General features: G+C 64.2%; 7 protein-coding genes across 10 annotated transcripts in view; 5 read left to right on the top strand and 2 right to left on the bottom strand.

Annotated features, from left to right (window-relative positions):
• TBC1D20 (TBC1 domain family member 20) overlaps window positions 1–1,842 on the top strand; it is an 8,143-nt gene extending 6,301 nt beyond the window's left edge. For both annotated transcript variants that reach the window (XM_062623870.1, XM_062623871.1), the window contains exons 7-8: window positions 767–951; window positions 1,584–1,842. In XM_062623870.1, the coding sequence (XP_062479854.1) occupies window positions 767–951; window positions 1,584–1,839 (441 nt within the window). In that variant the 3' untranslated portion in view covers window positions 1,840–1,842. The remainder of the gene's footprint in view (window positions 1–766; window positions 952–1,583) is intronic.
• A 6,600-nt stretch (window positions 1,843–8,442) lies between these two features.
• Window positions 8,443–10,738, bottom strand: SOX12 (SRY-box transcription factor 12). Its single transcript, XM_062623868.1, has 2 exons — window positions 8,951–10,738; window positions 8,443–8,865 (listed from the first exon to the last, which is right to left on the bottom strand). The coding sequence occupies exon 1, from the start codon at window positions 9,819–9,821 to the stop codon at window positions 8,967–8,969; it is 855 nt and encodes a 284-aa protein (XP_062479852.1). The 5' UTR covers window positions 9,822–10,738; the 3' UTR covers window positions 8,443–8,865; window positions 8,951–8,966.
• A 6,475-nt stretch (window positions 10,739–17,213) lies between these two features.
• Window positions 17,214–19,831, top strand: REM1 (RRAD and GEM like GTPase 1). The gene is made up of 4 exons (XM_062623867.1): window positions 17,214–17,618; window positions 17,741–17,823; window positions 18,653–18,857; window positions 18,975–19,831. Exons 1-4 carry the CDS (start codon window positions 17,327–17,329, stop codon window positions 19,250–19,252), a joined length of 858 nt encoding a protein of 285 aa, XP_062479851.1. The 5' UTR covers window positions 17,214–17,326; the 3' UTR covers window positions 19,253–19,831.
• Window positions 19,832–21,928: 2,097 nt separating this feature from the next.
• Window positions 21,929–33,460, top strand: HM13 (histocompatibility minor 13). 3 transcript variants are annotated; one of them, XM_062623864.1, is made up of 13 exons: window positions 21,929–22,127; window positions 22,938–23,036; window positions 24,285–24,367; window positions 25,163–25,251; window positions 25,907–25,992; window positions 26,098–26,223; window positions 27,935–27,992; window positions 28,520–28,603; window positions 28,906–28,942; window positions 29,863–29,965; window positions 30,471–30,556; window positions 32,409–32,598; window positions 33,084–33,460. In XM_062623864.1, exons 1-12 carry the CDS (start codon window positions 21,966–21,968, stop codon window positions 32,557–32,559), a joined length of 1,164 nt encoding a protein of 387 aa, XP_062479848.1. In that variant the 5' UTR covers window positions 21,929–21,965; the 3' UTR covers window positions 32,560–32,598; window positions 33,084–33,460. The 3 variants fall into 3 exon arrangements, with proteins under 3 accessions (XP_062479848.1, XP_062479849.1, XP_062479850.1); XM_062623865.1 differs by lacking the exon at window positions 32,409–32,598; XM_062623866.1 differs by lacking the exons at window positions 30,471–30,556; window positions 32,409–32,598; window positions 33,084–33,460 and adding an exon at window positions 30,072–30,190.
• Window positions 33,461–38,141: 4,681 nt separating this feature from the next.
• Window positions 38,142–39,083, top strand: ID1 (inhibitor of DNA binding 1). The gene is made up of 2 exons (XM_062623887.1): window positions 38,142–38,675; window positions 38,822–39,083. The coding sequence occupies exons 1-2, from the start codon at window positions 38,352–38,354 to the stop codon at window positions 38,861–38,863; spliced, it is 366 nt and encodes a 121-aa protein (XP_062479871.1). The 5' UTR covers window positions 38,142–38,351; the 3' UTR covers window positions 38,864–39,083.
• Window positions 39,084–41,813: 2,730 nt separating this feature from the next.
• LOC134166308 (bactericidal permeability-increasing protein-like) lies at window positions 41,814–47,343 on the top strand. The gene is made up of 15 exons (XM_062623858.1): window positions 41,814–42,320; window positions 42,463–42,577; window positions 42,662–42,790; window positions 42,865–43,020; window positions 43,135–43,198; window positions 43,321–43,381; window positions 43,497–43,588; window positions 44,505–44,705; window positions 44,791–44,850; window positions 45,724–45,891; window positions 46,480–46,547; window positions 46,764–46,806; window positions 46,937–47,000; window positions 47,082–47,158; window positions 47,240–47,343. The coding sequence occupies exons 1-15, from the start codon at window positions 42,074–42,076 to the stop codon at window positions 47,279–47,281; spliced, it is 1,587 nt and encodes a 528-aa protein (XP_062479842.1). The 5' UTR covers window positions 41,814–42,073; the 3' UTR covers window positions 47,282–47,343.
• Window positions 47,344–49,012: 1,669 nt separating this feature from the next.
• BCL2L1 (BCL2 like 1) lies at window positions 49,013–64,858 on the bottom strand. Its single transcript, XM_062623861.1, has 3 exons — window positions 64,727–64,858; window positions 63,429–64,094; window positions 49,013–49,436 (listed from the first exon to the last, which is right to left on the bottom strand). The coding sequence occupies exons 2-3, from the start codon at window positions 63,981–63,983 to the stop codon at window positions 49,299–49,301; spliced, it is 693 nt and encodes a 230-aa protein (XP_062479845.1). The 5' UTR covers window positions 63,984–64,094; window positions 64,727–64,858; the 3' UTR covers window positions 49,013–49,298.
• Window positions 64,859–65,174: the final 316 nt, after the last annotated feature.

The raw sequence follows: 65,174 nt of genomic DNA, 5'->3' as shown, positions 1-65,174 counted from the left end.
CAGCAGGTTGAAGGAGGTGATCCTGCCCCTCTGCTCTGCTCTCGTGAGACCTCACCTGGAGCATTGTGTGCAGTTCTGGTGTCCTCAACATAAAAAGGACATGGAACTGTTGGAACAAGTCCAGAGGAGGCCACGAGGATGATCAGGGACTGGAGCACCTCCTGTATGGAGACAGGCTGAGGAAGTTGGGGCTGTTCAGCCTGGAGAAGAGAAGCTGCGTGGAGACCTCAGAGCAGCTTCCAGTATCTGAAGGGGGCTATAGGGATGCTGGGGAGGGACTCTTCATTAGGGACTGCAGTGACAGGACAAGGGGTAACGGGTTCAAACTGAAACAGGGGAAGTTTAGATTGGATCTAAGGAGGAAATTCTTTCCTGTGAGGGTGCTGAGGCACTGGAATGGGTTGCCCAGGGAGGTTGTGAATGCTCCATCCCTGGCAATGTTCAAGACCAGGCTGGACGAGGCCTTGGGTGCCATGGTTTAGTGTGAGGTGTCCCTGCCCATGGCAGGGGGTTGGAACTGGATGATCTTCAGGTCCTTTCCAACCCGAACTGTTCTATGATTCTACGATCACGGCCTCAGCCTTGAGAAGGGTTTGGCATTGCTCTTCCCAGCCAGGGAACACTTCACTGCCACATGGCCCCGTGAGGAAGGGCAGCTCTTCCAGCTGGAAGTGAAGTGTTTTGTGGCTCAGAAGTGAGTGCCAGCGGGTGACAGGGCCTCGTCCCCACTGCCCGCTGCCCTCAGAGCTCTCTCTGCTCCCTGCAGATCGTGCTGTACCGCGAGCAGGAAGTGCTGGACTGCGAGTGTGACATGGCCTCTGTGCACCACCTCCTGTCCCAGATCCCACAGGACCTTCCCTACGAGACCCTCATCAGCAGAGCCGGGGACCTCTTTGTCCAGTTCCCCCCCTCCGAACTGGCCCGGGAGGCAGCCCAGCAGCAGGCGGAGCGGTGAGTGCTGCCCCTGGCTTCGCTCCATCCCCTCCCTGGGTCTTGCTTCCTCATGAAGATCGGCCCCTCTTGGAGCACTGGGTGCAGCTCTGGTGTCCTCAGCGTAAGGAGGACATGGAGCTGTTGGAGCAAGTCCAGAGGAGGCCACAAGGATGCTCAGGGGCTGAAGCACCTCTCGTAAGGAGACGGGCTGAGAACATTGGGGCTGTTCAGCCTGGAGAAGAGAAGCTGTGTGGAGACCTCAGAGCAGCTTCCAGTATCTGAAGGGGGCTACAGGGATGCTGGGGAGGGACTCTTCATCTGGGATATGGGGTGATGGGTTTAAACTGAAACAGGGGAAGTTCAGGTTGGAGATAAGGCAGAAGCTCTTCCCTGTGAGGGTGCTGAGGCGCTGGCACAGGGTGCCCAGAGAAGCTGTGGCTGCCCCGTCCGTGGCAGTGTTCAAGGCCAGGTTGGACGCAGGGGCTTGGAGCAAGCTGCTCCAGTGGAAGGGGTCCCTGGATGGAACTGTGTGTGCTTTAAGGTCCCTTCCACCCCAACCCGTTCCATGGTTCTGTGATCTCCCCGTGGCAGGAGGCGGGTCCCGAGGACGGGCTGGGGCCACTCCTTGACCCCGGTTTCTTCTCTTGCAGAACCGCGGCTTCCACGTTTAAGGACTTTGAGTTGGCCTCGGTGCAGCAGAGACCCGACACGGTGCTGCGGCAGCGCTTCCGGGAGCGCCTGCGCGCGGAGGACAGGACAGAATCCATCCTGGCAAAGCCCAGGACCAACCGCTTGGTGAAGCTGGCTGTGATGGGGCTGACGGTGGCGCTGGGAGCCGCTGCCCTGGCCGTGGTGAAGAGCGCCCTGGAGTGGGCCCCCAAGTTTGAGCTGCAGATCTTCCCCTGACGCCCTGGCCCCGCGCCGCTGCCGCACGCACCGGGTGCTGCTTGGCGTGAGGACGTGGCTGGAAATGACCTGTGCAGCCATGGGGTTTTATCATTGCTGCCTCCGGGGACGCTTTTGGCCTTTGCAACGGAGACCGAGGGGAGCCAGTCCAGCAGGATTGGACCCCACTTGGATGCTCACCTTGTTCTCTGCTCCCCGGGCAGGGCTGAGCACACAGGCACTGCCAGCACCTCGTGAGGAAGCGGAGTTTGGAGGAGTCTGGCTCTTCAGGCTGCACCCAGGTGACTGTTGAGCAGAGAGCTGGGTGGGGGCTAGCCCCATATGATCCCTGTGGGGTAATTAGGTGGGAGCAAGGGCAGATCCGTGCCTGGAGCAGAATCTCACTTGGCTGGGGAGGGGGGGGGGGTTGTTACACTCCTGAGGAGCCAGGCAGCCCTGAGCTCTGCATCACTCCTGTCTGCAGGCTGCCGGTGGCCCCACGGTCCAGCCCTTTCCTATGGGCAACCTCTGAGCAGAGCCAGCCCTTTCCCAGTGCCCGGCCGTGAGGTTCTCTCCAGTGTGAACGTTCCCTGTTCTGTTTCCTCATCTCTGCAGCCTGTTGGCAGGAGAGAAGGGCCAGGGCCAGGTGCACACTGGGGTGGCCCCGGGGAGCCCGGCTGCCCCTCACTGGGGCTCCATCGCTGGCCACAGTGGGGGTGAGCAAGGGGAGACCCGAGCGTCGCACACGCTGCCAGAGGTGTGTGCTGTCATGTGCCTGATCACCTCACCACGAGTCTTAGCAGCACCACAAGCACCCGTTGCAGGCTTCTCTTACAGCTCCGGGAGCGGGTTTGAGCGCAGAGAAAGGCTTTTTCCACCCTGTGAGCCCCTTTGCACGCATCAGAGTCATGGCCACGGGAAACCTGGGACAAACCTCCCCAGGAGCTGCTCACGCTTCAGAGCAACACAAGGGAGGGAGTTTCCCAGTCAGGCCCCCTCCCCACCAGGCACAGCTCCTGCCTCCCCTCCAGCCCCATTCACAGCCCCAGCACTCCCTCCCCTCCCAGCTAAGCAGCACCCCCCCCACCCAGCTCAGTGTCCCACTGAGCCAAAGCCAGGCCCTGCTCCATGCCTCTACCTCTCCCTGAGCTGCTCAACCTCCCACAAGTGCCCTTACCTGTCCCTCTGCTCCCCCCCTGCTCCCCTGCCATTGCTGCGTGGTGCCCAGTGCCCTGCCCAGGGGCTGCACCCCTGCAAACAGGCGTTGGTTGAAGAGTTTGGGATAGGAAGCTCATTCCCTGCATGTCCCAGCCCTGTGCTGGGGTTCTGGGAGCGCCTCGGGGCAGGTCTGGTTTGCCCTGTGGGCTTTCACCCTCGGCGGGGCTGTGCCTTTATGACCATCAGGGTGGCCGCAGGGCGCACGGGCTCTCCTCATGTGGTTCCATTGAGCTCTGAGCAGAGGAGTTTCCTTTGCAGGCTGCATCTGGAGCAGGTGGATGTGCTCTGGCCCAGGCAGGATGGGCCCCGAGGCCCATTCCTGCTGCTGCTCCCTCACTCCAGGGCTCGGTGTGCCCACGGTGGGAGCCGGGGGCTGCTCTCAGGGCTCCCTCCCCACCAGCACCCCCAGGGCAGCAGCGTGTGGGGCAGAGCATGGGGCTTTAGCACTTTAGCAACTCGTGGGGCAGGAGAGACTGTGGTGCCCTGGGGGTGCTGCTGGGGTCCCAGGGCCCCTCTGTGCACTCCCCAGCACCCCAAAGGAGGGGACGCTGGAGCCCCCCCCCGGCTCTCTGCCCACCATGCACTTTAGTTGTTGCGTTGTCCCCGGGGAGGAAGGGGCTGGAGGAGACGCTTCGGGTGTTTCAGTTCCTCTGTACCAAGACTTCACATCCCCCTGTCCATGCGGGTTTGTACAAAGCCCACCCTGTACAATAAACTGTTACTGACACCGTTCCTGCCCCCCCGTGCTCCTGGCACCCTGGTGCATCCCTGTGGCCCCGCAGTGCAGCCGGATGGGGCTGAGCTGCCTGCAGGTCCCTGGAGCTGCTCCAGGCTCTTCCCGAGCACCCGTGGCTGAATTGGGACTCAGTGCATTGAAGAGCCCATGGAAGCATCACCTTTATTGACCCCAAAAGAGTGGGAACAGGGGCTGTGTGCTCTTGTCCCCCTGCTGCTGTTGTGTGGATGGACCACGGCTGTGTTTGGCATCTCTTCCTCCCCATCCTCCTTGAGGAGCCGCTCCCAACGCTGGGAAGCATCACTTGGCCTTGGCAGAGCGGAGCGGCTGTGGGACGTGATGGGACAGGATAGGACGCGATGGGACACCACCTCTCCCACAAGGACTGTACCAGAGCCGGTGCTAATGATGGGGACGGGTCCTTGCCCCCCACATCTGGAAGGTAAGAGACCCCCCACCCCAACCCCTTCCCCTGCCCCACGCTGGGCTCACGGCTGCACTCTGGCTCACAGCTGGGTGTTGGGTTTAGGTGTCATGGGGAGGGCAAAGGGACCCCAGTACCCACCAACCCCTCCTGCAGCCATAGCACCCTAGGGTGCAGGGGCGGGGACAGGGCACCCTGCTGTGTGCACCCCCACGCAGGGGGCATTGCCTGTTTTGGGGACCACCAAGAGGGACTCCAAGAGCTGCCCCCTCAGACCCCCACCAGGGCTCTGTCTTGGCCACCAGGACCCAGCCAGAGCCACATCCTGGGGGTGGCAGACCAAGGGCATCACTGCCCTCATCCCGGTGGGGCTCCCACACGTGATGGAGGAAGGAAACCCCCCGGCACCACCGGGATGTGCCCGTCCTGAGGCGCGTCCAGACCCGCCGCCAGGATCGGGCCCCACATCAGGCCACCCGCAGCCACCCAATCGGCGGCCATGGGGAAGGAGGAGCAGGGTTGGGGGGGGAGCCGAGGGGCCGCTGCCGTTCAGGGATGCGGGGACACGGCCACCACGTCCCCTCCTGCTCCTGCCCCGCGTGGGGAAGTGCCAGCCCGGAGGAGGGCGACTGGGGACCGGGACCCTTTCGGTGCCGCCGCGGTGCTGAACAAAGCCCTGCACTGGGGAGGCCTTGCAGGGGGATGCGCTGCTCGTGCCCTGGCTGTGCCTAGACCTGGGGACGTTTGTCACCGCCTCCATGGACCATCAAGGTGGTTCTTGGATGCGGGGATCCAGGGGGGGCCCAGCCTGGTGCTGACACCGTTTGGTGGGGAGGGGCCGCCCACCCCAGTGCATCCCTGGTGCTGGTGCCTCCTGCCCCGGGCTGCCCTCACCCTGCATCCCCCCAGGTGTCCCCACATGGGCTCGCCCTGCCCGCACCCCTACCTGCTCCCCTGCTTACCTCTGGGAGGGCAGAGGCCTTAGAGCATCCTTCTCTTTTCCAGGTCTCTCTACTATCCTTGTGTCCAGAGGGATCCATGGCATCATCCCCGGCTTCAGCACAGCCCTGGCACTGTCCTTGTCCTTGGGACGGGGGGGCTGTGCTGGGCAGATGCTGCCGGTGGGATGCTGTGTGCACCCACCGCGTGGCTCAGAGCCAGGCTGGTGCTGATGTGGGCATGGGCCTGTGTGAGCCACACCGCGCACCAGCCTGTGCCGAGGGCAGGAGGCAGCAGCGATGGATCGTGGTCAGAGCGGACCCACCAACCCCCTGCTCTGGGTGGTGACCCTGGGCAGGAGCCCGGTGCCACGGCCAGGGGCTGCTGTGAGCCGGTGCTGGGGCATCGCTGTCCCCGTGGCTTTGGGACTGGTGCTGGGTGCTGGGCCCCGCGTGGCTGTGCAGCCATCCCCCACCCTGGTCCCCAGCATCACCCGGGTGCAGGGCGGTGGTACCCAGGGATGCTCGAGGCTCCCCTGTTGCCATGGTAACAACCATGGGCGGGGCGGGGGGATGCAGTGATGCAAGCAGCGTGTGCCCCCGTGGCCCCCCCCCTCCCTCCTGGGCCCTCCTGCAGGGCTGGATTAACACCCGACCCCCCATAGGCTGAGCTATAGGGCTGTGTGTGCACAGAGCAGGCACAGCACATGCGTGTGCAGCCGTGCACAGAGCACATACATGTGCACGCATCCCCGTGTGCTGTGCAACCACACACATGCACGGGTGCACACACGCGTTGCACACCAAGCGGGTGCTTACACACATGTAGGGAGATGCACACGCGTGCATACACGTGTGTGCACACACACCCTGCGGGTTGATGAGGGTGAACCTGCCCCAGGGGATGATCCCTGGGGAGCCCACGGGACCTGGGGCTCAGGGTGGGAGCTGGATGGTGGCCACTGGGAGCGCCTCATCCCTCTGGGAACCCGCATCCCCCCATCTCCCCTCCCGGGGGTGCCTCAGGAGGAGCCGCAGCCGCGGGGCTCAGACCAACACACTTTATTCCATAGTCACAACAGCCAGGATAACCGGGAGCCGAGCTGGGCAGAGCCGGGGCTGCCCTCGGCTGAAATCCCGTTTCTCCAAGACAACAGCTACAGGTTCCTTCACTACCACGAACACGACAAAGGTGACCCCGAGCGCTGGCGCCCGTGCGGAGGCTGCGCCGGGGCCCCACCGGCTCCGGGAGCCCCCCGGCCCGCTCGGCCGCCGCCGGGGCGGCTCGTTCCTGAGAGAGGTTTGGTTTCTTCTTATTATTAATGCTTATCACTGTTCATTATCACCGTGATTCGCTTTGTCTCTGGTGGCGGCGGCTGTCGCAGGCGCGAGTGCCGGGCAGCACCGGGCAGCGGGGAGGAGGGCGCAGCGGGAGGGGGCCGCACGCTGGGGGGGTCTCTAAGCACTACAACCACACGGCACAGACAATCCACCACTGTCCACGACGGTTCTCCCCTGACAAAGACACCCAGCGAGGCTCGAGGAGGGGGCAAGGACCGGGAGGGGATGGGATGGGATGGGGACGAAGCGGATGCTGTTGTGCTTGTGGCCGGGGCTGGGGTGGGGGGGGGGGTCGAGCCCCGGCTCTTGGCTCTGGTTCTGGTGCTGACCCAGAACCTGCTCCTGAGGAAACGTTTCGCCTGATAGTCCGTGGAGGGAGCGCCCGGCCCATGGGTGATGCTCGGCACGGAGGGAGCCCAACAGGACCAGGAGATGCAGCCCCGGCAAAGCAAGCGAGTGATGAGAGACCCTCACCGCGGCCTCAGGCCCTGCCGGTACTTGGGGGCTTTGGCTTCCCCATGGATGGGGATGGAGGGCGGGATGCTCCGACGCGGGGCGGCCGCGTGCCCTGAGAAGGCACCGAGGTGCTGGTCGAGATCTGTGCACATTGGGGAGCCCCCATGGGGCCCCCAAACCCGGCTCATGCAGGGATGGGGCTCGGGGTGCTCCTGGTATGGGGCTGCCCAGGGGGTGGGAAGGCAGAGCCCCCCCCCACCCCCGGCTGCGGCATCACGGCTGGCCCGGCACTGATTTGGCTTTTCCATGTGGGGGGATCTGGGTCCGATGGGGAACGGCCCGGGATGGGGGAGCAGGGATGGGGACACGCTCTATACGGGGAACACGTGTGTGATGCGTGACACCCGCCTGGCACCCCAGGCTGGCACCGCACCGGGGCTACGGGAACACGGCGCGAACGCAATGCCGACACTCACAGAGCTACCGCTACACACCGACACATCTACCATGCTGGGGGGACTGCGGGGACCCCAAGGCCGCCCGGGAGGGGGGACATGGAGCATCCCTGTGAAGGGACCTGTGCCAGGGCATCAGGGCAGGTCCCTGCTCTGAGCTGCACTGTGGGGCACCAGGACCCTGAAGGGGCGGGTGATGCCCTTCCCATGGTCATGGCAGCCCCATAGCAATGGGCAGCCTGTGACTGGAGGAGCTGCAGCCTCTAAACAGGGATGCAGAGACCCTGGTACCCTGGGAAGGGTCAAAGGGGCGCTGGCATCCCCAGAGATTCAAGGCAATGGGGGACTTGAGAGGCTGCTTCTAAGCAGAGGTCCCCACTGAGCCCTGTGCAGCTCCTCCGGGCACTGCTGGCCATGGCCATGTCCCCAGGGCTGGCACTTGGGGTGCCCGGGGTCCTCCCCAGCCCCACACACAGAGCACAGCCCTAACCCACAGCTGCAGCAGCCGAGCTGGTGCTGCAGCCACAGCCACAGCCACGTGCTCCCGGCAGCGGGAGGAGGCGGCTCAGTGCAGGAAGGAGCCATTAGGAAAAGCAAAGACAAACCTGGCCGGAGGAGCCGTTCCTGCCGGGATGCCTTTGCTCTCGTGGTGCCATGTGGAGGAAGCCCCATGCTGGAGCATCACCCACGGCACTGGCATCGGCTGCTGCTGCTCTGGGCCCTGTTTGGGTGGTGGCTTAAGGCAGAATTCCAGCAGCATTCCCTCTGCCACGTTGGCACCATCGCTCACAGCAGCCGAGCACAGTGGGACTCGCTCCACCGGCCAAAGCGAGCCAGAGCGGAGCGTGTCCTGCATGGGCATCGGCTCCGAGGCCGGAATGGGGGCTGGCTGCCTTAGGAAGGGCTGGTTCCAGCTGGAATTCGGGGTGGCTCCGGGCACAGCCTCCTCCGCACAACCGCCCGGCGAGAGGAACAACACAACCTCCCGCACCACGTGCGCATCACGTGCGCCCAACTTCGCTCTTCCCAAAGCGAGCGGCCGGGAGCGTGCGATCCCGTGGGATACGGAACCCCCACAGCCAGGGACGCCCAGGGAATGGGGTGCCGGGCAGGGAGGGTTCGGTGGGGCTCTGCCTCCATCCATCCATCCCCGGGGGCTGCGTCAGGGAGGAGGAAATTGAAGCCGAGCTTGAAACGTGGTCAAAAAGCAGACGGAATCGGCCATTCCCCAAGGGATGGGGAGGATGGGATGGGCGCCGAGGGCCGGTGTGGGCGCTCTGGCTGCTGGAGAGTGGGAGGGAATGGCTCCTGGGGATGGGAGCAGCCATGGGAAGGGGCCGGGCCCTGGCAATGGAACCCCGATGAGAGGTGAGCAGCCACACGCCCGGGCTGGACGGGCAGATGAGGAGCGGGTGTGTGCTGGGGGTGGGTGAGCGGGAGCTCTGCCTTCCAGCGCCTTCAAGGCAAAATCCCTGATTCCTGCATGTAAACAGCTGGTTTCGGTTCTTATTTTATCGATATGACCTGATCGTGGGGGGAGCAAAACAAGAAACGGGGGTGTTACCTGCAGAGCGCGGGACTCAGTAGGTAAAGACCAAGTCCGAGATGCTGGACATGAGCCAGTCCCCCGCTATCATCTCCGTCACCTCGGGCGTGCAATAGTCCGGGAACTCGAAGTGCGAGGAGCCTCCCCGCGGGAAGAGGTCGTGGTCCTTGTCCAGGACGGACCAGTCCAGGGCAGCGCCGGTGGCACCGGGAGGAGCCCGCCCCGGCACGACCCCCAGCGCCTCCTCCTCCTCCTCCTCCTCCTCCGGCTCCTCATCGGAGGAGCTGAAGGAGGAGGGAGGGGACGCGGCCGACATAGGAGAGGGGGACCCGCTCTGCGGGGAGCTCCCCGGCGCGGGGCTGGGGGGCGCGGGGGGCTCCTGGGCGCCGGGTGCCGCGGGGCTGTCCTCGGGGGGCAGCTCCGGTGCGGGCTCCGGTGGCTCCACCGCGGGCTTGCTGGGCTGCCTGCGGCCGGCGGAGACGCGGCCCAGCACCGAGGGCTTGATCTTCACCGGGAGCCGCGGGCGGGACGCGCCGGTGCCCACTTTGCCCTTTTTCCGCGGGCGGTACTTGTAGTCGGGGTAATCGGCCATGTGCTTGAGGCGCAGGCGCTCGGCCTCCTTCACAAAGGGGATCTTCTCGGAGTCGTGCAGGAGCTGCCAGCGCCGGCCGAGGCGCTTGGAGATCTCGGCGTTGTGCATGTCGGGCCACTGGTCCATGATCTTGCGGCGCTCGTGCTGGGACCACACCATGAAGGCGTTCATCGGCCGCTTGATGTGCCCGCTCGGGGTCTTGCACCACGCGGGTTCGGCATCGCGGGAGGGCAGCGGGGCGCAGGGCTCCCGCCGAGCCTCCGCGCCCCGGCCCCGCGCCCCGCGCTGCTGCACCATGCCGGGGCCCGGGACCCCCCCGCCGCCGCCTTCTCCTCCTCCTCCTCCTCCTCTTCCTCCCCTCCCGCCGCCGCCGCCGCCTCCCCGCCCGCCGCTACGCGCCGCGCCGCGCCGCCCCCATTGTGCGGAGCGGGCGGCGGCGGCAGGGCGGGGCGCCGGGGGCCGCACCGGGGCCCGGGGGCTCACGGCGGAGGCGGCTCCGCCGGGGCGGCGGCTGCTGAGATGCTCCGGGAGGGCCCCGAGCCGGGCCGGCGGTTTTCGGCTTAGGGATGCTCGGCAGCGGTGCGGTCCCGGGATGCTCCGGGATGCTTTGTACCGGTCCGGGGATGCTCAGGGAGGCTCTATACCAGCCCAAGGATGTTCTACCGGTCAAAGGATGCTCCTCGCAGCCCCAGGGATGCTCTGCACCGGTTCGAGGATGCTCCGGGATGTTCCGCCCCGCCCTGGTGATGGTTCCCCGGTGAAGTCTGTGGATGCTCCCATCGGGGACGCTGCGGCGGGTCCGAGCCAGGGGGTGCTCGGGGGCGGTGCGGGCAGCCCGGGAGCCACACGCCCCCTGGTGCCGCTCTTATAGCCGGCGCCGCTCCGCCCCCGGTAAACACCGCCGCGCCGGTTCTGTCAATGGGAGGCACCGCCTCCCCCCGGCCCATTGGCCGCGGGGCGGGGGGGAAATCCAGCCCCGCCAATGGGCGCCCTCCGGAGCGGGGTTGCTGGAGAGAATGGCAGGGCGGCACGCCCCGGTGCCCCCCGGTGCCCCCCGGTACTGCCGGTAACGCAGCCCGGCAACGCCCGGTGCCCCTCCTGGAGCAGCACCCCCGCTACCATCACATGAGCATCCAGCTACCCCCGCCTGGGCACCCCGTGCCCTCCGGTACCCTCCTGGGTTTGCTCCAGCTACTGCCAATACCCGCTGCTCCCCCGGTGCCTCCCACACCCGTGTGTGTGTATCCCCGGTGGCCCCACACCTCCCGGGCGCTGCATCCCTGCCCGGACACTCTCAGCATCCCCCCGGGTCGCCGCTTTAGACCCCATCAATGCCGGTCCACGGGGCTCAACCCCGGTACCCCTGGCCGGGGTCATTCCCATAGGGGCTCATGGCGTGGGAAGGCCGCTGCCTTCACGGGCACCTCCCCGGGGCGGCGGCACCGGCACTGGCACCGGGAGGATGAGGATGAGGATGAGGATGAGGATGAGGATGAGGATGCGGATGAGGATGCAGATGATGATGAGGATGAGGATGAGGATGAGGATGAGGATGAGGATGAAGATGAGGATGCGGATGAGGATGAGGATGAGGATGCAGATGAGGATGAGGATGAGGATGCGGATGAGGATGCGGATGAGGATGAGGATGAGGATGAGGATGCTCTGCCCGCTGCCACGACCGGGACCTCGTCCCCCGCGGCGCGGCCCCGCCAGGCCCCGCCCCTCCCTGCCAGGCCCCGCCCCCCCCTCGGGTGCACCAATGGCGCGGCGGCGGCGGCCCCTGTTGCCCCGGAGACCGCGGGCTGCCCTCCAGGGGCCGCGCCCATTGGCTGCAGCCGCGGCGCGTGAGCCCGCAGCAGGGCGTGCGCCCATTGGCTGCGCCCCGCCGGCAGTTGCTGTGGTAACAGGGCCCCGGGACCTCGGCCTGCACCGGGTACCGGGACCTGCACCGGGACCTGCACCGGGCACCGGGACCTGCACCGGGACCTGCACCGGGTACCGGGACCTGCACCGGGCACCGGGACCTGCACCGGGCACCGGGGTCTGCACCGGGCACCAGGGTCTGCACGGGGTCTGCACCGGGCACCGGGGTCTGCACCGGGCACCAGGGTCTGCACCGGGGTCTGCACCGGGCACCGGGGTCTGCACCGGGCACCAGGGTCTGCACCGGGCACCGGGGCCTGCACCGGGGTCTGCACCGGGCACCGGGGTCTGCACCGGGCACCGGGGTCTGCACCGGGTACCGGGACCTGCACCGGGACCTGCACCGGGACCTGCACCGGGCACCGGGGTCTACACCGGGTACCGGGACCTGCACTGGGCACCGGGATCTACACCGGGTACCGGGACCTGCACCGGGGTCTGCACCGGGCACCGGGACCTGCACCGGGCACCGGGGTCTACACCGGGTACCGGGACCTGCACTGGGCACCGGGACCTGCACCGGGGTCTGCACCGGGTACCGGGGTCTGCACCGGGACCTGCACTGGGGTCTGCACCGGGCGCTGCGGCCTGCACCGGGCATCGGGACCTGCACCGGGCACCGGGACCTGCACCGGGCACCGGGGTCTACACCGGGCACCGGGACCTGCACCGGGCGCCGCGGCCTGCACCAGGGCCTGCCGTCTCTGCGGGCCCGGCTCTGCGTCCCCCTGGTACCCCGGGAACACCACACGGCCCTTCCCCGCATCCTCCCCACCGCGCGGGGCCTGCGGGCGGTGCCTCCCTTGAGCCGTTCCCTCCCGGCGCTCCCGGAGGCCATGGCCGGCCCTGGGCACGTGGCTCCGGTGGCACCGGGCCCCCGCTCTGCCGCTCCTCGTGGGCCACGGGGCGGGGCCGGCAGGGGGCGCCCCTTCCCGGGAGCGCGCGCCCCGCCCGGTGTCCGCACCCCGCCGCTGTCGCCATGGAGATCGGGACCGGGACGCGGGTGCGCGGGGTACGGGGCAGCCCCGGCCCGAAGGGGGTTCCCCGGCGGTTACGGGGGTCCCAATGGGACAAAGGAGCGGAGCGGGGGGCTCAGTTCATCCTCCCCTATAGGGCACAGGCAGGAGGACGCGCCATGGGGGCAGTGCAGATGGGGCTCACTAAAGGTGCCCGAGCGCCTGGGTGCTGCTGCCTCTCTGCCCTATGCACACCGCGAGGCCTCTCCATGGGGACAGGCAGAGCTGCGGGGCTCGGCCTCCTCAGGGCGTGGTGCTTTTCCCTTGCGGAGCCTGCATGGAGGTGGATGCGCAGAGCCCAGCCCCGAGCATCATGGAAGAGGTGAGGAGAAGAGGGAGTCCCTTGCTCCCTGGGGTCCCTGACACCTCCTCGGTTGACACCATTCCCCACACGCGTGCAGCACTGTGCCTGTGAGCGCTGCACCTCAAACAGGCCTGGGGTTTGCTGCTCCAGGCTGGTAAAGGGGCACCTGGAAGCCCCAAAGGAGCAGTGGGTGTCGTTGTGGATCAGCTCCGAGAGGTCTCTGCTCACAAACCTCCTCTCTTTGTGCTGTTGGGCTTTTAGGATTACAGCAAAGAGCAGAAGGCAGCAGCAGACCTCCAAGGGTTGACTTGGCCACCGTTCACTGCTAAGAACAAGAAGAAGGGCAAGAAGAGCAAGCCAGGTTGAGAGACATTCCCTTGATTGTCTGCCCTGCTCCCCCTGCACGGAGCCACATCTGCATTTGCCCAGTGCTTTCTGCTGAAAGATGCTCAGCAAAAGCCACAGAGAGAAAATTACCCAAAGGGAAATGCTGAGAGCAAAGAGGGAGGAGTGGCAAAGGCCAGGGAGAGCTTTGCAGGCTCAGCTCCTGGGCTGTCACTGCCAGCAGCTTTTCCTGGGGCTACAGAAGGTTTGAGTTCAGCTCTTTACATTTCCCTCAGCCACCCACATGAGAGAGTAGCTGCAAGGCTGAAAGCGGGCATATCCTGGGCTGCATCCAAAGAGCGTGACCAGCAGGGCAAAGGAGGTGATCCTGCCCGTTGGTGGGTGAATTTGTAGGCACAGGTGATGAGTTACCCAAGCAATATGGGACACTGAGCTGGATCTCTTGAGTTCCTCAGCCCCGTTCCGTGATCAGCACAAGGTGATCTCAATGACACTGTTTGTAGGGCTGGAACCCACACCTCGCTTTCTCAAGGAGCGGCACATCTGGCACAGCATTGCGAGCCCAGCGGGGTTTGATACTGGTGCTTACTGGGGAGTTTCTTCAGCTGCTTTGCTTCTCTTCACCCACCCAGGAGATGATGCTGAACCAGCATGGCCTGGGGCTCATGATGATAAGCGACAACGTTCTGCAGCGTGAAATAGAGAGGCAAAGGGAGGTGTGAGCTGGTGCAGCAGAGCTGACACCCCCAGGGTTTGCCCTTCATGAGGCTTTCCTCGGCCCCACTGGGGTCTGTTGTCCTCCATGTACCCGGGAGCCAGTGGCCCATTAGGACATCCCAAGGACAAGTGGGCATTTCAGGCAGCTGTTGGAGGGTTATTGCATGAGGGATGTTTTCCAGCTCTGCTGTTTGCACAATCGCCATGACAATTCCTGCTCCTATTGCAAGGTAAAGAGCTCTTAGAAACGTCCTTCCTTCAGAGTACTCAGGACCTAGAGATTGAGGAGCTGAAGAGAAGCATGCAGACCCTCTGCCAGAACACATGAGACCCAAGAGAGCTGATCTTTGCTGACGTTCTTCTCCACAGACCCACGTAAGGCTGGTTATGGGTGTCAGAGCCCTCTCCTGTGGCTTGGGCTGCAGAGTCTCTGGCCCTGGGTGTTGATGACCCAGCCCCACCATTCCCACAGGCACCATTCCCACAGGGCACATCACATCTCTCTTCCGGGCTTCCCTTTGTGCAGCCTGCAAGGGCAGATACCAGGGGCTGCAGGCGGGGCGAATGAGGAGCAATGGAGCTTCTCCAGGCCCCCGTGCCCACACTGACTCCCACTCTGTTGGTTCCTCTCACTGAGGGAAGGCAGGCTCACAAGGAGCTTCCCTGCCCAGGCAGATCTGCCCCACTTCTCTGGTGCTAATTCCTGCGTGGATGCTGGCAGTAATCCCCACTGCCAGCGTGTGCTCGTCCTGGGTGTAAGAATTCCAACGCACAAGGAGAATCCTCATGCAGTGTTGATGGGAGCCATCAGCAGCCCTGCCAGCTCGGTCACGGGAACACCGGGCTCTCCTCCCTGGGGACAGAGCCAGGCAGGCCAGCAGCCTGCTGTGACACGTTGCTTTCCACCCCATCCTTGTCAGGCTGAGGGACAGCACTGCCCCTCGTCCCCAGGAAATCCCAAGTGATGTGGACCCGCCGAGGGGCCGTGGCTCTCTCTGTCGCTGTTTGCTGACCAGGGGGCAAACGTGTTTAAATCTGGAGGGTGCTGCAGCCCCCGAGCAGAAGCTGGGAGCAGGACAATGTGCACGTGTGGGTTATTTACAGCAGCTGCCATACAAACTGTTCCTGGCACAGAGGCGCCTGTTAACAGTCATTCCTGTCCAGCCTCTGCTGCTGCTGCAGGTACCGGCCCCTCGGCTCCCTGCGCACACATGGGGCTTGTTTTGGGGTGGAAAAATCCAGCCCTTGGGATGAGCAGTGAAGAGAGAGCGATGCAGGAGGGGCTGATCTCCCTCCCCACGGCCTGGGTTTTAGCTGGAGGCCAGGTACGGCTGTGGGGACACAGGTCACAGGAGGGAAGGCTGGAACGTGTCAGGATCACATCATGCAGGGGAGGCAATGGAGCAGCACAACTTGGGAGCTCTCTGATTTCAACCAAAAATGACATTAAAAAAAAGGAATTACTTCTCCTGCACAGCTGAGGGGGAAGGGGGGGGGGCTGGGACAAGAGTTAAAAATAGGTTAAAAATAGCAGGAAGGCCCAAGTGGAAAGTTTCTGTAACATCACAAGTCAGGCATTTGGTGCTTACCCACCCTGACAGCCGGAGCCCGTGCCAGCGCCCTCTGCGGCCCTCAGCCCTTTCCCACTGACCTCCCGGCAGCTTCTCACACGGCTCCACCAGCTCCCATTAACCCTTTGGCTCCAGACACAGGATTTGCTTCCCTAAAGAGGAAAATCAGATGGAAGCTGCCCTTGGTCTGGGAGCGTTTGGATGTGCAGCAGCACGGGGCCCTATCTGCCCTCCCTGTGTCTCCATCCCCAGCTGCATCTCAGCGTCCCCTCGTTGCAATCCTCTTGCCCCAAAGGGCCATGGGTGCATTTCAGCAGCAGCCTCTGGCCCTGCACTGGGACCCTCTGGATGCACCGTTTGTCCTGGATGGGACAGAGATGGATGAGCAGAGCTCGGAGCCAGCCCAGCTCCCTGCACATGGCCTGTCTCTGCGAGAAAACAGATGTACCTGCTGCTCCCAACGGCTCTCTGCTGCTGTTTGTCCATTGGGATTGACACTGAGGGAGGCTCGCTTCATTCCTTCTCCCTCTCGGAGCCCTGGGGTTAAGCCTGCCTCTGCTGCTCTGGGAAGCAGCAAGTTCACAGCCTGCTTTGCAAAGGGCTTGGTTGCAAGTATGGCTGCAACGCCAGTATGTAGAGCAGGGCTTGGGCTTGGCGCTGGTTTCCTTCCCAGGCAGAGGAGTCAGTACCTGGGGTAGACCATGATGAGTGCACTGGAAAGCAAAGTGGTGCTGGGGAGTGGAGGTCGGGCTGGGCACAGCAACCGTTGTCTGGTTTTAAAGAGGTTTTCTCCCTGCTCCTCCCTGCTTCCTTTGTTCTGTGTCCCAGAGCAAGCACCTGGGCCATCGCCATTGAAAACCAGTCCTGGACACTGGAAACACTGGAAAGGCAGAACAGCAAATGCGAGGCAGGCTTCCCTTCGCCTGGGACAGGATGTCTCTGAGCCCAGATCCGTCACCCCCTCCTGCCTGGGCCACGCAGGAGCTTCTCCTCCTCCTCCTCACACCGATCATGGCTCATTCCCACTCTTTACTTTGTCCTCCCCGTCCCCCAGGTGCGTGCTGGACACTGAGGTGGTCCTCAGCATCCCCACCGAGAAGACTCCACTCCTCTGCTATCACCAGGCTCCGCTTGCAGGTCCCTCACCCAGCGCTCAGTGCACCCAGGCTCCACCACAGCACCTCCCTTGCCACCAGTGCTGCACCCCAGCCCCGCTCAGCCGCCTCGGGCTCTCTCTACTGTGGGTTTAGGGCGCAGTAAAGGTGTTGCCATCATTCCTGCGCTGTGCTCATGGCTGCGGTCCCTCGGAAGGTGCATGGGGTGAGCCCTGGGAGCAGAGCTACTGGGGAGGGGTCAAAGCCAAAGGTGCCTCCCTATTGCTATGCTCTGCCCTTGAAGGGTGTCCTGGGACTGCCCCTGGTCCTGGCCAGCCACTGGGCTCAGATCAAACCAACTCTGGCTCTTGCCCTTGCCAAGCCAGCCTCCGGCTCTGCCTTCCCTCACTGGCTCTACAGACCCAAGGCTGGTTTCGGTCCGAAGGCTGCTCCCCGGGATCGAGGGGACGCGCCCCGGGGGATCCAACCCTTCTGCGGCATCGGGAGCCCCGCGGGGACCTCCGGGACCGGGCAGGGGACCGGGGCCGCTGCGGGCCAGGCTGTGACCGGCGGGGGAGGGACCGGCCGCGGGGAGCGGCTCCACCTCCCTGGTTTAAAGCCCGGGGCCGGGCGGCGGCGGCTCTGTCCCGAGGAAAGTTGTGTCCGTGCTGCCGGCGGCTCAGGCGGGCACCGGCGCCGGGAGCGGGACTGGCACCGGGAGTGACCCCAGCATCTGCAGTGACGCTGGGACCAGCACCGACACCGGCATCGACACCGGCACTGACAGAGGCCCCGCGCCCCGGTGCTCGGGCGGCCCTGGTCGCCGCCGATGACCCTGAACACGCAGCGCGGGAGCCACAGCCCGCTCCGCCGCAGGGCCAGCACCCCTGTGCCGCGGCCGGGGGTCTCCTGCCACCCGCAGCTGGAGCACCGCTCCTCCGAGCCGGGCGCCAGGGCCGCGGCCCCCCGCGGCAGTTGGTCCTCCGAGTCCTCGGGTTCCTCCGGCGCCTGGGAGCCGCTGTACCGCGTGGTGCTGCTGGGGGACCCCGGCGTGGGCAAGAGCAGCCTGGCCAGCCTCTTCGCCGGCGTCCAGGAGCGGGATCTGCTGGAGCAGCACGGAGGTGGGTGCCTGCAGGAGGTAACGGGCTGGTGGCGCGTGTCCAGCCCCACAACGGGCAAACCCCATCAGCGTGGAGCCGGCGGTGGCCATTGGCACCGATTGGGCTCTCCCGGTGTCTTGCAGAGGCCGCCTATGAGCGCACGCTGTGTGTAGACGGTGAGGAGACCACGCTGCTCGTGATGGACACGTGGGAGCCGGAGCAGCGGGTATGGCCGGGGATGGGCACCGCTGCGCCCCTGGGACGTGCCCAGGGGATGCCATACAGGCCGAGCCACTGCTTTGGAGCCTCTCTGGGGCCTCCCTGCCGTGTCCTTGGCTCTCGCTGCTTGCTGCCCTTGCAGCAGAGCTGGGGAACACGCTGGGCAAGACAGGGGCTGGGGTTGCATCTGGGCAAGACAGGGGCTGGGGTCGCATCTCTGAGCTGCTCTTTGCCCACCTTTCCCATCATGTGCACTGTGGGGTGGGCACAAGGAGCCCCTCGCGCGAGGGTTGGGCCGGGAGGGAGAAGGGATTGCAGGGAAGGAACGTGGTGCCAGCCCGTTTGAAACGAATGGAAATGGTTTGGGACTGAGGCTGAAGGAGCCAACTGAGCAAATCCACGTGAGCCGGTGCTGCCAGCCAGGGCACGTGCTTTAACCGGCAGAGCGGTGGCCCCGGGAGCCTGGCACGGGGCATCCCTCCCGCCCAGCGCACGGAGGCACCTCCCGGGCAGAAATGCCACCACCACTGTCTTTGCCTCCCTCAAAACACCCCTTTGCCCCGCTCCGTGCTGCATTCCTGCGGGTGTCACCGGTCCCTGCGACTGGGGCTGGAGCCAAACTGAGCCCACGGCCCCGGTTTGTTGTTGGGAGAGGAGGAAACGCTCAAACACCCCCCAAAATCAGAAGATTTTAATCTGTGCTTTATTAATGGGGTCGCAGGTCCGCTCTCCATGGTGTAGGGGCTGGTGGGGTGCGCTGGCAGGTCCCATGGGTACTGGGGCGCTGCCAGCAGCCCCCGCAGAGCTGTGACATGTCACTCCCCATATGGTGGCAGGGCAAGGGGAGCCAGTGCCGCAGCCAGTGCCTGCAGGTCGGGAACGCCTATGTCATCGTCTACTCCATCACGGACCGAGGCAGCTTCGAGAGCGCCTCGGAGCTGCGCATCCAACTGCGCCGCGCTCGGCAGCCCGAGGACATCCCCATCATCCTGGTGGGCAACAAAAGCGACCTGGTGCGGAGCCGCGAAGTCTCCATTGAAGGTGAGCGGGGCTGGGGGGTCCCTCTGCATCCCCCTGTGGCTGCCCCCTCGTCCCAGCCGTGCGGCAGCGCTCGGGGTGCCAGCGGGGCCACGTCCCCTCCTTGCCCTTCCCTTGCAGAGGGCCGTGCGTGCGCTGCCGTGTTCGACTGCAAGTTCATCGAGACATCGGCGGCTCTGCAGCACAACGTGGCCGAGCTCTTCGAGGGGGTGGTGCGGCAGCTCCGCCTGCGCCGAGGGGGCAAGGAGCCCCACACGCGCCCTGCGCAGCGGCACAGGCGCAAGGAGAGCCTCACCAAGAGAGCCCGGCGCTTCCTCGACAGGCTGGTGGCCAGGAACAGCAGCAAGGTGGCCCTCAAGTTCCGCTCCAAGTCCTGCCACGACCTGTCTGTGCTCTGAGAGCCGCCGGTGCCTGCCCAGCGCTCCGCACACCCAGGCTGGGACTGCCCTCTCCACCAGCAGCGTGGCCGGTGGCTCCGTGGAGAGCCCAGATAGGACCAGAGCGATGCTGGGGATGTGGAGCTGGTTTAACCGGTGCTGAGGGATGCTCTGGATCCAGCCACGTCCCCTCCAGGAACAGAGACAAGTGGGGCCGGATCCCCTGGGCTGCGCTCATGGAGCAGAGGGTGGGATCCTGGGTTACAGCTGCTCCTGGGCAGCGGAGGTGAGGGGTGGCCATGCCCTGGGAGCGTGGCAGGTCCTGCTCGCGGTGCCCATCCTTCACAGGACAGCAGGGAGGACACAGGACACGGTGAGGGCACCATGGTGGTGGCAACATCGAGGACATCCTGGAGCCTGGCTGGGGAGAGGGACCAGGGGAGCCCCGGCAGCATCGCCCGGGGCTCTGTCCCGCATCCTCCTGGCACTGGTGGTTCTCAGAGCGAGGTTTTTCTGCTGTGTCTGTACTGGTGCAACGGGGAAAAACCTCGATCTGCAGAATAAACCACTCCGGCGGGGGGGGGTGGGGGGGGCTGGTCCCTGCTGCGGGGAGCTGCATCCTTGAGCCGTGTGGATGGATTCAAGCCCAGCTCCTTGCCAGTGGCTTGGGACCCGCCAGGCACCCGGTAGCTCCAGCAGCGGCGGGCAGGGGCCGGGAGGGCTGCAGGGGCCGCGGCGCTGCCGCTCTGGGCCGGGACGTGCCGGGCTACAGCGAGCAGCGGTGACCCCAGGGGCCCCGGGGGCTGCTCCTGGGACGCCGCGGGGTAACCGGTGACCTCCGCAGCCCCGGCCCGGAGCCAGAAGGGAGCAGGGAGCGGGGGTCGGGTCAGGAGTTTCCGTTCGCTCTGCGGCTCGAGCGTAGGGAGCCGCTGGTTGGGGCTGGTCAAAGCGGGGACAGCGGGGCAGGGGGCCCCCGAGCCATCGGTGATGGTGGCTTTGTTCCAGGGCATCCCTGCCCCGCGCACCGCCCCGGGTCCCGGTGCCGCCGGTCACACGGCGTTGCCGCGCCGGGGCTGAGGGGTCCCGATGCCGCTGCGGCTCCCGCAGCTGCAGCCGGCGATTCCCTGCGGCAGGAGGCGCGGGGGGGCCGCGGGATGGAAACTTGGCAGCGGGAGGAGAGGGGAGTGGAAAGAATGAGCTCAAACCCAGAAAAATGCGGCCGCGCCGGAGGGTGGGAGGAGAGGCCGAGGGGGGCCGTGGAGAGGCGCTGGGAAAGGATGGGAGGAAGGAAGGAGGAGGCGCTGCGGGGGCCAGGGCTGCCCGTGACCCCCGATGTGGCCCATATCTGGGGCAGGCAGTGCCGGGCTTGGGGGCTGCAGCCCCTCCAGCGGGAGCTCAGGGGCTGCCCCAGTGCCACCACCCCAATGCCACCACCCCTGTGTGACCCATCCGTTGACCTCAGTGTGATCTCCCCCAGACCCATCTGCTCCCCGGTGCCATTCCCAGTGGTGCCATTGGTCCCAGTGCCACCGGTCCTGCTGCTCAGCACCTTCCTGGGACACGGTACCCCATAGGCTCTGGACACACAACTGTCTGATGTCCTCAGTCCATCCCATCCCAGGGCAAAACCCATTCCCTGCTGGCAGAGCCCTGAGCACCGGTGCTGAGCCAGCTGCCAGCCCCGCACTGGTGGGTGCCATGGTTGGACCCCAGCACACACGGAGATGGGCGATGGTCCCATTATGGCCCCATCCTCCTCCAGCCCCCTCACCCCATTCTCCCCCCCCTGCCCTGGAGCACCCATCCCGTTATGCAGCGCTCCCATGGGGAGCAGCGGTGACAGCAGCAGGAGGAGATCCCGTCCCGGAGCCCTGCCCGGAGCCCATGGCGGGCAGTGGGGCGGGAGCACGGGGTGAGCCCGGCCGCGCTGCCTGCCCCTGCCCGGCCACCTCCTCTGTGGGGAACGGGCAGCGCCGCTGGCAGGGATCCAGGGGGGCTCTGCCCTCGCATGGGGCTGGGGGCTGTGAATCATCTGCTCCACGGACAGAAGAGTTGGGAGGAAAAAGGGGAAATGAATTGAACCAATAAATGAAGCCTTGTTCTGTACCGCGTGCTGCTCTGTGCCCCTCGCACCCAGCGAGGGCAATGGGGCTGCACGGCACAGGGGAGCAGGAGGAGGAGGAGGGGGGGGGCTCAGGATGCAGCCGGGCTGAGGGTGGCGTGGGGGGGAGGGAATTTTTGTGAGGAAAACACCCATTCCAGCCAATTTTCCATCAGATCCTGGCCCCAGCCCAGCAGCAGCAGAGGGGATCCCTGCTGTTTGGGAAGCATCCTTATGGAGGGGCTCTTCACCGAGGGAGGCCATGGGGATGCTGGTAGTGCCCGCAGGACACAAGGCAGAAGCTCTTCCCGGTGAGGGTACTGAGGCGCTGGCACAGGGTGCCCAGAGAAGCTGTGGCTGCCCCATCCCTGGCAGTGCTCAAGGCCAGGTTGGACACAGGGGCTTGCAGCAAGCTGCTCCAGTGGGAGGGGTCCCTGGATGGAGCTGGATGCGCTTTAAGCTCCCTTCATCCCAAACCGCACCGGGATGCTGCGATCCATGGATGGTACCCGGGGTACCCCCGGGGCCGGGGCGGTCTCCTAGCAACGCGGAGCGGGATGCTGGGGGCGTGGTCTCGGCGGTGACGCAACTTCCGGCCGCTGAGAGGACGTGTCCCTCCGGAAGCGCGGCGCCATGGAGGAGGCCGCGGCGCACAACGGCAGCGCCGGGCCCGGGCCCGCCCGCCCGCCCGCCACCCCCGAGGGCATGGCGCTGGCCTACGGCAGCCTGGTGCTCATGGCGCTGCTGCCCATCTTCTTCGGGGCGCTGCGCTCCGTCAGCTGCGCCAAGAGCAAGGTACCGCGGGGCCGCCCCGCCACCCCCCGCTGCCCGTAGGCCTCGTCCCGCCGCCGCTCCCGGTCCCCGTCTTCCCCCCCCCCACAACCGGCAAAGACCCGCGCCCCGCTGGGTCTCTTGGGGGGGATGCCCCGGGGCTTCTCCAGCCCCGTCCTCGCTGCCCCGGTGAATCCAAGCGCTGCCAAGCTCCCAGCCTGCCCCTGGAGATGCTGCGGTGGGGATTGGGTTGGGGGGCGGGGAGCTGTGGGTCTGCTCCCCCGCCCCGCAGCACCGGGGCTGGTCCCGGCGGTGCTGCCGCCGCTCCTGCCCGCAGCCCCCGTCCCTGCCTCCCGCTGCGCTGCTCTCGCCTGGCTCCCGTAGCACCTGGGACCTGAAGTGCACCGGAGATGCTCAGGAGAGGGGCTGCTTTGCCCGGTCTGGTTTAGTGCTCGTCCTTAAAGGCTCCTGGGCACAAGGAGCATCCCTGGAGCGAGGTGAGGGGTAAGAGGGTGGCTGGAGAGGAGCATTGCTCAGAGGTGATGGGTAGGTGGGAGCCCAGCAGCCCTCTGGGCAGGGGGAAGGAGCGACACCAGCACAGGGGTTGTATTTTCCCTTCTCCAAGAGGACGTAAGCAGTAAATGGTGGCAGCCCCTGGAAGGCTGCGGGTGGGCTTTGCTTTTCCACCTCACGCTCTGCCTGTGTCACGGCCCCACCTCCGGGAAGGATCCCGAAGCCACCCCAGTCCCTGCTCATTGCGTGCATTCACCTCCTGCTTGGGTATGAAGGCAGAACAGGGTCTGAGCCTCTCCTGTCCTCCCCTTCCCTCCCCAGAACTCCTCGGAGATGCCAGAGACCATTACCAGCCGTGATGCTGCTCGCTTCCCCATCGTTGCCAGTTGCACCCTTCTGGGGCTCTACCTCTTCTTTAAAGTAAGTGAGAACATCGGCAGGGCCTGGCATGTCCCAGGGCTGGGGCAGGAGCGCCCGGAGTGGGGCTGACTCCAGTTTTGGCCCTCAGTGTTGGGACAGAGAACGTGTGAGGCTGCCCAGCTTGAGCTGCTCAGGGTCCCCGTGTGGGAGGCCATCGGGTCTCACCTGAATCATCCCAGCTCGGGGGAGCTGGAGCCTGCTTGTGCACACATTGGCTCTGGAGAGCAGCCGAGGGGTGAGGGCACCCCTGAGCTCCGCCTGTCCCTGGGGCCTGACTGAAACCGGAGGGTGCTGGGGACCACCGAGTGTCAAACTGAGGGTGCTGAGGCGCTGGCACAGGGTGCCCAGAGAAGCTGTGGCTGCCCCATCCCTGGCAGTGTTCAAGGCCAGGTTGGACACAGGGGCTTGGAGCAAGCTGCTCCAGTGGGAGGGGTCCCTGCCCGTGGCAGGGGTTGGAGCTGGAGGAGCTTTAAGGTCCCTTCCACCCCAGCCCATTCCATGGCTCTATGAAGTGCTGCTTTTTCCATGTTATGCTTCCAGAGCTGTCTTGTTGGCGCTCCAGCTTCCAGCCCTGCTGTCCTGGGCTGCCTGCGGGGTGCTGGGATGCTCCTGCCTGGCCATTAGGAGAGGTTTAGGCTGCAAGGTTGGGAATGCTGCAGTTACCACACAGCAGCCAACTGCTGCTTGCTCCTGGATGGGATGAGACAGCAGGAAGAGGAGTGCTGGATGTGCAGCAGGGCCCTGCTGAATGATGAGCAGCTCTGCCCGTTTAATACCTGCAGCCATGAGCCCCCCTGTTCCACCCCCTCTGCCAGGAGAGCTGGGGTCCCCTGTGCTGGGCTGTCGGGGTGGGATTCAGTGTGTGTTGGGGGCAGGACTTCTATTGACCCCGGGGGTACTGCTGCTCCCCTCTGCTGGGGCAGCCCCCCAGGAGCAGTGCTGTGCCTCGCTCCCTGCCCCAGCTCTGCAAGGGGACACATGCAGGAAGGCTCTGTCCTCCTTTCTGCCACACAGGAGTTATTTTTTGACCCAAGCAGCATGCCAGCTCACAGGCCCAGTGCTTGTTCTGTGAGCACACGGCTATTTCCAACTCATCTCCCATCAGCGGTGCAGGAATTTGGGTTATTCCAGCTATTCTTCTCCTCTCCCTGGAGCACTGGCACAGCAGCTGCCAGGAGGAAACAGTGCAGTGCTGTAGGTGGGGAGGACACTGCGGTTATGAACCCCCTCTCTGGATTTGCCTTGCAGATATTCTCTCAAGAGTACATCAACCTTCTGCTTTCCATGTATTTCTTCGTGCTGGGGATCCTCGCCCTGTCCCACACCATCAGGTACAGCAGAGGGGAGGCTGTGAATGAGATGGGTGTTTGAGGCCGCCCCATTGCCCTGCAGCTCTTGGGGTGTTGTCCCTTGGTGGTGTGACCCCTTCCTCGTGGGGGAACCAAAGTCTCAGGGGTCCCAGTAACCCAGTACCCTGCACAGCATCACCTGGGGAGCTGCTGGAGGTGTAGGTGGCCACATCATGGGGCAAGGCCAGCTCATCCTGAGTTGCTGCTGTGGCTTGGCACAGTCCTCGCTGCCCTGTGCAGGGTGAGCTCCCTGGTACCAGTGCTACTGGGATGGCTGAAGCAGCAGCTGGAGGTCGCAGTGACATCCCCTGCCTCTCACCCTGATGCTTGGCATTAGGTGTTGAAAGCTCCAGCTGTAACAGTAACTGAAACAGTCAAACTGGCTTCCTGTTTCCTGAGCTCCAGGGTGTTGGGGACCCACTGCTTTCCCTTGGCTGGTGCTGGGCAATGGCTTTACCCCTGTTCCTGGTTCCACACAAGAGCCATGTGGTGGTGGCCCAGCCAGTTCTGAGTGTCCGGGGGTCCTTGTGGTGGGTCTTCCCTTCTGTATCTCTTACCCTTTTGAGGGACTGTCGCATAAGGACAGATCAGACCTCTGGGGAGGTCAAGGTCCCATGTTTGCAGCTTGGTGCCTGAAGCTGGGGCTGCTGCTGGTCCCTGACGTGGCAAATCCCAGCGTTCCCTGTCTTGGGAAGGGTGTGGGCTGACATCCGTGCTGGGCAGCACCTCCTCCAGGGTGTCCTGTCCAACTGCCCTTCTCTACCCCTCTCATTTCAGCCCCATGATGAACAGATTCTTCCCTGCAAATTTCCCCAACAAACAGTACCAGCTCCTCTTCACCGAGGGCTCCGGGGAGAGCAAGGAGGGTACGTTGGCTCGCCGGCCTCGCTGCGGGCCTGCATGTTTTCTGCCTTTACTCTTATGGTGTTTTGACCTCCAGCCCCTTCAGACAACCTTCTTAAAGGCTTCCCTCCTGCTCCCCACTGTGCTTCTGTAGCCAGAGTGAGCTTGTGTGCCCCTGCAGAGCTGGGGCTGCCCTGTGCGTCTCCTTGCACCGGTGCTCTCCCTCTGTGCTGCCTCTCGCTGGCAGCAGGACCCCATAAGCAGATCCCAGAGCGCTGCAGGGATGGAGCTATGGCTGCTGTAAATGCACTGCCTTTATTTAAGCTCCTTAGCACAATTGTGACTGCCTTACCTGAGGATCAGATCTGATCTGATGATTCAGATCTTTGCACTTTGAAAAGCATCCTACCCAGTAGCTCTACTGGCAAGGGAACTCTTCTAGTGCTGCCATCAGGAGTTAACTGGTGCAGGAGGATGGAGATTTGCCTCTCCCTGCCTCAGGCAGTGCCTGAGTCCAATTTCCCTGTTGACAGAAGGGTCACAGATGCTGTCCATGTGGCAGAGTCTGCCTGAAGGAGAAGGTCTGGGCTTGCTCGTGGGCACAGCCGTGGCCATGGTTTGTGTCAGTGCAGCTCTGAGGGGAGCTGCCCAACATCCACCTTCTCTGTTCTGTTGCAGAAATAGTGAATTACGAGTTTGACACCAAGGATCTGGTGTGCTTGGCCCTGAGCAGTGTTGTGGGGGTCTGGTACCTGCTGAGAAAGGTAAGTGAGCTGCAGGCAGGGTCCAGGCTGGATCAGACCCGGGCCCTTTCCATGCAAGTCAGTGCGTGCAGCGGGACCCAAGTCTCCTTTTCCTGTCGTTCCCAGCACTGGATTGCCAACAACCTCTTTGGGCTGGCCTTCTCCCTCAACGGGGTGGAGCTGCTGCACTTGAACAACGTCAGCACAGGCTGCATCTTGCTCGGGGGCCTCTTCATCTACGACGTCTTCTGGGTAAACAGGAGCAGTCCCTGGGGTGGGCGCTGGTGCAGCCGGTGGGGGGGAGCATGTGCCTGGTGTTGAGCCCCTCTGGAGGCTGCACACTGCCTGGCCACACGTTTGTAGTCAGGATTTCCACTTTCTGAGCCCAAAGAGGTGTGATGATGGAGTCAAACAGGGGTGGAATGTGGCTCGGTGAATGCATTTCCTTTTCATCTCTGCCTTAAAGAGCGCAGGGCTGGCAGGGATCCTCCCAGCGCTGCTGTGGAGTACCTGGCTGTGTGGCATACCCAGTTCTGGTGACCCCACTGAGGTCTTCCCAATGCCTGACAGAGCTGTGGGGTGGGCTGGAGGACAAGGCTGCTCTGGGGTTCACTGATCCTGCTTGTATGGCTGTGCTCCATCACCTGCCAGCTTCATCAGCATCCCTCTGCTCTCATGCACAGAGGATCAGACACTGGAATGTCTCCAGTCTGTTCCCCTCAGCCAGTGCCCTGCCCTGACAGCTTCATTTGGGGGATTTCCTTCTCTCTCTGCAATGGGCCTGAGTGCACATTGCTCCTTGTAATGTCCGTATTCCCCAGTCTTTCCTGCTGCCTCCATCTCCTGAATTACTGCATTGCCAAATGTATACCTTGAGGTCCGTCCAGCAGCCCTGCAGCTGCCTGCATAATGCTTCCCTATTTGAGCCTGGCTGCTGCGTGTTGCTGTGTACTTGGCTGGAGCTGCCCCTGTGTCACAGGCTCCTTAACAGAGCGAGCTCTGTGGTTCCTTGGCCTCTGCCACTTCCTGCGCTGCTCTCAGCTGGGGAGGGTTCAGCTCTTCTGGCTCAGTGCACCCGGTGCCTCGTGCCCTGCTCGGGGTGCCAGAGTCTTCCTGGTGCTTCAGAGACAGCCACACTGTGCCCCTCACTGCTCACTGTTGCCAGAGCCTCACAGAAGAGGCTGGCCTGAGGTGGAGCCCCTCTTATTGTGCCCCTGTGCAGGGACTGGTTGCTTGGTCTAAGCATGGGTGTAATCACAGTGAGATCCAAGGAGGGTTTCAGGGAGGAAGGAAAACTCCTCAGTGCATCGAGGATGTTGCTGCTCCCTTCATAGTCTTGGGGTGGATTCACATGTGATGATTTTCCCTGGTCCCAGAGTGCAGTCCTGTCACCTCTTGGCAATGCCCAGAGCTTGCGGCATTAATCTGGGGTCCAGTACTTGGCTTTAAGGTTTCTGTTCAATCACTGTCTCTAGGACCTTGCTCACCCAGTGCTCACCAGCACCTGGTTTGTGCCCTGCTTTTGGTATGGCCGAGCCTGGAGGCTTGGGGATGAAAAGGAACAGGAATAAGGGTGGTTGACCTGGGTGCTGGCATCCACCCCCAAACGATGCCAGTGTTTAAAGCTGATAGTGCAGAGCAAATAAATGACCTCAGAGAAAATGCAGCTGAGCTGGCAACTGCTCTGCTCCCTGATGGGGCTCACGGGCAGCCGCCTGCTGCTGGCTGGGATCTGCAGGGAGCTGCTTGCCCATGCTCACCTCCGCAAGCACAGTCCTGAGCCCTCTGCCCCGGGCTGCGGGCTCACTTCAGGGCTCCCCTGCCTGCACCTTGCTTGGGTTTGCCCCTCCTTGGCTATTCTCTGCCACTGAGGCTGCTCCAGGCCCTGGGGTGAGGCTGTAGCTGAGCATGTGCCTGTTCCTGTGCCACTGCGGTCACCGCGGCCTCCTCTGCTTGTCCCTAGGTCTTTGGTACCAACGTGATGGTGACGGTTGCCAAATCGTTCGAGGCCCCAATAAAACGTGAGTAGATGCTCCCTGTGTGCTGGAGGGGGGGGGAATGTGCTCCTGGAGGAGGCTCAGAGGTGGGATGTGTTCAGAAGGTTTCCTGCTTGTGTCCCCGTCCCCCTTAGGTTGCTGTGTGGTGCCAGGGTCTCTGGAGAGGGCTGGTTCCGTTGCCCTGGGCTGGGTGCATTGGGTGCATCCCCAGAGTGGGCAGTTTTAGCAGCTTATAGAAAAAATGATGCAAAAAGCCCTACAGACCCCTCTGATCCAGCAGGAAGGTGAATTTGTGCTCTTGTGGAGCAGTAGTTTGGGTCCTTGGAGCTGGGGTTGGAGCCTGCTCCCGGGCTGGCTGAAACCCCCTTGGGTTTTCATCCTGGTGCCTGGAGTTGTGCCAGGAAAGGGGACCAAGGGGAGCTGCAGGTGAGGAGGGGGCTGAGGGCAGGGGCAGGGCCCTGCTCTGGTCCCTTTGTGCCAGGTTCAGCAGTGCTGGGGTCAGCTCAGCACAGATGCTCCCCCCTCACTGTGCCTCTCTCTGCTCCCCGCAGTGGTTTTCCCTCAGGACCTGCTGGAGAAGGGGCTGGAAGCCGACAACTTTGCCATGCTGGGCCTGGGGGACATTGTCATTCCAGGTGAGGACAGGAGAGGGGGAGCAGGACCGGGATCCCCGCTCTGAACGGGCTGCGTGGGTGCCTCGCTTTGCCTTTGGCCATGCAGAGCCCTGCGGATCCCCTGCGGGGTTTGGGGGCTCCGTGGGCGGTTTGGGGGCTCCGTGGGCTGGGGGCTGTGTGGAATGAGGGGGTCCCCCCCAACTCCCACCCCGGTCCCGGGGCTGTGCTGCTGCCTTGTGCCGCCAGAGGGCACTGTGAGGCCGGGCACCGCGCCGCAGGCTGCCCTCCGCCCGCAGCCCCTCACCGCCGCCTTCTCCCCGCAGGGATCTTCATCGCCCTGCTGCTGCGCTTTGACATCAGGTGAGCGGCTGGCGGGGAAGGCTCTGCGCAGGGGCGGGTTTGCTGCGTGTTTGAGCTGCTTGCGGAGAGCAAAAGGGGAAGGGGAAGGCGGGAGCAGGGTTGTGTGCTCCCCTCCGGCGCTTGGTGATGGCAGAGCGGCCGTTATGGTGCAGAAGGGTGCGAGGGAAGCTCTTGGAGGAGTCGATAGGAGCTGTGGGGGTGATTGAGTTCCCAGACGGTGCTGTGGGCAGTGCAGCCCCCCCAGAGCCTCACCAGCTCCCTGGCACCGAGGACGGGGCAGCGCTGCGGTGCTGCGGCAGTGATGGCGTGGGACAGCGCTGGGGGTGCTGGCACCCGGGAGGTGCTCGTGGATGCAGATGGGTGCCTAGCAGTGCAGGCTGCCGTTGGAGGAGGCAGCTCTTCCCTGCATGGGGAAGCTGCCCCCACAGCGGGACACAGCTCTTGGCCGTTGCCCCACACCGAAAGTCTCCGTCTCGGTGCCACCGTGGTGCTGCGGCCCCACTGCTGTGGCACAGCCCCTCTGCTCTGTGCCAGCTTTCCCAGGTGCTTCCACCCACATCCTGCCCGCACCTGCTGGGAATCCCAGTTCCCATGGCCTGCCCTGCAGTGAACCAGCACGAGCTGAGAGCGGGGTGCCAGGGACAGGGCACACATCCCCCAGCAATCTGGGACCCTCTCCCTGGGTCCCAGCACTGATTCCTCCCATAGCAGCCATTCAGCAGCAGGGTTTCGTGCCTCCTTCCCTTCCCCAGCCCCTCAACTGGGTGTCACCTCATCGATGCCCGTGGGACTGGGCGCATGAGCAGAGCACAGCTCCCATACCCCAGCACAGTGGGAGATGCTCGGAAGCACTGGGCCAGCTCCGTTTTGGCTGCTGGCATCCCAGACCCAGGCTCACTGAGCTCTGCTCTCTCCTGCAGCTTGAAGAAGAACACACACACGTATTTCTACACCAGCTTTGTGGCCTACATCTTCGGGCTGGGCCTGACCATATTCATCATGCACATCTTCAAGCACGCCCAGGTGAGCTGTGCCGTGAGATGCACGTCCCACGTGGGACCCTCCATGAGGTTCCTGCATCACGCCAGGGAAAAGCCGCTGCATTCCTTCTCCCACTTTGCTTTTCCAGTGTCTGCCTGTACCTTCCCTGCCCAAAGCTTGTGTGTCTGACTGGAGCAGAGCCCTCTTAGGACAAGGACTTTGGCTGGGCTGCCCTGTGGTTTAGTGGCTCTGTGGAACCAAGCTGCCCATGAAGTCCCATCCTCTGTCTTTCAGAGGGGCCCTGGGAGCCCATACTTTATGGGTGCTCTCTCTGGTCTCTGCGGGTGTCCTCAGTGTGTTCAGAGGACCTCCTGGTGAGGATTTTGTGCTGCTGCAGCGGTAGCTTGGCTCTGGAAGCCGCTTTCTGGGGCATTAACCCTGTGGGCAGTGCTGTGCCAGACACCCTGAGTGCAGAGGGGCTGGGGCCAGCTCGCTTTAAAGGCCTCCCAAGGTGGTTTGGTTTAACAGATGCTTTCCTTCCCAACAGCCCGCTCTGCTCTACCTGGTCCCCGCCTGCATCGGGTTCCCGCTGCTTGTGGCTTTGGCAAAGGGAGAAGTAACCGAACTGTTCAGGTGAGCGGGGCGTGCAGATGTGCCCGGGCACAGCTGGAGGGACGGGTTCCTCCGGGCACGCTCTGGGTGGAGGCAGCGGGTCCGTGCTTGTACCGGGGCGGTACCGGCAGGCAGGCAGCATCTGCTGGTGCTTTCCGCCCCGGTGACAAAGCCTTCCCGTGTGCCGGCAGGCAGGGGAGGGTGGGACACGCACCTGGAGCCCGGAGACTTGGTCATTGTGTCCCAGGGCCTCTGGGTGGGGAGAACGGAGCCAGAGCTGCTGCAAGAGCAGCCAGGGCTGGTTTGAGCACATCCCAGCCTCCCTCCTGGGGTTGGAGCATCCGGGGTTGCAGCCGTCTCCCTGCCCCAGGGTGCAGGGAAAGGGACCTGGGCTGTGCCGTTGTGCTTCTCGCAGCCTGCCATGTCCCAGGCTCGCTGCCTGCTGTCTCCTGCCTGCACTGTCCCCTCTGAGCTGCACGGTGTGGCCTGGCCTGCCCGGGAGCTGTTTCTCTGCTCTGAGCTGCTTGTGCTCAAGCTGTGCAGTTTGAGGGTATCCAAAGCAGAGGAGGGAAGGGAACGTCCGTCCCCAGGCAGGGCCGTGCACCCTCCAGCCTCCCCGCTCCGCAGTGCCCCTGCTCGGAGGGGAAGCAGGAGCCGAGTGGGGCGCAGCAGGAGCTGCCTGTCCTCCCCTGCTCCTTCCCCTCCCCTGGGAGACGCAGAGGAGCGTGTTCCCAGCGCTGTCAGCGGGCTCCCAGCCCTGCCGCACCTGCCTGCCCTTTGATGTTGGCTTCTGAGATCGCTGCTGCAGGCGCTGAGTGTCCTGGGATCGTCCTTCCTGTGCACCTGGGATCCTGCTGCTGCTCTCCCGGGGCCGTGACTCAGAGCTGACAGCAGCAGCAGCGCCTCCCGTGCCAGGAAATGGGAGGGATGAGCTGCGAGCCCGGCCTGGCACCGGGGAGCCCGGACACCCGGCACCGGGGCTCAGAGCCCCATCAAGCACTGGCACCAAGCACTGGCTGTTTGCTGAGTGCTGTCAGGGCAGGAGGCTGGGGGGCTGCAGCCCTGATGGGCCTGGCTCCAGCTCCCCTTGGAGTCCTTCCAGTGGCCTGCAGAGGAAGTGGGAAGGGATGGGTCTCTGCCTGGAGGGCTCCCACTGCAGGAATCCCACCAGGTGGATCTCCCCTGTGTGGCTCTGGTGTGCTCTGATCCAGCATGGAGCTGGCAGTTCCTTGTGTCCCCAGCACCCAGCGAGCTGCCTGCATGTGGTGTCTTGCAGCAGCTGTCAGCTGCTCTGGGAGAGGGCAGTGAGAGTCTGATGTGGAAGCAAATACAGGCAGCGCTGCGGGCAGGATCTGTGCTGCAGGGTGCTGATGGAGCAGAGGTGGGTGACGTTGGGATCAGTGCTGTGGCTCCCAGCCTCGCTGAGCCTCCCTAGGCAGGCAGTAACCTTCACTCTGCCCCCATCAGCTGTCAGCAGTGAGGAATCTGTCCTTGAGCAGGCTCTGCTGCATCGCTCTGCTGCCTGTGCGGCCCCTGGGCTGTTCTGCTGCTGCCTTTCCCATGCCCAGGCTTGCTCTCCTATGGGCTCTGGCTGCCTGGCTCTGTCCATGCCAGCAGGAGCTGCCTTCTCCTGGGTCTCAGCCCCTGCTGTGCCTTACCCTGGGCTCTGCAGGCAAGGGCAGCGCAGGCAGGAGCCTCCCCCCAGCCTGCACTCACTGGTGCTGGTGGCTGGCGGGGCCCTGGGCTGCCTGCACAGGGTGCTGGGTTTGCAGCGGTCTCACTCCAAAACTCTTCTGCTTGTTCTCTCTCTCCCCTCCCTCCTTTCTGTCCTCGTCCTCTCCCTTTGCCCTCCTGCTTCCTCTCTCTCCCGCAGCTATGAATCCTCTGCTGAAATCTTGCCGCACACACCACGACTTACCCACTTCCCCACCGTGTCTGGCTCGCCGGCCAGCCTTGCTGATTCCATGCAGCAGAAACTGTCCTGTCCCCGCCGACGCCGGCAGCAAAGCCCCAGTGCCATGTAGCCCTGGCAGGCGGTGCCCTTTGTCTGTCGCTCTGGCCAGGTAGGGGCTGGTTCCTGCAGTGAAAGGGGGAGATTTGACATCTCTGCCCCTGTTGTGCTTCCTGCTGGCAGGCAGCGCTCCCGGGTTTCCTTTGCCAAGGCCCCGGGGGAAGGGGGGGTGTGGGGTGTGTGTGTTGCAGCCAGAGGGGTGAGACTGGTGGGGTGTCAGCACTGTTGGTCTTGCTGTGGCTTCCCCCCGTTAACCAGCCCCTCTGGCACCGGCGTGGAGGGATGTGTGATGCTATCCAGGTTATTTAACGGTGCTCTCTGTGGTGGGCACAGAGCTGGCTTGGCCTGGGGATGTCCTCCCCATCCCTGGAGGTGTCTGTGGGGACCATGCAGGGGCTCTGCCCCATCAGGCTTCCTGCACTGGGGGGCAGTGGCTGGAGCCTGGCACGGCCCAGCCCCTGCGTCAGGGCAGGGATCTCTGTCCCCAGGGCAGGTCCAGCCCCGCTCACTGCTCCCTCTTGTCCCTCTCGCCCCCAGCTACGAGGAGAGCTCGACCCCTACGGAGGGGCCGGGGGCCAATAAGGACGAGATGACAGCAGCCTCCAAGAAGGAGCATTGATGCTGCCCAGGGGCCGTGCCCCCCCCACCCCGCTGGGCCGGGGCCCCCCCCAGCCCCTCCACCAGTGACAGACGACGAAACAATTGTGCAAAGAAGCCTCGTGTTGTGTGTGTGGGAGCAGCCGCTGGGGGGGGGATCGATGTACGCTGCCAACCCCCCCCCCCAGGGCCGCCCCTGCCCCCGATCCCCCCCCCCCAAACGCAAAGGGGGTGCGGGGGGGGCACAAACCACAGCCTGGTTTTTAAATTTTGTATTGTGCGTTTGCTTTCTCTCCTATTAAACCGTGTCCGAGGAAGGACGGAGGCACCGGCGCCGCGGCTCGCGCAGGATGCTCCAGCCTGCACCGGGGCCAGCACCGGGATGCGCGCCCCGGCTCACCCGCAGCCTTGTTCTCTCCGTGGGGCCCGTGGCTGTTCTCTGCCTGTTTCCAAGTGCCCGTCCCCTTCCTGCTCCTCCAGTGCTTGGACTTCCCCCAGCCTGGTTTCCCCCTGTGCAATACCCGCATTTAGGGCTGCAGATGCTGAGGTGGGGACAGTGCAGGCGGTGGCAGCTCCAACAACCGCTTCAGCTCCCACCGTGGCTGGTTGCCTGTGTCCTCCATCCCTAGGGTGTCTTCCCTGCTCGCCCTCGGGGCTGGCACACGGAGGGGAGCATCCCGCATCCCTCCGGCCATGCCCACTGCCAGAACAAACAGGCAGCATTTGCTGCCTTGGCAGCCCCTCCACAAAAGCCGTATTGAACCATTCTTGCCTGCGTCGGCTGCGAGCACTAAAAGTGGCGCCTCGCGTTCTGCCATCTAATGACCCTTTGCCGGCTGCTGCAGATGTTTTCTATGACTTACAGCTCCTTTTCCAGCAGCCCCGGCCGCAAAAAACAAGAGGGGCCACTTTAATTCCAATTAAATACCTCCAGCTAAGCAAACAGAGTGCAGCGGGGCCTGGGCACGGCACAGCAGCCAGGCCCGGCCCACGGAGTCACTGAGTCTAGACTCCAGATGTGGTTCCACCGGCCTTCAGTGCTCCGTGGATACTGGGGCCCTGCTCAGTGCCACGGTGTGTGAGCCCTGGCGTGGGTCTGGAACTGGGTCCTGCCCAGCACTGGGTACCGGCTGTCACTGTGGCCTCAAATCCGTCCCCATGTAGCCACTGGAGTCCCCTGTGTGGGCAGGAGCAGGCTGAGGGTTGCCTGTGGAATCATGGATGGTTTGTGGTGGAAGGGAGCTTAAAGCTCCTCCAGCTCCAACCCCTGCCACGGGCAGGGACCCCTTCCACTGGAGCAGCTTGCTCCAAGCCCCTGTGTCCAGCCTTGCCTTGAACACTGCCAGGGATGGGGCAGCCACAGCTTCTTTGGGCACCCTGTGCCAGCACCTCAGCACCCTCACAGGGAAGAGCTTCTGCCTTATCTCCAACCTGAACTTCCCCTGTTTTGGTTTAAACCCATCACCCCTTGTCCTGTTGCTACACTCCCTAATGAAGAGTCCCTCCCCAGCATCCTTGCAGCCCCCTTCAGACACTGGAAGCTGCTCTGAGGTCTCCACGCAGCTTCTCTTCTCCAGGCTCAACAGCCCCTGTGTTCACAGCCTGTCTCCAGCCCCTCATCATCCTCATGGCCTCCAACAGCTCCATGTCCTTCCATTAGGACACGGTACCCGCAGCAGCAGCACCGCGCTCCCTGCTCCGCTGCCGGCGCGGCAGAGAGCCAGGAGCGTTCCCGGGGCTACGGGGAGGGGAGCGCGGGGTCACCCTCATCCTGCCCGGCCCCAGAGCCGGGAACGGCAGAGAGGAAGGAAGCGCCCTGGGCCCTGCGAGGAGCCGCTGGCGTCGGCCGGGCCCCGGCTCCGCTTGCCCCGCTGCACCTGGGCTCGTGGCACCGCCGCAGCATCCCAGCGGCTCCGCTGTGTCTGGGATGCTGCTGGGCCGCCTTCCTCTCGCCATGGGGTCCCTCCGGTGCGGGAGGGCTGCGGAAGCACGAAGGTGCCGGCTCCGGTGGGAAATCTCCATCGGGGGAGTGGAGCCAGCGCGTCCTGCTGCCGGCTGCGTGGGGTTTGGGGTGATCCCACCATGGCCCCTGGGGCAGGGATGCAGGGCAGCCCCTGGGCATCCTGCTCACATGCCAAGCTCCTGCCAGCGATTGCATTGGGGTGGGATAGGGCTGCCTCTGGGCATCCTTCTCTCATGGCCAGTTCCTGCATTGGGATCATAATGAGATGGGATGAGCGTACAGGGAGCACCCTGGGTGCAAATGCCCGGGAGTGGGATGGCAGTTTCATAGCTGGGAATGCTGGTGCCTGGGGCAGGGGAGGACATGGGGGATGCTTGTCCCCAGAGCCCTGTAGAACCCCCCCATGCCACAGCTGGCGTGCATGTGGGGTGGGTGCGGGTGCTGCAGCCCCCTGTGTCTCCCCGCGCAGGGCTGGGGATGCCCGGCCGGGGTGGGGGTCCCGGCTGAAAGCCGGGGTCCTGCCCGTGGCGCCCGGCCGGCGGCTGCGAGCGGGGAGAGGAAACAGCCGGGAGCAGGCGCAGGCTCGGCCGGCCGGCGAGGAGGGGCAGGAAGCTGGAATAAATCCCAGGAAGGGCCGCCTGGCTCCAGCTGGTCTGGGCTGCAGCGGATGGAGCTGGGAACGGGAAGGGAGAAGGCGGGAGGGGAACGCTCAGGGGCTTTCTCAGGCCTCAGCCCTGCTCCAGCTGTGCCGGCGGCCCCGGCTCACATCTGCCGCCCTGCTCAGCACCATCCTGCGGGATCGGGGGGCTGGAGGCTCCGCAGAGCCCCAGGGCAGGGGGTGTGTGTATCTCCAGCGGGAGGAGAGGACCTGGATGGAGCCAGCACAGGAGCAGCCCCACTTTGGGGGTCCCATCCACTGAGGATGCCCCATCCTTAACCATGGCGTCCCCGTGTGCTGGGGCGCGGTGCTGCCGCCTGTCCCCTGTCCCCATCACCACCGCGGCACAGGCATCCCCGGCGGCCCCTCGGCGGCCCGGCGTGGCCGTGCCCTGTGTGGTCCCTGTGGGGCGGGGGGCAGCCGGGGGGCTTTGATGTGCTTCTGCTGCCGGGCAACCCCAGCTCTGCGCGAAGCAGCCGCTCCCCCCCTCCCCGGCTGCACAGAGCTCAGCCAGCACCATATGGCCGGGGCCGCTGTTACCGCGCAGCCAGCCCCGTTCCCAGAATTGACATGGAAATGAAGCGATCCGTCCTGCTGGACACCGCCGGCTGCGCTGGCCGGGCCCCGCAGCCAGATGTGGCCAGGGCAGCATCCTGTGGGCACAGCAGCACCCCCGAGCCCGGCATGCCATCCCCAGCATCGCCTCATGCAGAGGGATGGAGTGAGGGTGTCCCACAGCGGGTACCCCGGGTGGGTCTCCCGTGTGCCGCGGCAGCGGGGCCGGGCCCGGTGCGCTGGCCGCCGGGGTGGCCGGGGCTGGGGCCGCATTGTTGGCGGTGCGGCTCTGAAAGGCATTCCTGTGCACAATGTCCTCGGCCTCCCCGCTGCCAGATGGGGGCTAATTAGCAGCTTTGAGAGCCGCGGTGGGAACCGGGCAGCACCAGCCCCTCCGCCGAGCCCTCAATGGAGGGGGTGACCCCGGCGCCGTGCCCACCCTGGGAACCAGCAGCGGCACCGAGGGGCGCAGCTCCCCGAGGGTTGCAGCCCACCGTGCTCCCCACGCCAGAGGAGGAAGAGGAGGGGAGGCCTTCGGCTCCCTGCAGCCGCTCTGAGCATGGCCAGCACGGGAGGGTGGCCCCCAGCCCACACCCCAAAGGGTAGGGTGCCGGGTCCCCTAGCACCCACACTGGGGTTGGTCTGCGTGATGCATTCTCCAGCCAAGAAGGGCAGAAGGTGCCCGTGGCCATGCCACTACGAAGGTGCCATCACCTCCGTGCTGCTGCGGTGGTGCAGCCCACCCCGGCAGCCCTGACCAGCCACAGGGTCAGGGTACATTGGAGCTGCACTGTTGGGTGCCCTGGCCCTGCAGCAGCTTTGCTCATGGCAGAGCCCAACAATGCAGCAGTGCAGTCTTGGGGGTACGCATGGGGTGGTGGGTGCTGCTTCAGCACCCACATGGTGCATGTGAGCTACATGAGAGTGCATAGGTGAACATACATGGGTGTATCTGTGTATGTGTGTATCTGAGTGTGTGCACGTGTGTGTGCCTGCATCCGTGTGCGCGCGTGTACTTAGGGACGTGTTTGTGCACGTGTGTGAGCGTGCTCGTACCTCGGGGGGTGTGTGAAGGTGTGATGGACATGAATCCATGTGTGCACACGTGTGTCCCTGTGCACACCCGCACACCCCCCCCGTGGCTCTAGAGGCCGCAGCTCTGTCTGCTCTTCCTGCCCTGGTTTGCCCTGTTCAGGGGGTACCGGGGTCCCTCTCAGGGTCCCCCCGGAGCTCTCGGTGCCGGTGGATGCTGCAGGTGGGGGATAACGAGCAATTCCCACCGGATCTGAAGCCCTTGAGGGCAGGGACCGCCTTCGAACGGTCCCAGCGGAACCCCCTCCCGGGAGCCCCCCCTTCGGCTCCCACGGCCCCGGTACTCCCCCCGCCGACCTGCACCCCGCACCCCCACTCCCCCCCCATTCCCGGTGCGATCGGGGCACCCCTGTGGGACCGAACGGGGGCCCGGGGGTCTCGGGGCTGCCCGGTGCCCCCGCGGGGGTCCCGCTGTGCCCCCCCTCGCCCGTCCCGCCCCCGTCGCCATGGGCACCGCCCGCGAGGCGCCGCGCTGACAGCGCGCGGGGTTTTATGAATGGGTGACGTCACGGCCCTGGCGTCTAACGGTCTGGGCCGGCGGGGGGGCAGCGGGGGGCCGGGGATTCGGGGGGGGGGAGAGGGCAAGGGGGGAGCGGGGCTGTGGGAGCCGGACCCGGGGTCCCGCGGGGCGATTGCCCACGGCGGTGGCGGGGGAGCTGCGGAACGGGTGGCACCCACCGGCGCCCCGCACCCCGGTACCCCCCCAGCACCCCCGTGTGCCCCCGCCGCCGCTGCCCCTTTAAGGCGCTGCCCTTCGGGACAGCATGAATGGGATGGGCGGGGCGGTCCCTTCCCAAGCGGCGCTGCCATTGGCTCCGCCGCTCCCCCGTGGCCCCGCCCCTCCATCAGCCGCGCGCTATAATTGGCGCTGCGGGGCGCGGGCTCCGCTGTCCGCCCGCAGGGTCCCGCCGCCGCCGGTCCGTCCCCGCCGCCCCACGCTATGAAGGTCGCTGCCGTTGTCCCGTCGCCGCTGCCCGCGGGCGCCGGTGGCGCGCTGAAGGCGGTGCGGCCCGGGGAGGCCGCCCGCTGCGGGCCGGGGCCGGGGGTGTCCCCGGGGGCGGCGGAGCAGGCGGCCGCCGCGCTGCTCTACGACATGAAGGGCTGCTACTCGCGGCTGCGGGCGCTCGTCCCGACCCTGCCGCGGCACCGGCGGGTCTCCAAGGTGGAGCTGCTGCAGCACGTTATCGACTACATCTGGGACCTGCAGCTGGCGCTGCAGCGAGGGCCCCCCCGCCCCGCCGCCGCCGCCGGGGACCCCCCCGAGGTGAGTGCGGCCCCCCCGGTACCGGCCCCGCGCTCCCGCCCTGCCGGTTCCCCGGACCCCTTGCGCTTCATCAGCGCCGGGGATGCCCCTTCCATCCCCGGGACGTCCCCGACCGGCTCTGACCGCTTCGCCCTCCTCTCCCGCAGGCTCCGTGCGTGCCCGCTGCCGACCGGATCCTCTGCCGCTGAGACCGTTCCGGACCCGCCGCGGACATCCCGGGACCGTGGCCGCCTGCATCCCGGGTCCCCCCGGGGGGCGGATCCCCCCCGCAGCCCGGGCCGGGGGTGCTGCCCGGTGTATCCTTCTCAGATTGCTGAGAGCATTCCCCGTATTGTATATTACAATGATGCTGGAGAATATTGTTCTACAATAGCTGGAGTTTTGTTATTAAACAAGCCCTGATGACCAGGCACGTCTCTGCTTCCTGCCCCTCAAGCCCCGGGCTTTGGGGACAGGCCCCCCCGGGAGTCTGAACCTGGGGGATCCTATCGGGACCAGTGTGGGCTGGGTGGGTGCTGGAGTCCCCCATGGGCTGGTCCCAGTCACCCCAGTGCTGCTGTTATGGGACCTGCCTCAGCACTGTACCCCCCTGTGTGCTCTGTGTCCTGCTTCCCCCTCGCTCCCAGGCTCAGACATGGGGTGCTGGGGCTGGTGTACCCCGGATTCTGCAGTAGGAAGCTGCAGCAGCACTGGGATGTGTTTCTCCTGTGTGGGCACCTTGATGGGACGATGCCACTGAAGGGATGGTGCTGGGAGCTGGGTGAAAGGCTCTGTGCCCACTTGGAGACTGTGGGTGCCGGTGTCTGCATGGGGGTGAGTGTGCAGCACAGGTCTGTCAATGCACCGAGTTCCAGCTGGGACCCTGCAGTGTTCCTGGAGCTGTGCTGGGGTGCAAGGCTGTGGGCGCTGCTCCCATTGCACTGCCCCAAGGGAAAGTGGGTGCAGGCCCCAGGGTGCTGTCCCTGCGGCTCCGGTTTGGTGCTGGACAAGGAAGTTGCATCAGGGGTTGCACAACCCCGCGGGCTGGGGGTGCCCCGGGCAGCAGCACTGCCCTGAGCTCCTCTGTGACTCACAACCACCTCGGGGCCGAGCTGCCTCCTGCCGCAGCTGGGAATGGACCTTCCTGAGGGGCTGGCGGAGCAAACCGGGCTGCATGGGGGGGTCCTGCTGCCTTAGTGGGACCCTTTCTGCCCCCCAACAGGTCCTGCAGCCGGGGCTCAGGGGTTGCACCCCTCTGCTGCAGGGGTGTGTGTGCTTCTGCGTGATCACCTGTGTGTGTTTGCATGTCCATGGTGTGCTCACAGCCCCGTGTGTGTGTGTGTGTGTGTGTGTGCGCCTGCCCTCTCGTGTTCCCCAGCCCAGCAGGTACCTGGCAGGGGGTGAGCAGGGGGAGGTGATTTGGGCAACTGGGGCACTGCTTGTCCTGGCTGTGACACAGCGGTTGGGGGACATGGAGTGCCGTGGGGCCAGGTGGCTGTGGATGATGTCCCTTCCACCACTACTCCCTGTGACACCGCCATCACTTCCCTCCATCACCCCCCAGTTCCCCTCTATCACCCCACCGGTGTCCCCTCCATCACGCCCCAGTTCCCCTCTATCACCCCACCGGTGTCCCCTCCATCACCCCCCAGTTCCCCTCTACCATCCCGCTGGTGTCCCCTCCATCACCCCCAGTTCCCCTCTACCATCCCACTGCTGTCCCCTCCATCACCCCCAGTTCCCCTCTACCATCCCACTGCTGTCCCCTCCATCACCCCCCAGTTCCCCTCTACCATCCCACTGCTGTCCCTTCCTTCGCTCCCCAGGTCCCCTCCATCGCCGCGGCTCCAGCCCGGTCCCGGAGCGCGGGGCTCTTTGGGTCTCTCTCCCGGTGCCCGCCCGCACTGCACAGCCCGGCCGGGACCGCCCTCCCGAAGGGTCCCGGTGAGGGGAGACCCGGACCCGGGGGCTCTCCCCCCCCCGGAGCCGTCCTTGCCCCATTCATTGCCCGTAGATGTGGAAGCTCCGGCTGCAGCCGTGGGGAGTTGGGCTCTTGGACCCCACATCCAGCCCCTGACCCCCTGCCCAAGCCCCGTGTGCCCCACGGCCGAACCCCGGCCATGCAGCCCCGGCCATCACCGGCTCAGGATGCGGCGTTGCCAAAGGGCTGGCACCGCCGGGACAGGCTCGGAGCGGGGCTGAGCTGCTGCCACGTGCCGGGATCCCGGATTTGGCAGCACCAGGACGCCCCGGAGGGCCCAGCCCTGCGGCCACCGGCGCCCCAACCGCTCCCCGGTTGTTTTCATGGGACCTGATTCATCCCGGAAGGGATTAGGGACCGGGGAGCTGGTGACGCGCTGGTCCAACCAGCCCGGCCACCCCGGGATGGACACGGGTGTCAGAGCTGGTCACTGCCACGTACGGCCCTGGGGACATGGCAGAGCTGGGACCAACGGTGGGACCTGTGGCTCCCATGGAATGGGGCACTGTGGCCACCGGCCGTGGTGAGTCTTGGGGCATGGTGGGGGTATTTGGGGATGGAGGGGCTGTGGCGGGCACGGGGCTGGTGGCCGTGGTCAGCACTGGCCTTTGGGATGCTGCTGGTGGCCGTGGTTGGTGGTACTGGGGGTCCCAGGCGAGCGGGAGCTGCTCTTGAGGGGTCTATAAAGGAGCAGTGCCCTGCTGAGGTTGGCCACGGGCCCTGTGTCCCCTCATGGTGCTGGGGTGGAGCCCTGGACCCCTGGAGGGACCTCTGGATGCCCCGGTAGCCGCAGCCCATAGCCTGGGGCTGCCCCCCCGGGGACGGTCCCACCACCAGCAGCAGCACAAGCAGCTCCTCTCCTGCGGCCGGGGCTTTTGGAGGGGATTGCACAGTTCTGCTCTCGCTCTGCCTGCCCCGATGTTCCCAGCGCCCCGCAGCCGCCCTGACCCCACTGATGATCGGGTGCCCCAGTGCAGGGGCCCCAGAGCCATTCCCAAAGTGGGAGCAGCCACTGCTCCCCAGTGCAGATGGGTCGAGCCCTGCCCCAGCAGTGCAGCTCCCTCTGTCCTGGGACCAACTCTCTCCATCCCCCTGCTCCTCCATCACCTCCAGTCCTGGCATAGCCAAAGCCCCTCAGGACTGTGGCCCAGCCAGGTCTCTGTGCCCCCATGGAGCTGTGGGTCCTTATGGGGAGCCCTGCCTGGTGGCACAGGGCCGGCAGCAGCGCAGCCGTGGGACCCTGCCTGCCCCTTGCTCCCACGAGTGGGAAACAACGGGGAAGCGGCTTCCCCTTTGAGTCACGCGTTGGGCAAGGCCGGGCTTTCGGTGCCGGAGCGCTGCGGTGGCCCCGCGTGTGCGCAGGAGCTGATGTAACCCTGAACCCATATAAGCCCTGGCCGGTGCCCGGGGATGGGGTCTCTGCACAGCTGTGTGTCCCATGGCCGCGTCCTCTGCTCCAGCTCCCAGCTCCCAGCACTGTTCCCGAGGCTCTCTGGGACCAGCGTGCCTCTGCCTCCTGCTCCTGCTGAGCACCTGCGTGCCCATCACTGGCACCAACCCCGGCATCAACCCCGGCACCAACCTCGGCACCAACCCTGGCACCAACCCCGGCACCAACCCTGGAACCAACCTCGGCATCAACCCTGGCATCACAGCCCGGCTGACCCGGAGGGCGTTGGAATTCGGTAGGTATCTGCCCCTTGGTCTGCGGGCAGAGCCCCTCCAACACCGTCCTTGGGGTTGCTGTCCTGGCCCTGCTTGTCCCCTCCCCAGCATCCTGGGTGCCCCAAACCCCTTCCTGGGTGTCACATCCCTGCTCTGCCCCAGGCCGGCGCTTTGGGGTGGAGCTGCTCCAGTCACTGCTGCAGAAGGAGCATGAGCTGGACCTGCAGGGCTCCTACCACATCCCGCTCCTGGGGACGCTGACCTACACCGTGCCCCGGTAAGAGCTGCGCACGGGGTCCCTGTCCCATCCTTGTCCCCATCCCGGATGCAGCCACAGGACTGGGCCGTCCGTGTCGTGCAGGATCCACATCCAGGAGCTGCAGGTGAACGACTCCAGCTTGGACTTCGCTGAGGACGTGGGGCTGAGGCTGACGGTGCAGGGCGCCCGCGTCCGGCTCAGCGCTGAGTGGGGAGCCCGCCTGGGGGCCGTGTGAGTCCTGCATGGGGATGGGGATGGGGACCGGGGGGCACCGCTGTGCCCCTGCTCACCCCCTCCATCCCCAGCCAGGACAGCGGCTCCCTGGAGCTCCACATGCAGGACCTGGCCATGGCGGCGGTGCTGGGGCTGGGGGCGGATGCTGACGGCCGCCCCGCGCTGTGGAGCGCCGGCTGCGACGCCCGCGGTACCCACCTGCGCCTGCAGTTCCACCGGGGGCACAGGTAACGCGGGACCCCGCTCCCCTCCTGTCCCTGGTACACAGGGATCCCCCCCTCCGGTGCCCGTAGTGGGGTGCTGATGAGCCGGGGTAATGAGGACCCTGCTCTGCCCCACAGCTGGCTCTACAACCTCCTGGCACCTCCGCTCCAGGGGACCCTGCAGCAGGAGCTGAACAAGCAGGTGGGTGCTCGGCCCCTGCGCTATGGGGTGTCGGGGTCCAGGAGTCCCCCTTCCATGGCAGGCAGAGGGAGAGGTTTGGGGACCCCATCCATGGCCTCCCTGATGCCCTGCTCTGCTTCCAGCTCTGCATCGAGCTCCGCAAAGGTGTCTTCAAGCTGGAGGATGCCCTGAAGCAAATGCGAGGTGCGTGAAGGACCCCGGGACCAGGCAGGGTGGGATGGGGGGGCTGGTGCCCAGCAGGGTCTGCGGGACCCCAGAGTGGGGCTGAATCCCCAAAACCTCCCCTGTGTCCCTGCAGTGTCCACCCAGGTGGATGCCTTCGTTGCCATCGACCATTCCCTGCTGCGGCCACCGGCCATCACGGCAGAGCATGGGGACATCGCCATCAAGGTAACATCATCCCTGGGCTGAGTGCAGGGGAGCAGGGCTGAGCTTCACATCCACCCCTCCATCCACCCTTCATCCATCCCTTCAACCACCCCTCCATCCATCCCTTCAACCACCCCTCCATCCACCCCTCCATCCACCTCTCCATCCATCCCTTCATCCACCCCTCCATCCACCTCTCCATTCATCCCTTCAACCACCTCTCCATCCACCCCTTCATCCACCTCTCCATCCATCCCTTCATCCACCTCTCCATCCATCCCTTCATCCACCCCTCCATCCACCTCGCCATTCATCCCTTCAACCACCCCTCCATCCACCCCTTCATCCACCTCTCCATCCATCCCTTCATCCACCCCTCCATCCCTCCCTTCATCCACCCCTCCATCCACCTCTCCATCCATCCCTTCAACCACCCCTCCATCCATCCCTTCATCCACCTCTCCATCCATCCCTTCAACCACCCCTCCATCCACCCCTCCATCCACCTCTCCATCCATCCCTTCATCCACCTCTCCATCCATCCCTTCATCCACCTCTCCATCCATCCCTTCATCCACCTCTCCATCCATCCCTTCATCCACCTCTCCATCCATCCCTTCATCCACCTCTCCATCCATCCCTTCATCCACCCCTCCATCCACCTCTCCATTCATCCCTTCAACCACCCCTCCATCCACCCCTTCATCCACCTCTCCATCCATCCCTTCATCCACCCCTCCATCCCTCCCTTCATCCACCCCTCCATCCACCTCTCCATCCATCCCTTCAACCACCCCTCCATCCCTCCCTCCATCCCTCCCTCCATCCACCCCTCCATCCATCCCTCCATCCACCCCTCCATCCACCCCTCCATCCACCCCTCCATCCACCCCTCCATCCACCCCTTCATCCCCCACCCATCCTTCTCTCTTCACAGGGAGAGTTCTTCAGGGTGCACAAGTCCCAGCAGAGGCCCTCTTTGGTGCTGCCGGTGCCGCTGCCGGTGCCGCTGCCGGTGCCGCTGCCGGTGGCACACGAGCCCATGCTGCTGGTGGCTGTCACCGACTCTGTTGCCAACTCGGCCGCCTTCGCCTACTTCACGGCTGGGGCCCTGCGCAGGAACATCTCCAGTGCCATGGTAGGGACGGGTCTGGCAGAGCTGCCCCCTCTGGGGTGTCCCTGCGCCTTCTGCCCCAGCACCCTGACCCTCTGCCGCCTTCCAGCTCCTGCGGCGGTTCCCGGTCCAGCTGAAGACCAAGAGCTTCGGGATCTTCACCCCACAGGTGGCTGCGGGTGGGATGGGATGTGGGGAGAAGGGACAGAGGTGGGGCGCAGGCAGGATGGGATGGAGGCAGGGAGGGACACAGGCAGGACGGGATGGAGGCAGGACGGGATGGAGGCAGGACGGGATGGAGGCAGGATGGGATAGAGGCAGGGAGGGACACAGGCAGGACGGGATGGAGGCAGGACGGGATGGAGGCAGGACGGGATGCAGGCAGGATGGGATGCAGGCAGGGAGGGACACAAGCAGGATGGGATGGAGGCAGGATGGGATGCAGGCAGGATGGGATGCAGGCAGGATGGGATGCAGGCAGGATGGGATGGAGGCAGGATGGGATGCAGGCAGGATGGGGCGCAGGCAGGATGGGATGCAGGCAGGATGGGGCACAGGCAGGATGGGATGGAGGCAGGATGGGGCACAGGCAGGACGGGATGGAGGCAGGACGGGATGGAGGCAGGACGGGATGGAGGCAGGATGGGATGGAGGCAGGGAGGGACACAAGCAGGATGGGATGGAGGCAGGATGGGATGCAGGCAGGATGGGATGCAGGCAGGATGGGATAGAGGCAGGACGGGATGGAGGCAGGATGGGGCGCAGGCAGGATGGGATGCAGGCAGGATGGGATGCAGGCAGGATGGGATGCAGGCAGGATGGGGCACAGGCAGGACGGGATGGAGGCAGGACGGGATGGAGGCAGGATGGGATGGAGGCAGGATGGGATGGAGGCAGGATGGGATGGAGGCAGGATGGGGCACAGGCAGGATGGGGCACAGGCAGGATGGGATGCACAGGGCAGGGGGGTGGTGGGGACCCCCCGGGAGCCCCGATTGGTGCTGGTGGTGCCAGTGCCAGCCCAGCCCTGCTTCCCCCTCAGCTGCAGGAGCGTTTCCCGGACCAGCCCATGGAGCTGCAGGTCTGGGCCCGCCGGCAGCCGCTGTTCTCCTGCCACCCCGATGCTGTGCACGGGGCCCTCTTCGGCTCTGCTGAGGCCTTCGTGCTGCTCCCCAATGGCACCCGTGTCCCCGCTTTCCTGCTGGACATCGTGAGTGCCTGGTGCTGGGTGGCACAGGGAGATGGGGCGATGCTGGGTGATGCTGGTGATGCTGGATAATGCTGGGTGATGCTGGATGATGCAGGGTTAAGTTGGGTGATGCTGGATAACGCTGGGGTGATGCTGGTGATGCTGGGTGATGTTGGGGGATGTTGGGTGATGCTGGATAACGCTGGGGTGATGCTGGATAATGCTGGGGTGATGCTGGTGATGCTGGGTGATGTTGGGGGATGTTGGGTGATGCTGGTGATCCTGGGTGATGTTGGGGGATGTTGGGTGATGCTGGATAACGCTGGGGTGATGCTGGATAATGCTGGGGTGATGCTGGTGATGCTGGGTGATGTTGGGGGATGTTGGGTGATGCTGGATAACGCTGGGGTGATGCTGGATAACGCTGGGGTGATGCTGGATAATGCTGGGGTGATGCTGGGTGATGTTGGGGGATGTTGGGTGATGCTGGTGATGCTGGATAACGCTGGGGTGATGCTGGATAATGCTGGGGTGATGCTGGTGATGCTGGGTGATGTTGGGTGATGCGGGCTTGCACTGCTCTGATCTTTCCAACACCTCCTGCTGCAGGATGCCAATGTGACGGGGAAGCCCATCATCACCGGGAACAGGCTCGGGGCCACCATGAGCCTCAAGGGGTGAGTGCCCAGTGCTGGGTCCGGCCTCCCCATGGATGTACCCAGGAGCTCCCCCCATTCCCCACCTGTGGCTGTTTTCCTCCCTGGGTCTTGTACCACCCATGCCTGCTGCCCTGGCACTGGTACCGCCTGGGTCCTCAGCTGGACCCGTCCCTTCCCTGGGAGGGTCCAGTCCCCATCCCTGTCCCTGGCTCTCACCCTGCTCTCATCCTCCAGACTCAGAGTGACGCAGGTGACATCGCACGTGGGTCCGGTGGAGGTGAGTGGCCATGAGTGGGACAGGGACAGGCCAGGGGAGCCTTGTCCTCTGCAGGCCCTGGGAGCAGGGTCGGGGGGGTCCTGGGGGTGCTCTGGGCCCTGTGCCAGGCTCAGGGCTGCCTGTCCCGCAGGTGCAGAGGCTGGAGACACTGCTCAGCTTGGGGCTGAGGCTTTTTGGGGTGCCCAGAGCCAACAGTGAGTGATGTCCCTGTGCTGTCCCCTCCTGTCCCCATTGTCCCCCTCCAGCTGCCCCCTCACGCTCTGCTCTCCCCACAGAGTGGCTCCAGGCCCGTGTCCCCCTGCCCACCCTGTACGGCCTCCGCCTGCTCAACCCGCGACTCTCACTGCACGAGGTGGGTGCTGCTCCCGTCCGTCCCCCCCTCCCGGTGCCCCCTAAACCCCCGTTGTCCCCATCTCACCCCCGTTCCCCACAGGGTTTCATGCTCATCACCACGGACCTGCAGCACGAGCCGTGACACCGGATGCCTCGTGGCCCCTTCACCCTCACCATCCCACACCCGCTGCCCCGGTGGCCCCAGCACCGGCCCTGGGACCCCCCCCCGGGGGGTTCAAGTCCTTTGCCCCCCATCCGCAGCGCTGCGGCTCCGCGGCCGCTTCCCCCCCATGACCACGGGGTGGCGCCCGTGTCCCGGCGCTGCCCCGGTGGTACCGGGGGTGCTGGGGTTGGTGTCAGCATGGAACCGGGGAATGGTTTGGGATGAAGGGACCTTAAAGCTCCTCCAGCTCCAACCCCTGCCACGGCAGGGACCCCTTCCACTGGAGCAGCTTGCTCCAAGCCCCTGTGTCCAACCTGGCCTTGAGCACTGCCAGGGATGGGGCAGCCACAGCTTCTCTGGGCACCCTGTGCCAGCGCCTCAGCACCCTCACAGGGAAGAGCTTCTGCCCCAGAGCTCATCTCAGTCTCCCCTCGGGCAGGTTCAAGCCATTCCCCTTGGCCTGTCCCTACATCCCTTATCCAAAGCCCCCTTCCAGGTTTCCTGACAGCTTTCCCCTCTCCCCAGCCGCAGCTCTCCTCCCACCAGCAGCACTGTGGATGCTCCCCCTGCCACCATCAGTGCACACAGCCCCTTCATGAGGCCACAGAAGGAGCATTTGGGCCTGGACTTGGTGCAAAGAAGGGGCTGAGCAGGGCCAACCACCAGCCACCCCTTCCTTGGGCCACCCCATCCCTCCCCGGTCCCCGTCCGTCCCCAAGGGCGGTGTTCACAGAGAGCACAGCACCAGCAGCGGCTCCAATGACAAGAGTTTATTTGTGGACCCACCTCCACCTGCAAACCGAAGCGTTCAATGGGCAAATGCTGCTCCCTGCGCGCCCCGGGCGGGATCTGCTCCTGGAGCGAGTGGATCCCGCACCGGGAGCACGAGCCCGTGCTTGGGGGGCCAGGCAGGACCCCCCACCTCCACCTCCACCCCCTTGGCCTCTGCAGGGAGCACGGCCCCACACATAAATAGGGACAGACAAGATAACAAAAATAGCATTAAAGAGTATTCACAAAGGGTTAAAACCTACGGGGTCTGTACAGCAGAGCGGGGGCCGGGGGGGGCTGTTCTGGAAGCTGCCGCACGCACCCGTCACAGCCACGCTTGGGACAGGGTCTGCCTGGGCTATGGGGAGCAGGGACCCACGGGCATGGCCTCAATGAGGCTCTGCGCCGGTGCCAACCCTCGCTGCCCCCAGGGATGGGCCATGGAGGGGGGGGTGCTGCTCCCAGGGCTCTGCTTCCCCTCCTGCATCGCTCCCCCGGTCCCTCCGTGCCCCGGGGCCCTTGTGCCAGGGCAGGGGCTGGTTCAGGCGCTCTGCCCCTCGCCTGCCTCCCTCCTTTGCCAGGCCCTGCTGCAGTTTACATTCAGAGGGAGGAGGAGGAAGAGGATCCCTTCAACGGGGCACAGCCTCAAACTCCGTCCTCACTGAGATCAGCTCCCAGCAGCTGGTGCCTGGGGAGAAAGGGGCTGATGTGAGGGCAGAGCTCGCCGCCTCCAGCCTCTCTGCCTCTTCCTCCTCACTCCCCTCACCACAGGGATGAGCTCTGCCTGGAGGAAGCAGGGACGGGACCGGGATGCTGCAGGGATGCTCCACGCCAGCCCTGCCTCTTCCCAGGGCCTGACACGGGAGCATGGAGCCTCGACCCTCGCTCTGGCTGGGGCACCTTACGTTAGTGACACATCTACACACACGCACGCACTCACACATGCAAAAATAAGTCTGTTTTATTCTCTTCCAAGTGACCTGGAGGACCCTGCGGGGAGGGGGCACCTTCTGCAGCCCCCCCTTCAACCCGCCCGGGTCCCCCCAGCGTGGGAGCTGGTGGCTGAAGTGCTGCCGTGGCCTCAGCGCCTTTAAAACACAACGGGAGGGATGAGGAGGGAGGGAGGGGGGCTACGAGAAAGGAGCTGCGGCGTGGGGGGTGCCCCCCACAGGGCTCGGTGCTTGGGAGGAGTGTAGTGGCTGGGGGGGGCCGCGGTGGGGCCGGCTCACTTGCGGCTCAGCAGGGATCCCAGCAGGAGCACCCCGGCCACCGTGGCCCCGGTCAGGAGCCATTTGTTGAAGGTCTCTTGGCCCTTCCTCACCTCGGCAGCAGCATCGTTCCCGTAGAGGTCCACAAAGCGCTCCTGCGGGAAGAGGGAGGCGGTGAGCAGAGGGCAGGGAGCGGAGCAGGGGCCATCCCTGGGCCCCACCGTGGCATGGGGCGGAAGGCGGTGGTGGGGAGCAGGCAGGTGACAGATGCCGTGCGTGCTTCCCTGCTCTGAGTCACGCACAGAGGGCGATGGGGAAGCACAGGATCAGTGACGGGAGAAGGGGATGCCAGGAAGGATTGGCAAGGAGAGCACCACGCGGGCAGGGCGGGAGATGCTGCATCCATCACGTGCTGCGGGCTCGCTAATATTAGCATCAAAGTGGGATAGAAATCACTGCAGCAGAAGGACACCGGGCTTTAGCCCATGGCCAAGGCTTGGGGAGCTGCAGCAGGGCTGGTGCCCACGGATGGGGCAGGAGCCCACAGGGTTCATCCCTTTTGCATCCAAGTGGAGGCTCCCATCACCGCCAGCACTGCCACATCCCGGCCGGCACCGGTTGCTCTGGATTTCAGGAAGCCCTGTGGCAAAGGCAGGCACTGGGTCACCAAACTGCTGCCTTCCCCTTGGGGTCGGCGGCCAAGCAGGAGGCCTGGCCAGGAATGCAGCCACTCCAGCCCGGCTCGTCCGAGCCGGCCGCCTCCAGCCCCTCACCTCCAGCACCAGCAAGAGCCGGGCACATCCCAGCAGAGGCACTGCACAGGATGGAGCCACAGCCCCTGTCCCTGAGGGGTGACAGCGCTGGACACGTGGCATGGCCTGGACTGGGGTGATGGAGGGCAGAGAAGAGCATCAGAGAGCGCGCCTGCCCCTGCGCCCATGCGGCACCCGTGGCACGGAGCCAGCCTCTGCTCAGCCGGGGCTCTGCATCACCGGTCAATGGCTGCTCGGGTCCCCAGGGAAGGAGGGGTCCATGCGCAGGGGCCTTTGCCCCCGGGGTTATCAGGGCCGAGCAGGAGCCCCGGGGCTGGAGGAGCTGGAGCTGAGCTCCAGGCTCCGGGCCCGGGCTGGCGTCAGCAGGAGCTTGCCATTGTCACACCTCGAGCCCATGTTCCCAGCGAGGTCCCTGCTCCCTGATAAGTGAGAGCAGTTCCAGTAACCCGGCAGCTCTGGGGAAGCACAGATAAGCCCAGCTGAGGCTGCGCTCCTGTCACGACTCAGCACGGCCTCCCCGAGGCAGGGGCAGCATCACTGCCTGCTCTGGCAGCATCACTGCCTGCTCTGGCAGCATCACTGCCTGCTCTGCCATCCCTGCCTGCTCTGGTAGCATCACTGCCTGCTCTGGCAGCATCCCTGCCTGCTCTGGTAGCATCACTGCCTGCTCTGGCAGCATCACTGCCTGCTCTGCCATCCCTGCCTGCTCTGCCATCCCTGCCTGCTCTGCCATACCAGCCTGCTCTGCCATCCCTGCCTGCTCTGGCAGCATCCCTGCCTGCTCTGCCATCCCTGCCTGCTCTGGCAGCATCCCTGCCTGCTCTGCCACCCCTGCCTGCTCTGCCATCCCTGCCTGCTCTGGCAGCATCACTGCCTGCTCTGCCATCCCTGCCTGCTCTGGCAGCATCCCTGCCTGCTCTGCCATCCCTGCCTGCTCTGGCAGCATCCCTGCCTGCTCTGGCAGCATCCCTGCCTGCTCTGCCATCCCTGCCTGCTCTGGCAGCATCACTGCCTGCTCTGGCAGCATCACTGCCTGCTCTGCCACCCCTGCCTGCTCTGCCACCCCTGCCTGCTCTGCCATCCCTGCCTGCTCTGGCAGCATCACTGCCTGCTCTGGCAGCATCACTGCCTGCTCTGCCATCCCTGCCTGCTCTGGCAGCATCCCTGCCTGCTCTGCCATCCCTGCCTGAAACTGCCTCCCATACCTGCCCAGAGCCCACAAAGAGCTGCAGTCGCTGCCACAGGACCTGCAGGGCTTCAGTTCCTGGATCACATCAGGGATCGAGATTCTCTTTAGGCAGGTGCCTCTCCATCACTCATGGACAGAGGGTACCAGTGCTCTGGCTCCTCCAAAACAGCCCCAGCATGGTCACAGCATGCGCTTACCTCCTCACCCCGCCACAAACACACAGCTTTTGACAGCAAGGTGTGCAACACACAAGGCTGCTCAAGGGGAGCAGGATGTGCCCTTCTTCTTGGCCACAGGCCTCCTGCCACAGGGGATTAGGTACCTGAACAACTGCCCCTGCACCTCAGCACCACCTCTGCCCCAAGCACCATCTCCAGCATCTCAATACCCCCCTCGACCGTGAGTAGGTATCAGCAGAGGTTGGGCAGGCTGCTGGGAGCACAGGGACTTCACTAACTCACCCCAGGGCACATCACTGCTCCCCCTGAGCCCTCTGCAGGGCCATGGCACCATCCCCATGGCTCCACAGTGTGGCAGGAGCTCCCTTCCCACCAGGCTGGGGGTGCTGCACAGCACCCCGGGGCGGGCAAGCCAAGGCTCACACACAGGGGCCACCCAGGGAGGACCAAGGGGGAGGCTGCGCCCTCCTTTTCGCCCAGGAAAAGCCACTTGTTTCGGCTTCATGAAGGATTATCAAGGATTCACGAGGGTCAGCCCCACCGAGGGTCAGTCCCAGCAACGGGCACGGCCCCATCGTGCCCAGGCCGGCTGCAGGGGTGGAAGGAAGGAAGGAAGGGGCATCCAGGCAGGCACCAGGAGAGGGCCCCCGAGGCAGCTGGCAGCGGCTGCTGCCTCCCATGGTGTGTGCCAGGAGCGGGGGGGGGGGGAAGGCGCTTCCGAGAAGTGAGTTTTGGGGCCTTGCTTCTCAGAAAAGGAAGCGTTTGCTGAGCAAGAGATAAATGCAGAGGGGGCAGCGGGAGCTATCGGCTGGTCCAGGCGGAGGAGAGCAGGGAGGGGATGCGAATCCCTCTCCTTCCCCCGGGGAAGGGAGCAGCAGATGCTGGGATGCAGCTGGGGCTGCAGGGACCTGCACGGGGGGAGCAGTGCCCTCCCTCAGGAGCCCCGGCACGACTGCGATCCCAGATGGGAGCCCTGGGAATGGCGATCCCAGAGCAGGGGCAGTGGGAAAGCAGGCAGCAGCGGCCTCCCTTCCGTCCCGGGAGCGGGTTGAAGGTTAGGGAACGGCAGCTTGCTCGGTTCCCACACGGCCCCGGGCCCTGCACCTGAAGCTCAGGACTCCCAGCACCGATCCTGCCCTCCCGGGGCTGGGCTCGGTGCTGGGCTCGGTGCTGGGATCTCAGGCTTGCCCAGACACGTCCGGATATTTCTGGCCTCCCCCAGTCACCTTTATCTGAGAGGAAATACTTGGAATTCCTGAGTCGATCACAAGGACTCTGGTAGCAACAGCACCGCAGGGTCCCAACGGCACCGCAGGGTCCCAACGGCACCGCAGGGTCCCAACGGCATCGCAGGGTCCCAACGGCACCGCAGGGTCCCAACAGCACCGCAGGGTCCCAACGGCACCGCAGGGTCCCAACAGCACCGCAGGGTCCCAACGGCATCGCAGGGTCCCAACGGCACCGCAGGGTCCCAACGGCACCGCAGGGTCCCAGTTGCCCACCCTGCTCGCCCGTCGTCCCTTCCACCCAGAGAGGACAGCACAGGACAGGGCAGGACATGAGCCAACAGCACAGGACAGGAGAGCACAGCACAGGACAGGACAGGACAGGACAGCACAGGACAGGACAGGCTGTTCCACCACCAAACACCCGTCACATCCCCTTCCCCACTGTCCAAGAGGAGGATGCTCGGGGCCAGGCAATGAGGAAGCAGTGTGATGTCTACGTAAAGGCTTCCCCTGGCTTTGCCTCCCACCCGCCCCAGCACTGGGGAAGGAGTTTCCTCGCTGGAGCCTAAACCAGAGCTCACTGGGGAAGGGGATCCCTGCGGATGCTTCTGCTGCGTGCAGGGACAGAGAAGCTGCAGATCAGGCTCCAGCAGTGCCCAGGACCCTGCAGAGCTGGGCAGGGAGGTTCTGCAGTGCCCCAGAAGGCAGCCCAGCACCGGGGGGACGCAGCAGCTCCAGTGACAAGGCTGCGGTGTTGAGGAGAGCTCTGACCTAAAGTGCTCTCACGAGCACGAGGTGCGGCTGAGCCAGCGCTCACATCCTGGAAAGGGGAAGGGAAACCCAACGGTTCAGCCCCCCCCGAGGTTCAGCTGCTTTCATTCACCAGCGCTGCCCAAGACCTCCCCCAGCTGAGTGGAGGGGGAACCGTTGCTGGATCCCATTAAGGGAGAGCAGAGCAGGTTCCTCCTTCACCAACACTTGGGGAAAGAGGATTCAGTGACACTGACCCACGGAGGAAGCAGATGTTGCAATGAACATTGTCTGTCTCTTGTGAGCCAGGGGCAGAGCGGAAAGGGCAGATATGGGCTCTACTGGGACTATTCATAGAATGGTTTGGGTTGGAAGGGACCTTAAAGAGCATCCAGTTCCATCCAGGGACCCCTTCCACTGGAGCAGCTTGCTCCAAGCCCCTGTGTCCAACCTGGCCTTGAGCACTGCCAGGGATGGGGCAGCCACAGCTTCTCTGGGCACCCTGTGCCAGCGCCTCAGCACCCTCACAGGGAAGAGCTTCTGCCTCAGAGCTCATCTCAGTCTCCCCTCGGGCAGGTTCAAGCCATTCCCCTTGGCCTGGCCCTACAGGCCCTTGTAAGGCTCTTCACAACGGCATCAGCTTCAGCCCAGAGACTGACCCCAGGAGCGACAGAGCTCCCCCAGCCCCAATAACACAGCCCTGGGGACAGGCACAGGAACCAGCTCAGCACACACAGGAGCCTCTCCCACCCACAGAGCCCAATGTGTTTTATCAGAAACCTCCCGTGGGATACAGCAGGATTGTTCCCACCCGCACCAACGGAGCTGCAGGAAGTTAAGCGCTTGCCCTAGAGCTGCCTGAGCCGCAGCATCTGCCTCCCAGCCCAGCACTCACCACGAGGCAACGTTTCACTTGCAAACAAGGCTGATGCTGTGACTGCAGCTGCGCTCCTGCTGAGGGGTCTAACACTGCTCTCCAGCCAGGAGCGCTCCCCTGCATGACCAGCCGTTTATTAATGAGATGCTGGGAACAGTTTTGTGCTGAGCAGTGCCCCAAGCGTGGAAAAAGCAAGGCAGGAGCTCGGCACAGAGCACACAAAGCCCTGCATGGAGCAGCCTGCTCCCCGAGCCTGCCAGCTCTCCGCGTGGGACCGGCATATGTGAACCCGGAGCTGCAACAGGGGGGAAAGGAGATGATGCTTCAGGAAAGAAAGCAAACAAAAGGATTCCCAAAGGCCGCTATGAGGATCCCGTAAGCACAGCTCAGTGGGGCCCTTTGTGCTATGGAAGTGGAAGGGACATCCTGGGGGTCCTCCCTCCGCCCTGACACCAATGCTTGTCCCCATCACCCTCGGTGCTGTCTGAAGCCCAGGCCTGAAGGGAGGGCAGCAGGGACAGGAGGGTGCCCGCACCATCATGCAGCCCTGCCTGCAGTACTGGAAGCATGCCTATGGAAACCTGCCATCCCAGGCACAGGCCTCGGAGCCTCCCCAGATCCCCACCTTGATCCCCATCAGAACCCTGGGCAGGCTCCGAATGGGGAGGGGAAGAGGCTCTGGGGACGTGGGGACATGAAGGGGCTCTGGGGACAGCACAGTGCAGGTGCAAATGCTCCAGAGACCCAGCTCTAACTGTTATGCAAATGGTGACCTCCAGGGAAGCAGCTGCTGATCTCCATGACAATGGCAGGGAATGCCACCCGCCTGCTGCATCTCCTGCATCTCCTGCCCTGGGAACTGTGTTGGGGTGCTGCGGATGCTGCTGGGTGCTGCCCCAGCCCAAGCTCCAGGGCGCTGCATTGAGCGGGGCTGGCAATGCTGAGGGATGCAGCCAGAAACACGAAGGGGTTAACAGAGCAAGCACATCCCTGCCTTGCTCTCCTCCTGGCTGGCCAAGCCCCTCGCCATCAGGGATGGAGGCTGTCCTGGGGGCCTCAGCCCGACAAACCTGCGGGGCTTCTGCCTGGTGAGGGCCAGAGCCAGCTCTTTTCCAAGCAGAACCAAGCCCTCACTCGCACATTCCAGCCCTAATCCTCGCCGCGGCAGCTCCTGTCAAACTGGTTCCATCACCAGCGCCAGGGAACCTGCACTAACCCCGCTCCATTCAGCGCGATTCCAGCGTTTCCCAAGCACATGAAAGGGGTGAGAGTGACAGCTCTGACCCCCGTCCCTGCCCCGGGAGCCGCTGCGCGCAGCACGACACGGAGAGCCGGGAATTGGCGCTCTCCCTTCCAGAAACCTCCTGAAACATTCATGTGTGTTCCAGCCGGAGCCGGTGCCAGTGACTAATCCACTTGCATCCATCTTTCATCAGTGTTTCTCCCAGAACTAATGGGGCTGAGGGCTCCCAAAGGTGCGGAAGCACCGGGATTGGGCACGCTCGGCAGCGGCGCGGCTGCGGGACAAAGAACACATGAGCTGAGCCGGATCCACTCAAGAGATTAGCACCTGCTGGGAATGGGATTGTTTTCCAAAGGGCATTAAGTGGAATAGTCCCAGGAAAGACGGTCTCTCCGCTGCTTCTCCCCACCGGACAGATGGTGTCTGAGCCCCGCAGCAGAGCCTTTGTGCGAGGGGGCCAGGGGAGGGCTCAGGCTTTCATTTCATGGTTATCTGCTCGCCGCAGCGGGCACAGGCACCTCGGCAGGGTCCCTGCTCCCCGGCACACGGCTCCATTTTCACCTTGTCACCGCGGCTCCCGGACGTCACCGGCTCCTGTGCAATGCGCCCTTGTGTAACCACGGGGGAACCTGCGCCGCGGGGACGTGATGTGCCTGCGTGGGGCCACGTTCCCTCCCAGCCAGGGGCTGAGCTGTGGTGCAAACACCACTTCCTGGTCCTTAACAGCACCAGGAGCCTGATCCAAACCCACCCTGCGGGGAACAGCACCATCACCAGAGCCTGAGGGAGCGAGGCGAGGTGCAGGGACAGGCCCCGGAGGACGTGGGTCCCGTCCCGCCGGGCTCTCCCACCTCGAGCCATTCATCCTCATGCACCCCGGAGCAGCCTCCCCACTTCCCACTTCAGTCCCTCACGAGGCTGCTGTAATTCTTCCATGCCACTTGAATGAAAAAGGGGAAAGGGTGGAGGTGCAGGAAGAGGACGAAGATGTCCCCATTCTGTTTTCACTTCCTGTTAGTCCACATGAAATCTCAAATGATTCAAGCCACCAAGTCCCTTTTGGCAAACTCCTGGAGGGCAGGAAGCAGCGGAGGCAGCAGCTGATGCAGCAAAGGCTGGAGAGAGGGACGCAGCACGAGAAGGAGACTTTGTGCCCTGCCCTGGGCTCCTCCGTACGTGTTGTTGCACGCAGTAATCACTGGCTGGTGCACTGGAAGCTTCTAAATGAGGTCAGTTGCTCTAATAAAAGGTATTAGCTCTCCAGCAAGTTTAACACACTGGTGAGCCATGTCATTACAGGATGGAAGCACTTGGACCACTATTATGGCTGGTTTACAGGTAGCAAGAGCTCATTGTCTCCATACGTAAGCCGTGTGTCACCCAGCCACTACCCAGGCCCACACACACACACCCAGCCCAAAGCCGGAGCCAGCTCACCACAGGTCACACACACAGAGCAATGGCACACACTGGCACAGCCCTGCACAGCACTCGGGCTGGCCCCAGCCTTCCTCAGCCCCAGTGATGGCCCGAACCAGCCTGAGGTGCAGATGGGACTGGTATTGTGTGGAGAACTAACGAAGTGATGCACACAGCTGTGCTGATCCACCTGAGCGTGGCACCAGCTGCATTCAACCCAAACCAGCGCCATGCCAGCCCAGGCCTCTTCTCTGAGCTTCCTAAAGAGCCCTTTGCCCTCCTGCAGAAGGAAAACCCTTCCATGCTCCTTCAGGAAGCAGCAGCTCCCTCCCTTCAGGCACAGTCCTACCCCCAGCAGGTCCCTGCACAGCTCTGCCTGTCACCCCTCTTACACCTATGAGCAGCTCCTGCCCCAGGCCCTCTCTGCTGCCCCGCTGTCACGTTTTGGAGTGCTTGGTTTCAGTCCTAAGCACCCCTGGGGACAGGGAGGACCTGCCTGCTCTTTGTTCTTGCCTCGCTTCCCCCCTGAGCTCAGGACCAGGGAGCTCCGGGTCCATCCCGGATCAGGAGCAGAACGGCTGAGCCCGGCCCTGCTCCCACTGGATGCTCCTCATCTCCAGGGCTCATGTCCCCCAGCAGGATGCTGCTGCCAGAAGCCAGCTACTAATTGGATGTACTTAAGTCAGAACTGCGTCTGCAGACACAGCTCAAACACGAGCTTGAGCAGGAAGGAGGATAATGCAATAAATTCAAGCAGCTCTCCCCAAGGGAATTGCACTTCCCCTTTGCAGATACAGCCTATTACCCTGCCTTGGGCTCGCAGTGTGAATGCGAGTGTTGGCTGAGAGAACAACCATCCCAAAGCCTCCTGAAGCACCGCGCTCACCCCGCTCGCCGTAGCAGAGGGGAGGCAGAGCAGTTACAGCAGTGTTCAAAGAGTCCCCGTGGCCTCTCTGGTTGACGCTCTGAATCCCGCTCCTCCCTCCCTCGCTCCCCTGGAGGCAGCAGCAGCAGCAATGAGTGCACTGGGTTTCCCATTAAAGAGATCCTGAGAGACAGCACTGGGCTGGTACACGTGAGCACGTGTCCGAGGGAAGACACGGGCGGCTGGAGCGATGCTTCCTGCCCGCAGGAGCTGCGGCCGGCGGGCCTGCCCGCAGCCATGGCTCTCGTCCCCGGTGCTGCTCAGCCCTCGGATCCTTCTTTCTTGCAACTCAATTAAACATGAGGAGAAAAGAAGCAAAACACCCAACTATGCATGGAGAACTCGAGCGTTTCCAGAGCACAAGTAGGTCACAGCTCCCCGGCGCGCGGAGCCGCGGCTCAGCCCCCCCCCAGCCTCCTGGGTTCAAAACTGATGTCTCTCTTAGAAGGCAGCTTCCCAAAGCCACACCTGCGCCCCGGTGAACCCATGTGCAGCCATCTGCCAACGGCTCCGCACCCTCACCCCGCCGGGCCCGTGGCCAAGAGTCACCCTCGTCCCCAGGCACAGCCCGGTGCGAGCGGCACAGCCCCGGTGTCCCCTCCACGGTGCACCGTGGGGAAGCACAAAGCACAGCCCCTGATTCAATCCCTTGGCATCCCAAGGGTGATTGGGAGCGGGACTGTGGAGAGAATTGTGCCAAACACCCCTCAGGTGAGGAGCAGGGAGGAGGAACAGTTTCCCTGTCCAAGGCCAGGGCAGTGAACCAAGGAGTGCCCTGGCACCGAGGGAGCCGCTTCCCTTTCATGCCTTTCATGATCCGTGTTAATCTTTAGTTGCTCAGAACAATAGTGTTTCAGGGTAACCTCCGGGAGTGGGGAGGAGGAGTGGGGCTGCTTCCTGCCGTCCCAAGGCAGAGCCACCCCAGAGCAGAGCATTCCTTCACCCATGAATCAGCCAGCAGCAGGTCAAAGCCCCTCTGCTATCGGGGTCACTGGTGGGGAGGGAGCAGCTCCCCCAGCCCCTTCCTGCCCCATTGCTAATCCCTCACCTCGCGGTTCAGCAGGTCTGCAACACTTCCACAACTGATACCCACCGCTTCCCTTCCCCCAGCTCCTCCTGGGAATACTCCAGCACTACAGCTAGTGGGGAAAGAGCTGCTTCAGAAATGCTCCCTGTAACGTCGAGGTGGGACCGTGCCTTCAGCCAGGTACACAACAAAGGAGAGGAGCTCCAGCAAAGGCCTTGGAGCACCGCTCAGCCTGCTGCTCCCGGGGTAAAACCACATCACAGATCACACGGGAGCTCCATCAGCTGCAGCACCCCAAAACCCCACCGCAAGCTGCAGCTTCCACAGGGGAAAAGAGCCCGTTGCTCCCTGTGCTTGTGCTGTGGTGGGACACCCAACTGGTTCTGAAGCGGCAGAGAGCCCAGGCAGCGCGCAGGGGGATGCAGAGCCTGCTTCAGAGAGCAGCGGGGTGATGGGGAAGCCTGACATTAGCAGGAGCAGCTGTGAACACAGAGCAGCACCAAACACTCTGTTAATTATTTCACAGGTCTTTTTTTACATGACACTCCATCCTCCGGATTAAAGAACCTCGGAGTGCTTTACAAATCCCAGTTCCCAGCGGCTCCCCTGGGAGGGAAGGAAACACAATCCCTTCTGCTGGAAGAGCACGGGGTTAAGTGGGCTGCTCTGAGGCTCGGACGGGCTCTGGGGCTTTGCTTCGCAGGCCCTCGCTCTGATCACAGATCTAAGGAACGGAATCAAACTGCACCGCGCAGCCAGAGGCAGTGAGGAAAAAGCAGGGCAGGGCCCCAGCGAAGGAGAACCGAGCGAGCAGGGCGAGGAGCAGAGCTCTGAAACTCGCCTCCAGCAGCAGGAATGCTGCTGCGGGCCGGGCAGGAAGCTGCAGTGGAAGTCATTCCAATGGCATTTCCTGGAGAGCGCTGCAGAAAAGCCTCCCAGGTCGCAGGCAGGGTGAGGAGCTGCCAGGGATCTGCAGGCTCAGGCCAGAGCAGCCTCCAGTGAGGACAGAGCTACCTGGGAGAGCCGTGCCAGGGGCCAGCACGAGCCAAGGCCCTGCCAGTTCCCATGGCCAGGGAGGGATCCCCGGTCCTGCAACGGGACAAGGCTGGCAGGAGGACAGTGTTCTTTTCATCCCAAGCAGGTGATGACAATGGGGGCATCATCCCAGCTGCAAGGATCCAGGCTGTAAGCTTGGGGCACAACAGCAGCACAATTCAAACCTGTGCTCAGCCCACACTGCCCAAAAAGCTTGGACTGAGACGATGTGAGGATCCTGGAGCACCTGGGGTCACCCAGGTAATGTGGTGGCTGCAGGGAAGGCTTGTGCAGGATACCTGGGCAGAGAAGAGAGCTGAGAACCAAAGGCTGGCTCTCAACCTGAAACCATAGAGGAGGCTGGAGCAGGAACCCAGGATGCAATCCCAGCTGTGCTGTCGTATGACACAGGCTGAGTCATTTCCTATCATTCAAGAAGAAAATGTAAAAGATACAAAATCTTAGAACAGTTTGGGTTGGAAAGGCCCCGTTTGTTGGGATTCAGATGTCACACACCGGTGACAAAGATGCTGTTTGCTCTCCGCCCCAGCCTGACACTGCCCCTTCATGCTGGTCCCCATCATATGCATGGAAACAGGAAGCTTCTTGCCTCTGGGTCCACAGATCCACCTCTCAGACTCACAGAACACCCTCCTTCAAGCCCACTCTGATTTAGCCTCGAAGGAGAAGCTCTCATCCCCTGGAGGGGCACAGCCAGGCAGCAGCTACTGCTCACTTCCCTCTCACACAGATTAAGCACGGTCAGTACCTCTGTGCCTGCCGGGCTCCCTCCCCACCAGATTTTCTCCCCTCCTGATTCCCCATCCCCGCTGGGATCAATGTTTGAACTTCACAGCCAACGGGACCTGGTCCTGGCCAAAGCAGCTGCCCCAGAAAAGCCTCCTCTTTGGTGCTGATGGCTCACGGAGGCAGCAGCTCCCTTCTGGCCGTTATTAAATGCCCCCCTCGGGTTGTTCTTGGTTGGTTGTTTTCTCAGTGCCAGATTGCAGAGGAGGCAACCCAAGAGCCAGCAAACGTGACAAAAACACACCCACGTTCACCCCACAGCCAGATTTACCATTTCCCCCTCGCCTCAAAGCAGCCTTTACAAGAGAAGTGCTGCAGCCCTGCACACAACAGCCTCACCAGGCCCCTCCAAAGGCAACCTGCATCCCGCTGCCATCCTACGCTCGCCTTTGTTCCTCTGGTGGGGAATGAAAGCGCTTCCTACGCAGCCAGGCTGTGCAACACTCGGGATGCAGCCGTGCTCCTTCCCTCTCTCCGTGGGGCTTTCCAGGAAGAGCAACGCTGCAGCGCTGCAGAGCACAAACCAAGGGCCTGCCACAACTTGCATCCCTCTCCCAGGCCCTGCCTGCTGCACCTCTGGGGAGAGCTTTGTTTGCGTGGGACAGGCTCGAACAGCTCCAGGCTCCCTGTGCAAACAGGGTGGCAGGAGAGGGACCCTCCATCACAGCGAGTGCAGGGTGGCACTTGCAGGGAGAGCTGGCAGCAGGCCACCGCTTTTGTGCCTGCAGCTGGAGGCGAGGGAGAGCAAAGGGAAGCATCCCCACACGTGAGGCACTCGGGAGCCCTTATATGAGATAGATATCCCTTAGACCCACTGCTGCCGCACTGTCCTTCATGTGGAGTGGCACAGCTGCCCCAAAAAGGGCACGGTGAAACCTCAGCCCAGAGGAAAGCCACTGAGACATCAAACAAGCTGCCCAGTGCTGGGGTTTTATGGTGGTGGGGTGGATTCTCCCCACCACAGCCTTCACCACCCTGTCCAGGTCCCCTTCAGGCACCAGCAGAGCCTGAGCAGCGCAGTCAGAAGCCCCGTTCAAGGTTAGAAGAAGGGAGCAAGGTTGTTCCCTTGGGTGGGAAAGAGAGGGAACGGCGAGCTTCAAAGGCAGCGCTGGTGGGAGGGTCAGAGCAAGAGGAGTCCTGACCCCTCCGCAATCCGGTGAGCAAATATTTGCTGCAAACGATTAATTTAGAGACAGACACACAAAAAATGGACGAGCCTGGCGGGGGGTGGGGAGGCGGGAGGAGGGGCTCCGTTCCCTGAGCGCAGGAGCAGGGATTTTCCACCAGTGATTTAATCTAAATCCGCCCCCCCCCCCCCCGCCCCGAGAGTTCATTTACAAAAAATCCGATTGCATTAAGGCCGGGTCTCCAGGATACAGCCCAATCCGTCACCACCAGCAACAGCCTCCCTCGGAAACCTCCATCTCAGCGCTCAATGCCAAGCCGAAGCTGTGCCTTTAAAAGCCAAAACCAGAAGGGAGGGGGAAGGAACTCAGCATTTGGCCAGGGGGATGTGCAGGATGAGACATAATGGGCCCCAGAGAGCCCGATGAAATGGGCACCACATCCCATTATTAATCGAAACTCCTCTGCCTGGGCAGCCCCACCCAGGCAGTGCCCCAGGGCAGTCACATTCCTGGAATTCCTGCACCGTGGGTGAACAGCTTCCTTCTCCCTGGGTGCTCCCTTTCCATGGGTGCTCCCTTCTCCAGGGGTCCCCAGCATGGCCAGCCGGGAGCAAGGAGCTGGGAGCTCTTTGGGGCTCCTGCACCTCTCCTCTATCAGGAGGGTGCAGAGCTCCAAGGTTCCTGCCCCTTCCCGAGGTGCAGAGGCCTGCTGATGGATGAGGAAGGCTGAAGGCCTCAGCTCACCAGCGAGGCAGTTCCCTGCCTGACAGCCTGAACTCTCCCCAGTGGGCGCCAATAAAGGTTACAGCAGCAGGGAATCGCTGAGATGCAGCAGCAGAAGGAAAACTGAAGACATCTGTAGGTCACAGACCTCCCGTTCCCAGCAGCACGGCACAGCCGGACCTGGCATCCCAGGAATGCTTCCTGGAGAAATGCTTATTCATGGTAATACCTCACCACCGGGAGGGAGCTGCGGGGTTTGCTGCTGGGGCAGCTGGGAGCATCGCTCCCTGCCAAGCAGGGAAGCAGCTGCAGGTCCAGCAGCTCCCCAGGGTGGAGGCTGTCCCCACCTCAGGCCCCAGCAGCCACCAGTCCCCCCCCAGGAAGTGCTGGGGGGTCCCTTCCGTGTGAGCATGGCAAAAACCAAAGTCTTGTCTCCAGAATGAAGTCGCTGTTGCCTCAACAAATCACACACAGGGTGCCCGGAGAGGAAGAAGCTCCACTCCCTGCTCTTAAATGACACCAGGAACATGCCCAAGAGCTCCTGCTTGAAGAACAAGCTTGGGTGACATGAGGTTCCCAGAGGCTCCTGGAGAACAGGTCTTTTACGTAACATACAGTGAGGAGGGAACAAACAGGGATGGAGAAGGACACATCAGCATAAACTATGCCACTGCAGTGGACTGACCCTCTTGGGGCAGAGTGGTAAGAGCACAGAGGGAAAGGCCAGGCGCCCCTTGATGTCCCTCCAAGGTCTAGGCCATGAGCTAACACAAACACTGCTGGTCTGACCAGCACCACTACCAGCCCGGAACGAGGGAGGACACAGGCAGGGAGGAGATCTTACCCATCCGCCATTCTCCTGGATCCAGGGATCTAGGTGGTCGGTCAAGTAGGTGGTCATCCAAGACACAATGCGTCCCACCAATACCCGCATCTCCTTGTCAACGCTCTCCACACACAAGGCTCCTCCGAAGGAGAAGAAAGCCACGATGCGCCCCCAGTTCACCCCATCGCGGAAGAGTTCGTTCACGACCTGCTCAAAGCTCTGGTACGCGGTGCCGGGGGTGATGTGGAGCTGGGACGTGAGGTCGCTGAACGCCCGCCGGTACCGCAGCTCAAACTCATCCCCCGCCTCTCTCAGCGCCCGCCTCACGTCGGCCGCCTGAACCCCGGTGTGGACCTGGAGGCTGCTCCGGTGCACGGCGGCTCCGTTCACTACGTGGCTGGCGGGCGGGTGCCAGGAGGGGCTCCCGTTGAGGACGCCGTCCATCTCCACCTCCTCGGCTGCAAAGTCAGTCCTGGTCTCATCCTCCTCCTCCAGCTGGCTCCAGCTGTGGCCCTTCTGCGAGAGCTTGTAGGACACAAAGTCAATCACTAACGCCCGGTTGCTGCTGGACATTTTCACACCTGGGGCGCCCTCAATGAGTCCATGGTCCGGAGCACGCACAGATCAGCACTCAGCAGCTCCCGACCCCGCTCTTCTTCTGCACCGCCGATGGGAGCATCTGACCTTTGCACGCACAGCAGAGGAGAGAGGCAAAGAAACGGTTAATGCCATGGCTCCGAGATGCACCGGGCCGCTAATGCGGGCAGCTCATCGTTAAACCGAGCTCCTTTCTGCCGTGACTCAGGGCCACCGGATCGGAGCTGCAGCAAGGACCGGCTGCCATCCCCCCCCGCCCCTTCCCTTCCCGGGAAACCAACCTGGACCCCAGGGAACCCCCGGATCTCACCGGCTGCGGGCCGGGCCGGGCCGGGCTACGGGAGGCGGCTCTGGCGCTGCGGTGGCTGCGGGCCGGCCCGGCCGCGCTCCGCCAGTCCCGGAGCGCAGCGGAGGCGGAGGCAGCCCCGCCCCCGGCCCCGCCCGTTAAAGGGCTCGGCTCCCCCCGCCCCTCTCCGCCGGCGTTGCCCAACGGCGGCCGGCGGAAGCGGGCAAGCGGCGTTGCCAAGGGTTACGGCAGCCCCGAGAGGGGCCCGGTGTGCCGGTAACCGCGGCGTCACCCTCGCACCCCCTGCACCGGGCACAGCCCTTCCCACCCCCGAAGCCCCTCGCTCGGCCGCAAACCGGCGAGTCCGCGGCCGCCAGGGCCGGCCTCACGGGACACGTTCAGCGCGGGGCCGCCGCTGCCGCCCGGCTCTTACGGGAGCGGTTCCTGTCGGTCGCTGCCGTTCGGGCGGGACCGGGGCGAGAGGCGGCAGGGGGCGGCCAGCAGGGGGCAGCCTCCCCCGCCCCGGTGCCGTCCCCCCCCTCGCGGCCGCCGTACCGGGGCGGGGCGGTGAGAACGGGGCCCGCCCCTCACCGCCAACCAATCAGCAGCCGGGAGAGCCCCGCGGGGCGGGGCCTGGAAGCGAGCTCTCCCATTGGCAGAGCAGCGCGTCGCTCAGGGCCTGCCCCCCTCCTCCCCTCACCTCACGGCCGGCGGAGGCTCCGGATCGCTCCCGCCCCTACCCCGCGGGCCCGGTTGGCAGCTCTGCCGTGGGCCGCCGGGCCTCGGCCCGCTCAGCAGCCCCCGGGCTGCTTCCACATCGCCCGCAGCGCCGCTGGGCCGCGCCGGGGGGGTGCGGTAGGGTGGGAGAGGGCAGGAGGCGG

This window comes from Pezoporus occidentalis, unplaced genomic scaffold (assembly GCF_034315485.1).
Source record: "Pezoporus occidentalis ecotype Australia unplaced genomic scaffold, CSIRO_AGI_Poc_V1 ctg259, whole genome shotgun sequence".
Classification (NCBI taxonomy): domain Eukaryota; kingdom Metazoa; phylum Chordata; class Aves; order Psittaciformes; family Psittacidae; genus Pezoporus; species Pezoporus occidentalis.
The sequence above is the reverse complement of the archived record's forward strand: the minus strand, read 5'-3'. Positions and strand labels throughout refer to the sequence as shown.

Coding starts and splice junctions, on each gene's coding strand:
- SOX12 (XM_062623868.1), bottom strand. CDS start 9,821: ATGGTGCAGCAGCGCGGGGCGCGGGGCCGGGGCGCGGAGGCTCGGCGG.
- ID1 (XM_062623887.1), top strand. CDS start 38,352: ATGAAGGTCGCTGCCGTTGTCCCGTCGCCGCTGCCCGCGGGCGCCGGT. Junction 38,676..38,821: donor CCGCCGGGGACCCCCCCGAG/GTGAGTGCGGCC, acceptor CCTCTCCCGCAG/GCTCCGTGCGTGCCCGCTGC.
- REM1 (XM_062623867.1), top strand. CDS start 17,327: ATGACCCTGAACACGCAGCGCGGGAGCCACAGCCCGCTCCGCCGCAGG. Junction 17,824..18,652: donor CGTGGGAGCCGGAGCAGCGG/GTATGGCCGGGG, acceptor ATATGGTGGCAG/GGCAAGGGGAGCCAGTGCCG. Junction 18,858..18,974: donor CCGCGAAGTCTCCATTGAAG/GTGAGCGGGGCT, acceptor CTTCCCTTGCAG/AGGGCCGTGCGTGCGCTGCC.
- BCL2L1 (XM_062623861.1), bottom strand. CDS start 63,983: ATGTCCAGCAGCAACCGGGCGTTAGTGATTGACTTTGTGTCCTACAAG. Junction 49,437..63,428: donor TCCAGGAGAATGGCGGATGG/GTAAGATCTCCT, acceptor CTCTTCCCGCAG/GAGCGCTTTGTGGACCTCTA.
- HM13 (XM_062623864.1), top strand. CDS start 21,966: ATGGAGGAGGCCGCGGCGCACAACGGCAGCGCCGGGCCCGGGCCCGCC. Junction 26,224..27,934: donor TCATCTACGACGTCTTCTGG/GTAAACAGGAGC, acceptor GCTTGTCCCTAG/GTCTTTGGTACCAACGTGAT. Junction 30,557..32,408: donor GAAGTAACCGAACTGTTCAG/GTGAGCGGGGCG, acceptor TCTCTCCCGCAG/CTATGAATCCTCTGCTGAAA.
- LOC134166308 (XM_062623858.1), top strand. CDS start 42,074: ATGGCCGCGTCCTCTGCTCCAGCTCCCAGCTCCCAGCACTGTTCCCGA. Junction 44,851..45,723: donor TCGGGATCTTCACCCCACAG/GTGGCTGCGGGT, acceptor CTTCCCCCTCAG/CTGCAGGAGCGTTTCCCGGA. Junction 46,548..46,763: donor GCCACCATGAGCCTCAAGGG/GTGAGTGCCCAG, acceptor CTCATCCTCCAG/ACTCAGAGTGACGCAGGTGA.